Consider the following 72,089-nt stretch of genomic DNA (forward strand, 5'->3'; position numbering starts at 1 on the left):
ATCATCTTTAGCACCGACTGGCATACGCACCTATCACAGGTACAAGCAGTGCTGGATTCTCTCAGAGCCGCGGGGTTAACGGCAAACCCAAAAATATGTGCGATAGGGCTAGAGGAAGCCCGATATTTGGGGTATGTGATAGGCCGAGGAGCTATCAAGTCCCAAATCAATAAAGTTGAGGCCATAAAAAACTGGCCTAAACCATCAAGTACAGAACAGGTGAGGGCGTTCCTTGGCATCCTTGGGTATTACCGCCGGTTTATACCTAATTTTGCTGGGCGAACGGCGGCCCTGACCGATCTCTTGAAAGGAAAAAAATCGGTAATGGTTTGGTGGAACCCTCAGGCAGAAGAAGCTTTTCAGTCCATGAAGTTGGCTCTGTGTCGACAGACGGTCCTCATAAGCCCCAACTTCAAGGAAACCTTTATTGTACAGACAGATGCCTCGGAGGTAGGCCTAGGGGCGGTATTGTCACAAAAAGTGAATGGTGAAGAGCACCCGGTCACCTACTTGAGTAGAAAACTTGTCCCGGTAGAGAAAAACTATAGCGTGGCAGAGAAGGAGGGTTTGGCTATTAAGTGGGCCTTGGAATCGCTACGTTATTATTTACTCGGGCGTCAGTTCCGCTTGGTGACGGACCACTCACCCTTGATATGGATGAGGAATGCCAAGGAGAGGAATGCGCGAGTCACCAGGTGGTTCCTGTCACTGCAAAATTTCAGTTTCTCTGTAGAACATCGCCCTGGGAAGTTGCAAGCAAACACGGATGCCCTGTCCCGGGCACCCTGTATGGTGGGAAATGTTCAACCCCACAAGTTTGAACAGAGGGGGGGGGGATATGTGAGGCAGTGACCGGAATCGTATACGAGGGACGTTATATATCACCTAGAATGTGTACAGAGACCTATTAAATCCATTGGAGTGCATTGCAGTCACAGACACAGCTGCGGCTGCAATGCAGGAATGAAGGTGAGCAATGACCTGGTCAGACTACCTGGCTAAAGCAGATTAAGTAAAACCCGGCAGGGCCTTCATTTCTTGGAGGAGGTCACAGGAGGCAGTGGGGTGGCCTCCTCCCTCCAACCCGGGTTTTCCGGTGGCTCTTGCCACAGGTCCTTTAAAATCCCTGCACTAAGGATTAGTGTTGTTCTATGTTGCAACCTGCTAGGAGCACAGCAGGAAAGCTCAGCAGGATTGAGTGTGGCTGAACCCCCGCCTGGGAAGACTCTGCACCTGTTAGGCTCTGAGCGGCCCGGTATGGCTGTTGTCCCCGGCAACCATTGTGTATGGACTTTCTGTTAACCCGGCTGCGAACCGGAGGACTTTCTGTTAGCCCGTGAGTTGCTGAAATAAAAGCTGTTTATGTTGGACTTGCTTGGGTCACTGCCTCAGTTACTGCACAGTGTGAACACCGCCTCCTTACAATATATATATATTTTATTGCCTTGGCTTTTCAGGATTTCACAATCTGCCAACACACAGAGCCTACAGGGCTTTAAATTAATCAGAACGTGACTCTCATGCTTGATATGAGGGTGACCTTGTACCTCCAAGAACCCTGCCTATATTTTTGGGAACATATTTTTCGGTCGTGCTCACAAGGTCATCGGCATTCTGGGGATCTTCTTTGGCAACCCAGCTTTGCTCGGATTTCGGACCACTACCATTCTTTCCACCATCTGTGTTGAAGGTCAGGCTTTGGGTTGCAGCCATTTTTACACCCAGTGTAACAGGTTGAACATCTGGGACTGGGGAGGTTTGTCCCTTTTGGTAGCGTCAAAGGTGCACCCGCTGTGTGTAATAGTGCCCAGGGAGGTAGCCATAGGCGAATATCGTGTCCAACACCCTGGCACGTTACAGAAAATGGTGGATCCTGGCTGGATGTTAGTGTGATGAGGGCCTTGTGCCCATGGAGCCGGCGGGTATCTGATGTTATTGGCTGGCCAGGAACACTAGTTCCACAGATTAATAGAGGAGACTTCCGTTCAAATCATGTCTAGTAAAAAAAGATCCAGAAGTCCTCCCAATCTGCCAAGAGGATTTCATATGAAACCAGCGTCTATCTAGCAGCCGTCCTGGAATACCTGTGCACGGAGGTCCTAGAGCTATCGGGAAACGTAGCCAAATACAAGAAATGTAGGATCCAGCCCCGACACATCCAACTGGCTGTCAGATTGGAGGAGGAACTGGGCAAACTGTTTAATGGGGTCATTATTGCAGAAGGAGGTGTCCTGCCAGATATCCATTCAAGCCTACTGCCCAAGAAGACTGTAAAAGGCTCATCATCACAAAACCCGAAGCCGCAGTCTCAGATCTGATCCTATTTAAATGCTTTTATAGCAAGTCCAAAATGTATTTATGTGCATTTCCTATATTTGTATGTTCCCTGTAATATTTAAGTGTATCTTGATTTAAAAAAATATATTTCTCTAATAACCCCCCCCACGACAGCACACCGGCAGATGTAACCCCACCCTAATAGGGACAGGCAGGGCTGGCTCCAGGTTTTTGTGGGCCCTGGGCGAAAGAGTCTCAGTGGGCCCCTTTAACACATACCACGATTCATGATGCACAGATACCGCAGAGAAATACACTGCTCAAAAAAATAAAGGTAACACTTAAACAACAGAATATAACTCCAAGTAAATCAAACTTCTGTGAAATCAAACTGTCCACTTAGGAAGCAACACTGATTGACAATCAATTTCACATGCTGTTGTGCAAATGGAATAGACAATAGATGGAAATTATTGGCAATTATCAAGACCCACTCAATAAAGGAGTGGTTCTGCAGGTGGGGACCACAGACCACATCTCAGTACCAATGCTTTCTGGCTGATGTTTTGGTCACTTTTGAATGTTGGCTGTGCTTTCACACTCGTGGTAGCATGAGACGGACTCTACAACCCACAGAAGTTGCTCAGGTAGTGCAGCTCATCCAGGATAGCACATCAATGTGAGCTGTGGCAAGAAGGTTTGCTGTGTCTGTCAGCGTAGTGTCCAGAGGCTGGAGGTGCTACCAGGAGACAGGCCAGTACACCAGGAGACGTAGAGGGGGCCATGGGAGGGCAACAACCCAGCAGCAGGACCGCTACTTCCGCCTTTGTGCAAGGAGAAACAGGAGGAGCACTGCCAGAACCCTGCAAAATTACCTCCAGCAGGCCATAAATGTGCATGTGTCTGCACATACGGTTAGAAACCGACTCCATGAGGGTGGTATGAGGGCCCAACGTCCACCGATGGGGGTTGTGCTCACAGCCCAACACCGTGCAGGACGCTTGGCATTTGCCACAGAACACAAGGATCGGCAAAGTCACCACTGGCGCCCTGTGCTCTTCACAGATGAAAGCAGGTTCACATTGAGCACATGTGACAGACGTGACAGAGTCTGGAGACGCCGTGGAGAGCGATCTGCTGCCTGCAACATCCTTCAGCATGACCGGTTTGGCAGTGGGTCAGTAATGGTGTGGGGTGGCATTTCTTTGGAGGGCCGCACAGCCCTCCATGTGCTCGCCAGAGGTAGCCTGACTGCCATTAGGTACCGAGATGAGATCCTCAGATCCCTTGTGAGACCATATGCTGGTGCGGTTGGCCCTGGGTTCCTCCTAATGCAGGACAATGCCAGACCTAATGTGGCTGGAGTGTGTCAGCATTTCCTGCAAGATGAAGGCATTGAAGCTATGGACTGGCCCGCCCGTTCCCCAGACCTGAATCCGATTGAGCACATCTGAGACATCATGTCTTGCTCCATCCACCAACGTCACGTTGCACCACAGACTGTCCAGGAGTTGGCGGATGCTTTAGTCCAGGTCTGGGAGGAGATCCCACAGGAGACCATCCGCAACCTCATCAGGAGCATGCCCAGGCGTTGTAGGGAGGTCATACAGGCACGTGGAGGCCACACACAATACTGAGCCTCGTTTTGACTTGTTTTAAGGACATTACATCAAAGTTGGATCAGCCTGTAGTGTGTTTTTCCACTTTAATTTTGGGGGTGACTCCAAATCCAGGCCTCCATTGGTTAATAAATGTGATTTCCATTGATGATTTTTGTGTGATTTTGTTGTCAGCGCATTCAACTTTGTACAGAACAAAGTATTCAATGAGAATATTTCATTCATTCAGATCTAGGATGTGTTATTTGAGTGTTCCCTTTATTTTTTTGAGCTATATACATATATACATATATATATATATATATATATATATATATATATATATATATATATATATATATTAGTACAAGGCCAAAGATTTCACTTCTTACATTACATGAGTGATATCTATTGTAAATTCTACAATAGCTCAGAAACCGGTGAATCGCTCCATACAGGTTACTGGCCCCCATATAACGCTCCATACAGAATACTGGCCCCCATAAAATGCCTCATGCATGCTGTTTCCCCCCCCCCAAAATGCCTCATGCAGGCTGTGCCCCCCCACATAATGCCCCACGCAGGCTGTTCCCCCCACATAATGCCCCATGCAGGATGTCACCCCCCCTCCCTTATAATGCCCAATGCAGGATGTCACCCCCCCCTTATAATACCCCATGCAGGATGTCACCCCCCCTTATAATGCCCCATGCAGGATGTCACACACACCCCCCTCTATTATAATGCCCCATGCAGGATGTCACACATCCCCCCCTCCCTTATAATGCCCCATGCAGGATGTCACACATCCCCCCTCCCTTATAATGCTCCATGCAGGATGTCAAACCCCCCCTCCCTTATAATGCCCCATGCAGGATGTCAGACCCCCCCTCACTTATAATGCCCCATGCAGGATGTCACAAACCCCCCCCCTTATAATGCCCCATGCAAGATGTCACACACCCCCCCTCACTTATAATGTGTAGTGTCGGCGTCCCTGCCTCCTGGTAGGCAGGGACGCCGTTCCCCTCACCTCTCCGCTCCGTGCCCGGCGTCTTCCTCCCGCTCTGCTGGCAGCGCGCGCTGCTTCCCGGCCTCTGTGCTTAGGGCGCGCGCGCTCTCCCTCTCTTAAAGGGGCCGCGCGCGCCGTCCTAAGGAGTCCCCGGCCAATGGCCGGAGGACCTCACCATATATAAGGCACCTCCTCCAAAATGGAGGTGCCCGAGCAATGTTGTTGCAAAACCTTTCAACTCTGCTTCAGCCCTCAGGTCCCGTTACCAGTTACCTGCCAGTCACCTGCCAGATTCCTGCTTGATACCTGCCTGATACCTGCCTGATATCTGCTTACCTGCTTGCTATCCTGTGTTCCGACAGTCTGCCTACCAGCACCTGCCAGTCTGTCTATGGATCAGTCCGCCTGCGGACCAGGAAGTACCTGCCAGATACCAGCCTGATACCTGCCTGCCTGTCCAGAGACTCTTACTCGCTCACCTGGGAGAGCTCACCTGCTAGCCTACCTGGAGGCTTAGCCGTCACTTGCTGTGACCACCTGCCTGTCCAGAGACTCTTGCCCGCTCACCTGGGAGCGCTCACCTGCTACCTGCCTGCTAGCCTACCTGGAGGCTTAGCCGTCACTTGCTGTGACCACCTGCCTGTCCAGAGACTCTTGCCCGCTCACCTGGGAGCGCTCACCTGCTGCCTGCCTGCTAGCCTACCTGGACGCTCTGCCGTCACTTGCCGTGACCACCTGCCTGTCCAGAGACTCTTGTCCGCTCACCTGGGAGCGCTCACCTGCTACCTGCCTACTAGCCTATCTAGAGACTCTTTCCCTGCTGTCACTTGCCGTGACCACCTGCCCGTCTAGAAACTCTTTCCCTGCTGTCACTTGCCGTGACCACCTGCCCGTCTAGAGACTCTTACCCTGCTGTCACTTGCCGTGACCATCCGCCTGTCAAGAGACTGTTCCCGTCACTTGCCGTGACCTCCTGCCCTTCTACCCAGAGACTGTCCCTGTCACTTGCCGTGACTACCTGCCCGCCTTCCCTGGGAGCCACCCACTTCCTTACAAGGACTGCCCCTTTGTATAGTTGCTCAGAGGTTCCACTTCCCAGACCCGTTACATAATGCCCCATGCACGATGTCACCCCACCCCACCATATAATGTCCCATGCCTCCATACAATTAAAAAAAAAATCAAATACTCACCTCACTTCTCACCTGCTGCCGCTGGACTCGTCACGCGCGCTGGTGTCTTCCCGCTCTGCGCTGTGACGGTTCAGGAGAGAGCACGGTGGAAAGACGTCACCGCGCCCTCTGACCTGAGACGTCACTGTGCTGCAGCCGCGGAAGAGACAGGACCTACTGCAGAGGCATGGGGAGAGGTAAGTATTGCGCCGGGTGCCGGGTCCCTGAGCAAGTGGGGGGGGAGCTTGTGCTGGCACCGCTCTCCTCCGCTCATGGGTCCCATAGCGCTACGGGGTGTCCGACGGCAAGTGGGCCCCCCGCCTGCTCAGGGCCCCGGCACTTGCCCAGGTGCTGACGCCGGCCCTGGGGACAGGAAATATGAAGAGGTTTAAATAGCCCCTCCCACATCCTTCAGTGTTATTTCCTGTCCCTATCAGAGATGAAGAGGTCAGCCCCGGTGTGCTGGGCCAGCGACAGGCACTGGGGAGAAAACTACAAGTCGGGCAGCAGAGGATCGAGCGGTTTACCTCTCCTCCTCACATGCGCTGCTCCCATCTCCTCTGGATTTGGGACCCCCTCCTCCTGTCCGCGCCTTCGGCAAAGTCTGCAGGATGTTCTGGCCGGAGGCCTCTCTGAGCTTTCCAGCCCATCTCCTCCTCCTCCTCCTCTTCTCTCCGGGATGTGGAGCGCACACCGCTGCGCCGGAAGTGACGTCGGACGCCGGGCGGTGGATGATGATGTCACTTCCGGCGGTTATGCGTTCCACAGAGGAACAAAACAGGCTGTCTTCACCTGGACACTGGGGAAGGAGCCCTCTAATCAGAGGGAGGCGCTTGTCCAGTCACCAATAAAGGAGCTCTGGACAGGAAGACATCTGCAGGTAGGACAAAACCATGTCTGTTGAAGCGTCTTCTCGCTCAGTATCTGTAGAGCCCAGCGCCGGTCCGGTCCCAGTAAGTATGGCACTGGTAGTCCATCTCCCAGATGCAGGTAATAGTGATTATAGCTCCCTTTCCCTTCTCCCCTCTCTTGTAGGGGGACAAGTAACCTGCATCTGGAGACAAAGCTAAACCGTCATGCAGATGTCCCGTCTGTACCAAAAAGCTATCGTCCTCCCATAGAAAGCCCCTATGCAAGGACTGTACAGAGAAAATTATCAGGCAGGAACAGCCTTTCTTAATGGAAGAAATAAAGGGGATTGTACGTCAAGAAATCAAATCCTCCTTAGCCTCAGTCGCTCTCCCTACACCCTCACCTAGTCAGGATACTACGTCTACTTTCCCAGTGTTATGCACACGCCCGGACTGACTGGCGTGTGCGGGAGAAGTGGTTCCACTGGACCATGAACCGGAGAGTGCCTGGAGGGGCGTGACTAAGTATCTGGCCGATCCGACCAAGATGGCACGACGGCATACGACGCCAGTGCACCAGGGAGAAACCGGGCAGAGGGACCAGGTGCTACTCCAGGTCAAACTCCGGACACGGGGGTTGACCCACACAGGGATTACTGGAACAGGCAGGTTAGGCTGGCACAGACTGGTGGATATAAGCGAACACGGCAGGTATGCAGACGGGTGGATACAGGCGAATATGCAGGCAGGGAGGTACTGGCCGAAAGGACGGGCTGGAGCACAGAGAGGACAAGACCCAGTACAGACTGGGTCACAGAACCGCAGATGCGGTAGGCAAACACAGCAGAGAGGGAACGCCCGAAGTGGTGGGCAAGAGCAGAGCAGGACGGGACTGCCGGAGCAGCGAGCACAAGCAGAGCAGGACAGGACTGCCGGAGCAGCGAGCAGATGCAGAGCAGGACGGGGCTGCCGGAGCAGCGAGCAGAAGCAGAGCAGGACAGGACTGCCGGAGCAGCGAGCAGATGCAGAGCAGAAACCGCAGGAGCGGCAAGCAAGGCAAGAGCAGAGTGGAAACCGCAAGAGCGGTAAACAAGGCAGGAGCAGAGCGGAAACCGCAGAGCGGCTAAGAAGGCCGCAGCAGAGCGGAAACCACAGAGCGGCAAACAAGGCAGGAGCAGAGCGGAAACCGCAGAGCGGTAAACAAGGCAGGAGCAGAGCGGAAACCGCAGAGCGGCTAAGAAGGCCGCAGCAGAGCGGAAACCGCAGAGCGGCAAACAAGGCAGGAGCAGAGCGGAAACCGCAGAGCGGTAAACAAGGCAGGAGCAGAGCGGAAACCGCAGAGCAGAAAACAAGGCAGGAGCAGAGCGGAAACCGCAGAGCGGTAAACAAGGCAGGAGCAGAGCGGAAACCGCAGAGCTGTAAACAAGGCAGGAGCAGAGCGGAAACCGCAGGAGCGGCAAGCAAGGCAAGAGCAGAAACCGCAAGAGCGGCAAGCTAAGCAGGAGCAGAGCGGAAACCGCAGAGCGGCTAAGAAGGCAGGAGCAGAGCGGAAACCGCAGACCGGCAAACAAGGCAGGAGCAGAGCGGAAACCGCAGAGCGGCGAACAAATGTCACACTGTCACAGAATACTGGAGGTAGGGGGCCTAAGCTGACCCTAAGCTGGGGCCCTGACTAATCCCTCAACCTGGAGGTACTGTTAAAGGTACAGAGGTCCAGGCCGCCAGCGTAACCCCTACCTCCTGAGGATCCCTGCACCTCAGTAATCTAGTCCTGAGAAGGACCCCGATCACAACAATTGGGAACCAGAAATAATATGCCCACACACAGTATATAGACGAACGAGACAGTACAAGGGAAAAACCAAAACCACCTTGCATACAACTTCTACACAACTACAACAGAGGGAACACCAACGGGAAAGGAGATAAATGATAAAGCGAGGAAAGGGAAAAAACACTTCCAAATACACTTATCTCAGCAACTCCAAACACCACGATCCGCTCTGTAAGTCTGAATGAAAAGCTTTCACCGACACCTCCCAAACAGACCTGCAGGAATATGAAGGAGTCTCACTAAAGAAGCATTGATTGCAGCTGGGCGAGGCTGGACCTCAGCTAGCCCAGAGAGAGAGAATTAACTCCTTCACTGCCGAAAAAACACAAAGCACCAACAAGTCAGCTGCGAGAAGTCAGGCTGTGTACTCGTGACGATCTTCGTGGCAACACACCCGTGACAACAAGGCAGGAGCAGAGCGGAAACCGCAGAGCAGCAGACAAGGCAGGAGCAGAGCGGAAACCGCAGAGCGGCAGACAAGGCAGGGGGATAGGACTCTGTTCAAAAAGAACAGACGGAGAAGGAAAGGCAGAACCGGAAGCACACACAGTACTTACAAAGAAGTAGCGAGCGTACACTAAATTCACAACAGAGGTACAGAGACGACGAGAAGGAATTTAGGAGCAAGTTCAGACTCTGCAGAAAGACGCAGAAAACAGACAAAGAGGGAAAAGGGAGAAAAGGCAAAAGTAGAAACGAGGCACAGACAACTAGGAACCGAGGAACGGGAACAAATACAGCAAGGCTGGGACACAAACAGGACTCTGTTCAGACGGGAACAGATACCGCAAGGCACAGACAACTGGAAACAGAGAAACGGGAACAAATACAGCAAGGCTGGGACACAAACAGGACTCTGTTCAGACGGGAACAGATACCGCAAGGCACAGACAGGCAGATCTAGGAATACAGCCCCTAGAAGGCGAAAGAACAGGCTAGAAGCGTGTTCACAAGAACAGACCACAGTTCAGACACAGAACTGGAGAACAGGCAGGAAAACAGGATAGGACCTGGCACGTCAGAGACAAAAAGCCGACTGACAGGACACAATGCTCAGGCGCCATCTTGAGGAAGAAGGTGGTATAAATACCCAAAGATGGACAGCAATAGGCTGAAGGTGCAACAGGGGCGTGTCCGCAGCAGGTACAAGAAACAGGAAGTTCAGCGGGCGTCGCCCTATGCAGCCAAAACAGACAAACAGACAGCAAGGAGGGAAGCCAGTGCACAGTGGGAGATGGACCACCATGCAAGGACGCCGCCAGGTATGTTACACCCAGCAGCCAAAAAGAGGAAGATCAGCCCGCCAGAGGGAAGGGAGGAAGACTCTCAAGATGAGATATATATCTCGGAAGATCTTCCAGAGGAAGGTGAACTGAGTCCAACTCCTGATAACTCTCAGCGAGAAAGATATTACTTTCCATCAGATAACTTGGAAGAACTCCTTATGGTGGTAAGAAGAACTATGGAGGTGGAGGAAGAGAAGGTTCCCCAGACAGTACAGGATCAGATGTTTGGGGGGTTGCGTTCCAGGAAGAAACTGGTGTTTCCTATACACCAGAGTATTAGGGACTTAGTCCTAGAGGAATAGGAGTCTCCTGAAAAGAAGTTGAATACCCCTACGGAGTTAAAGGATAGATTTTCTGTAGACAACGAGACAGCAGAATGCTGGTCCGAAGTCCCAAGAGTGGATATCCAGATTGCATGAGTGGCAAAGAAGACCACATTGCCCTTTTGAAGATTCCTCTCAGCTAAAGGACCCCTTGGAAAGCAAGATGGAGGGACTACTCAGGAAGTCCTGGGAGACCTTGGCAGCGCTATTAAACACCAACGCAGTCTCTATGGGCATAGCTCGATCAATGGCTCGTTGGCTAGATCAACTGGAGAAACACCTAGTCTCAGGCACCCACAGAGAAGACATCTTAGCATCCCTACCGCTTCTCCAGAAAGCTACGGGGTTTTTAGCAGATGCTTCTGCAGAATCGGTGAGAATGGCCACAAGAGCATCTGGGTTATCAAACTTCATGAGACGGGCCCTATGGTTAAAATCCTGGAGCAGTGTTGTGGCATCAAAGATGAAATTGTGTTCCATCCCCTTTACAGGGAAATACATATTCGGGCCAGCCCTAGATGATCTTCTCGAGAAAGCCTCAGACAAGAAGAAAGCCCTCCCGGAACCTAGTGATGTAAGGAAAAGGCCCTTTCGTCCTTCCCAGGAGCCGACCCCCTCAATATAGGGGTAAAGAGAAAACAGGTCAGTGGAGCTACCCAAAAGGAAGAGGGGGCAAAAATCTTTTTCTCTCCCAAAACCAACGTCCGAATAAACCATGACGTCAAGACAGTCGGGGGCCGCATCTCGAACTTTCTCCCTCAGTGGAGAGAAATCTGCTCAGACCCATGTGTCCTGAGGGCAGTTGAGTTTGGAGTAAAAATAGAATTCTCCTCCTATCCTCCACAGAGAGTAAAGATAACGCGGCTCTCTTCTCAAAGTCTGCAGGCCACCCTGATATCCGGTCTAACAGACCTTTTATCCTCAGGGGTGATATCCCTGGTTCCTACAGGGGAGATAAGCAGAGGACATTATTCTAATCTCTTCCTAATAAAAAAAACAAATGGCTCGCACTGGATTATAATCAATCTAAAACCAATGAATCAGTATATTCACTACCAGAGATTCAAGATGGAATCCATCAGATCGACGGTCCCTCTGATAGAACAGGACCATGTCATGGCCACAATCGATCCCCAGAATGCATACTACCACATCCCCATACATCCACTTTACAGAAAGTTCTTAAGATTCATAGTGGCTCAGGGGGAACAGATAGTCCACTATCAGTTCAATGTTCTCCCATTCGGGATATCATCAGCCCCACGAATATTTACAAAGGTCATGGCAGAAGTCTTTGCTTATATAAGGGGTCAGAATGTTTTCAATAGTACCATACCTAAATGACCTGTTACTAATCGGCTACTCAGTACCATTACTCCAAGAGCATATACAGTTGACCACTCAGATCCTATCTTCTCTGGGCTGATTAGTGAACCACAAAAAATCGGATATGGTTCCCTCCATGACAAAAATGTTTCTAGGAGTACTATTGGATTCCCACAGCCAGATGTCGTTTCTGCTCAAACAAAAACAGGTCATGCTAAAAGCAAAGATCAATGTCCTAAGAAGCAGGAGATTGGTATCATTGAGAAATACCATGTCAGTCCTGGGATCTATGACATCCTGTATCCAGATGGTGGCCTGGGCTCAGGCACATACCTGAACATTACAGACCCACATCCTTATGAATTGGGACGGATCTCCACTGTCTCTGAACAGGAGAATTCCTATACCAGCACAGGTAAAAACCTGTCTATTCTGGTGGCTGAGCATGAAGAATCTAAACAGAGGAGTACCATGGATCCAGAATCCACTAGTAACCGTAAGAGTGGATGCCAGAGGGAAGGGATGGGGAGCCATAGTCTCCCAGGAGCTATTCCAGGGTATATGGTCCAAAGAGGTGAGCCAGCGCTCATCAAATTTCAGAGAATTAAAGGCCGTAGAGGAAGTCCTCAGAGCAACAGAGCCTCTGCTCCAGAAAACCCACATACAGATATTTTCAGACAATATCACCACAGTAGCCCACGTTCGTCATCAGGGGTGCACAAGACACGAAAGCTTAAAAGCAGTCTCTGCGAAAATATTTTCCTGGGCCGAAGAACATCTTCTATCCCTGTCGGCTCTTCATATCAATGGTTCAGTCAACGTCCAGGCCGATTTCTTAAGCAGAACAAAGATTCACCCAGGAGAGTGGAGTCTAAACCCAGACGTCTTCCTGATGTTAATCGAAAGATGGGGCTATCCAGAGGTATATATCTTCGCCGGACACCAGAACGCGAAGGTACCTCAATATTTCTCCCCCTGATCCAAACGATCCTTGCATGGACGTAGATGCATTCGCCAATCAATGGGAATTCAAACTAGCGTATCCCCCCCTCCCCCCCGCTGCCTATCCTTTCAAAAACCTTGCAAAAGATAAGGACCGAAGGGACCAGAGTAATCCTAGTGGCTCCTTTCTGGCCAAAAAGAAGTTGGTTCGGTACGTTAACCAGTCTGAGTGTGAAGGGCCCTCTAATCCTTCCTCCCATCAGAGATTTTCTTCTCCAGGGACCCATTCACCATCCGGACCGCGAGAGACTACACCTGGCTGCCTGGTTCTGAATTCTTGATATTAAAAACAAGAGGCCTCTCAGACAGTTATCAAAACTCTCCAGAAGAGCAGGAAACCTGTAACGGACACCATTTACCATAAGATCTGGAAGACCTTCTTAAAGTGGTGTGCGCCTAGTCACCCAGACCCTCATAGGGCCGATGTAGCACAAATTCTTGATTTCCTACAAGAAGGTCTGGCCAAAGGCCTCGGACCTAGTACCCTTAAGGTCCAGGTAGCAGCGCTAAACTTGTACTTTGATCAAAGCCCTTATCAACCATAAGACTTGACAGGCTGGCCTGGAAAACAGCTTTCCTGGTAGCAATAACTACAGCCAGGAGAGTGTGTGAACTACAGGCCCTTTCGGTCAACGAACCCTCCCTGAGAATCCTGGAAGATCGTCTAATTTTCCGATTTGACCCTTCATTTCTACCTAAAGTGGTCTTGAATTTCCACAGATCTCAGGAAATAATTCTTCCATCGTTTTGTGACAACCCAAAAAACGAGAAAGAAATGGAGTTCTACACTCTGGATGTTTGGAGAATAGTACTGCACTATCTTCAGGAAACAGAAGAAGGAAGGAAAGACAAGAATCTATATGTCCATGCACAAGGTCCAAACAGAGGAAAGAAAGCAGCAAAATTCACAGTAGCCAACTGGATTAAGAGGACAATTACAGAGGCTTACCAAATCCAAGATCCGCCTCCTCCGGAAAAGCTCAAGGCCCATTCTACAAGGGAGATATCTGTCTCCTGGGCTGAGAAAGCCAGCACATCCATCGAACAGATTTGCAGAGCTGCCACATGGTCCTCCATTCATACTTTCTCCAAACACTACAGACTAGATCTAATGTCCGTTGGAGATTTAGCCTTCGGAAGGAAGGTCCTTCAGGCTGTTGTCCCTCCCTAGTATATCTTTGGTTTAACTCCGGTGTGCTGTCGTGTGGGGTTATTAGAGTAAATAGAATTAGACTTACCGGTAATTCGGTTTCTAATAACCCACCACAACAGCACGGGTTATTCCCTCCCCTTTGCTCATTGTTTCTACGACAGTCGGATCAGTAGAAATAAAAATTTGAAGCATCTATACTCTTGTGGTCCTTTGTAATAACACTGGAGGGAGGGGCTATTTAATCCTCTTCATATTTCCTGTCCCTATTAGGGTGGGGTTACATCCTCCTGTGTGCTGTCGTGGTGGGTTATTAGAAACCGAATTACCGGTAAGTCTAATTCTATTTTTTGTACATCCACTCGGTGGTAAGCATTCAAATGCAGATTTATTTTATGAAAAAATGAGTTTGCCATGGTGAAGTGTCCAGCCTGTCCATCAGAGAAGCAATGTCCATTGGTGATCACTTGTGTCCCAGCAGTTGCCTGATCCCAATTCCACCCCTGTCCCCTTCAATCTTAAATCTTGAGCGTCCAGAACAGGACTCAGTGGACACTAGATACAAGGATAAGGCTGTCTCCAGGGGCAATGAAGTCTCTAAAGCAGGGTCGTACATAGCAGAAATTCTATGGGGCCCCATGATTTCTAATTTAGCACCCCTAACTTCCCCCTCCTCACCCTGCAAAAAAAAAAAAAGTGTTTGCATGTAGCAGGGTCACAGAACAGCAGTTCCCAGAACTTTGCAGAGTTTACAAAGTAACTTTGCTCCTATTGAAGCATCTTCATGGTCACCATAACGTATGATGCCAAAAATGTGCCCCCTCCCCTCCAAACATAGTAAGATATCCACACAGCAAATTCCTCCACATACATTATGACGACCCTACAATACCTTCCCTCCTCCCCAACACAGTATGATGGCCCCCACGTAGCCCTCCAAATAGTATGATGGAACCCACGATGTACTCAATAAAAACTCACCTCTCCATTCCCCTGCTGCTCTGGTCTCTGCAGTGTCACCTGATCCCCTGCACCACTCCGCCCAGGGTCACAATGTATCCACATCACATACACAGGGAGAATGATGGAGGAGTGAGCGTCAGCTGACACGTCCTCCTCCATCATTGCTTTCAACTGTATCTGCATCCAGGATGTGGATACAATTGAATGTGTGATGTTGAGGAAAATGAAAGACTCTTAGCTAGCTCTAGGGTGTTGAAAGACAGATTCTCCTTTGACCAAAATGTGATTAAGTGAGGCTACAGAAGGCAAACAATGCAAACTTTTAATGAAATCCAATTGCAAAAATGTTTCCCCCCCCCCCCCCAATTGCATGCATTTAAGTAATAAAAAAAAGTCCACTAAGTTGGACAGCCCCTTTAAGAACTGCTTGTGGCCAAAGTTGTAGCTTATGACCACGTCATATTTAATTATTGTACTTCATGACCCATACAAAAAATTAAAAGAGCAAAAAGATGCACAGGACCCTAGTCTGACTCGCTTCCGTACTTCTTGGCAGCTGGCCCAGGGTCTTGCGAACTTCTTTGGCAGGTACTTGAATGCCGATATCCTGAGCGCTTATGGCTTTTAAATCTTTGGCCGGGCCATGATGCACCTTATTTGGTTTTAATTTATTGTATCCCTTTTAAAAGGCAGAGAGACAGATCATACTGTTGCTTTTTTAGTGTTTCATCTTACCCCCAGAGCTGGATTCACAGCTACACTACTCTCTACTGCTGTATAATACTCCATACTGCTGCTGAGCATGTGCTATGTAGAGACAGGAATCCCTCATGTGTGCTGTGTATGGGAGACATCATAGCAGCTACTCTGCACCCACTAGCCCAGAGACAAATGAAAATTTAAGAATCTGCAGGAGGGAAAACTGGTAATTGCAGGATACGAGTCACATAATGGCCAGAAAGTGTTATTCCTCCTTTTGTGAAGTCTGGGTCTCCACTGTCGACGAGCACCAACCTTTTCCGTAAATTAAGACGCACAATTTACCATTTTCAAAATGTGTTTATTTAACCAACAGAAATGAACGCACAAAACGCTGGCACTGGTAAAACAGAGGTGGAAGAGTCTAGAACCGACGGCAGGCAGCAGCGGAGAATTCATAGTAAACAGCAATGAGTCTCATAGTATACAAAAGGCAAAAAACAGTCACACGGTAAAATGCGTTATCCAAGGGGAAGAAATGAAACGGTGTCTGATGTGCTTCATATACAGAGGCGAGCGGCACGTTCCTGGTGACCATGGGGCCCCTACTCCATACCCAGCTCCAGTTGGTGCTGATCTCTGAGGCCAGAACATTTATAAACTGTTTTTGTAGTGTGTACAGATCCAGATGTGAGGTGGGGCCCCCAATAATGAACCTCAGGGTCTTGTATTAAGAAGTTAATGCACCAACAGTATTTACCACCTATTCAGATGGTAACTGCATGACTGATGGCAATCTGATCTCTGGGACCCCCTCTGAGCATGAGAATGGGGGTCGTTTGTCACCTTGCCAGTGGAGCTGTAATATGTACATGTGACCACTGTCTATGGGGAAGGTGGTCGTGCAGGAACACTTTTACATAGGAGCTGCAGCGCAACCCCCCCCCCCCAATTTTGGAATCATGAAGAGGGTCAGACCCCTTCGTGATCATAGATGATGTTTTGTGGTTTAACCCTTTTAATGTCTGCTCTACCTACTCGCATTTCCTATGAAATAATCCTGGAGCTTTTCTTATTAAAGCTCTGCATTGTGCCGTTCCTCTCATTATTTCTGGAAACGTACGATCCATTGGATGTCCCTTGTAAATAAGGCACCTGTCTACCAACTCCGACCTGGTCATCAATGATTGGATAGTGTGAGGGTAGATTAACGCACCCATTAACAAGGGCAATGCCGAGGTGACAATTTAGCCATACTTTTCCAGGAGGAATAACAGAAGAATTACAACGCAGTCCGAAGAAAAAAAATCTTCAAATTAATCATTTTTTGATAGGAAATGCATGTAGGAGACAGTAGAGCCTCCTAAATCAGAAGAACATCATTGAGGTACAGATAGAAAAATTTAGCAATTTGTAGAGATTTTTGACTGCGCGGGTTGTAAACATTGTTCCAGAATGTCCGGGTGCCAAACCCTCGTCTCCTGCACAAATGCGACACGGCCTTAATAGAAAGCCATATATAAAGAGCACATTATACCGACCGGTATCGCAGGATACACTGATGTGCCACGGGACCGCATGCAAGGCTGCTCAGAAGCATATCCATCACGGACTCACAGGCATCATGCAGGAATGGAAAAAAACAAATTATATATATATATATATTTTATATATATATATATATTAAAAAAAATTAAAAAAAACTATGTAGATTGCAACGAATACGACCGTCGTGACCCAACAAGGCGGCATGATTTCATGGGCTAAGAATATATTTACCCCAGGAAACACAAATGGACTATGAGCTTACACTCCAATGTGGCCCCCCTGGAGTGTGTCGCCTCGGATTTCCTGGGTCCCTAAAAATGCAGGAATGTGTGCAAGTGCTCGTGCCATCGCTGGTCCACATGGCACCACATGAAGGGGCAGGGGCGGCATGGTAATAGTGCTGATATGTGACTGCACTTTTAGCCTCATCATGCAATCCCCCTGGTGTCACTTATGCCCAGTAATCAGAAAAGTTGCTCCCGAGAAAAAACAAAACATAAAATTAGCAAATAACTGGTATTCGGTTCATATTGGAGGGTCCGATCCGGCCCTGCTTGGACCACCTGAGAACGAAGTATCCCACAGCCACCAGCAATGTCTGTCCACAACTTTGCAAAATCCACTGCGATAGCTCTGCTGAAAACTGTGTGAGGTCAGTCTGACCGATTAACAAAAATGGAACAGGTTGCTTTTAAGCTGTCAGCATGGAGTGAAGTGGCGCCTGTTTTTGTATGGGCAGAACTTAGTGATGAGCGCAAGTGCTCGCTCCTCGAGTTTGCACAGAGTATCGCGGGTGCTCGAGTACCCACATGTTTTCCGGCTGTTAGAAAGCCACAAAACATTCAGAGATTGCCCATGTATGTCAGGCAATCCCCGCATGCTTTGTGACTAACAGCCGGAAAACATGCGGGGACTTGAGCACCCACGATACTTGGTGCACACCCGATGCAAACTTGAGTAATGAGCACTTGTGCTCCTCACTAGCAGAAATGCTAACATATGTTACCATACAATGCCCATTACCAGCTCCTATTAGGGCTCAAGGGTTGTCACCCAGCTTTACTTTAGTCCTGAATGGCACATTTGCCTAATCAAAAGAGTATTCGAGTGATAAAAATATATCTTTGATAACGGTGATCCCCCCGATGAATTAAGTAAAGACTGGACGGACGGACGGACGCACTCACTCACTCCACTCCATTCATTCATTCTCTAAGGGTCTGATGGAGAAAGACTGAACCAAGCGTGTGCGGCCACCACTCCATTCCAATGGGGAACATGGGACCCCAGGTCTGGCAATTAAGTGGGGCATTAGAGGTCAGACCTAAACCGTTCTAGAAGTTATCACAGACTTACAATTAAGAATGTAGACTCTGGATGTCGTCCCACGTACTGAGAGGTTAGAATGGAGTTCATAAATTTACCAATATACAATCTGCATCAATTCTCCAAGATCTCTGCTTGCAGTCAATCAATAGGAACCCAAAGGCTGGGGCTACAGGGCGACATTGACCACGACACAGTTTGTGCAGCCATAGATCGGTATATGCTGCTGTTACATCTCATGTGAATAGGTCACATTATGACCCTGATGGTACATGTCGCAAATAAAATCATATCACTTTGAATTAGCCAAAAACACGTATTTGCAGAAAACATAATATACGGCCAGACAGCGGCGACTGTAGGTCAAAGTAGATGTATATACCATGTGTGCCAGGTAGGTATATAAACCAAGTGGGTATAATAAAGCCTCATCAGAGGTAGATCTGGTTAGTAAATGCTGGTCGTCCAGTGTGGTCAGGATAAGATATTCCAGTACTTGTGTCTCCCACTGCACACGGCTCAGGGCCGATGGCTCCTGGCAGTGAAAGAGTTAAGCCGATTAGTGTTGCACGATATTACTAAATTTACATTAAGAAAAAAAAAAAAAAAGTAAAAACCCTGCACATCTTTGCAGCACAGACACTTGGAGAGTGGGCGGACGTGAGATATGTGAAGTATAGAGGGAATATACTCCAGGCTCAATTTACATAGAAAAAGACAGATTAGTGAAAAAATCCCAGTTTCTCGAGCAGCCATTCTTCGGTCAGGTCTTCGGTGTTTCTAATCTCGAATACCTTAAAGAAAAAAAAAAAAAAAAAGTTTTCATGTTTACATTTCTTACAATGCTAGAACATATAAAAGGGTGTGTATATATTTGTAACCATATTTCATTGCGGGTTCTTTGGAGCAAGGCTGAACATACTCTTCAATCAAAAAAATTAAATTAATTCTTACGGTTTTCTGTATACAGCTCCCGTGCAGAGCTATTTGTCTCCATGGTACTAACGTTTATTATATACAAAATGTTTAACACTGTCAAAACAAACCGGTAATGTACGAGCGTAATAAAATAATAATCACCTTTGTAAGTTCGGCTTTCTGGACGAGTTTATTTTTGCTCCCAGCGTACATCATCTGCTGTTCTGGTTTACACCCTAGAAGAGCAAGAAAACAAAATAACAGCAAGAAAAAAAAAGTGCACATACAAATCTGACCCTACCGAGAAAAAAATAAAATAGTGATGAGGATTTAAAGGGGATGTCCAAGATGACCCCATTATTGCAGAGGAGACCTCTGGACAGTGCCTTCTTAATCACTCCATACTCATCTCCTGCAGCAGCTCCATTCCTGAGCTGTCGGTGCAGACTCTCCCATCACAGTGGTCGCTTGACATTGTTCTATCAAGAGACCGCTGCAGCTGATCAGTGGTTACGCGGCATAACATCGGCTGCAGAGGTCTCATCACATAATGACTCCAACATGGCAGGAACGACCCCACTGCAGAAGAGGACTATGGAGTGATTAAGAATTGATTGTCCAGTGGTGGACAACCCCTTTAAGGCGGTGTATTCTAAAGCTGTCAGCTGACCATAATTCCTCCTGACCCCTCCATATAAATGCACACTCAACTCAGGCGAGCGTGCATGTGCTCTAAAAGGGAAGAGATGAGTACACGGCTGTCAGGAAGACGGCGCTTTACGGTAACCATTCTGCAGACTATTTCTAGATGTCACCTGTGTGTTTAACTATTCGAGTACAGTGCAGCTTTCTGACACCTATTAGTAAGTGCTGGACTTACCTACAGGGCTGGAGAAAATAAAACATAATGGATAAGACACTCTCCCGTCTTCGTGCTGGTATTTATAGCTGTACACTATGAATGTAAGGCGAAGTTAAGGAAACTTCCAGCTCAGCATAGAAAAATACTTAGATCTGAGAGTCCTCAGTGGATATATATTTTTCCTGGCTTACCATAGGGCATGCACACAATCTGGTTTCAGATTGCAATTACTTTTGTCCCCCTCCTCCCCACCACTGCTCACTTCCGATGAGAAAGGGAACGGCTTTGGAAATGATATTAAACACCAGGTGAAATTCATACTAGAGAGTGTGGAAGGGAAGTTCCCACACCTACAGTGCTGGCAGAATGCTGAAGAGGAATCGGCTACTTTAAAAGAGATGGCGATTTACAGTGCATGAGAATTGGCACAGCTCCTGGACATATTAGAGGATTTAATATTGTGTGGGGGATGAGGACAGGATGGTGTTTTTCTGCAGGTTTTGTGTGGCAGAGAGAGGTGTAGCAGGAATCTCCATCACTCAGCACGCCATACATAAAAGGATATCTGGGCTGCCTCTCTGGAAGCTCATCCTTGAGTTCATCTGGAGAAATACCCTGCACAGAAGAGAGAAGCAGCAATTACTAGGGAAGGAGCTGTGGGAGCGATAATTGCGGAGCGGGCAGAGCCGTGGGGACTCTCCTGGCAGCTCACAAGGATTTAATCACAGTGGTATTTGTATATCACCCGGGAGCAGTGAACGCTGCGGAGCCGCTCTGCCCAGACGTGTGTTATATTCTGGTGCCACAATACCCCTCTGCTCTGTCATCAGTGACCGGACCAGTGGCTCTGCAGCTAGTCTACTGTCGGCCGACAGGGCTTGCTGGGACTTGTACTTCTGCAACAACTGGAACTCGACTTAGTCATTTAATGATTGTGGCCTGTATGTGGGTCCAGTATATTCCTCTAACATAAAGAATAAAATCCATGTGGTACTGACCTTGTGTTCCTCCTCTAGGACGACCAGACGTCTGTCCTTGTCTATTTTCACTAGAAAAAATAAAAAAACAATTAGAAAATCGATCTACAGCATCCAGCGCCCACATTAGTGGCCTGTGGCCGTCAGACTAGAGAGACCTGGAGCCGCACACTGGTATCGCCCCCCCCTCATATATAATAAGCTCTGGAGGCAGATTCTCAGGGAGATCCATGTCCGGTCCATAGATCTTAACAGCTCATTTACATATTAAGATTTATCTAGAATAAGACATCGGATCACAGATATCAAGGTGTCATTTGGCGGAGCCCAGCCTCCACCCTAGTCGCCACGGCCTGACGGAGCCCAGCCACTACCTGTAGAAGCAGCAAAAAGTATTGCAGCTCTATTGAAGCAATACTACACACAACCTGGGGGCAGGAGTGATGCCATTTCTGCAAGAATGCAGCCAATTTTGTAATTCTGGACAACTTTAAAAAGTTAGAAGCTTATAAAATATTTTTATAGACATGAAGGGTTGGGGAGCACCCTTGAGACCCTCCTATAAGTACACTAGGACCCACCAGCTGTCAGTGATTTACAGAGTAATCTATCGCTTGCACTGACTCGTCACTCACTGATAATTGCAGCATTGCTTGTCTCCTTGCGGAATCGAAACTTCTTCAGCTTCTCCACAAGTTGCTCGTCCACTTCACACACAACCAGGGACTCGCTCTACAAAAAACACAGAAAAAAGAAAACCCAGTAAATCACCCAGCGTATCAGAAGTCCTCTGGAATCAGGATGGTTAAAAATCCCGCTGTTAGGCTATGTGTCCACGATGCAGAAATGAAGCAGAAAATTTCTGCATCTCCCTTGCAGAAAAAAACGCATACAGATTGTGCATGCGTTTTTCCTGCAGAATACATGCGGAATACATGCGGATCCACATGCAGATTGACAAGCGCTTTCCAGGCGATAGCATCACTTGGAAAGTGCTTGACAACTAGGTCACACTGTATAAATCCATGCAAACGGCATGGATTTATACAGTGTGAACCGTAAAAATAAAATAAAGCTATACTCACCCCCGATGCCCAGGCGTGGCTGCAGCGCTGCTTCCTGGCTGCCAGCATATCGCGAGACAGAGCGGTGAAGGGCCTGCGGTCACATGACTGTGACGTCACCGAAGGTCCTTCAGCGATGCAGGCATGCAGAAAAGCCTTCGGAAAGGTGAGTATAAACTTTATTTATTATTTTATTCTTTTTTTTACAGGTACAATGGTACCCAGGTCTGGATGAGAGTCTTCTCTCCTCCAGAACTGGGTACCATCCGCACATAGAGACGCATAGAATTCGCTTGTAGAAATGTACAGACGCGCATTCTATGCGTCTCAATGCAAGTCAATGGCGGGAGTTCCGCTGCGCTTCCGCAAAATTAAATGACATGCTGCGGATTTTTGTACGCAGCATAAACGCTGCGGAAAAATCCGCAGCATGTGCATAGAACATGCGGAATCCCCTTGGGGACCATGGGGTACGGATTACCTAGCGTTTCACAAGCGTTTACGCTGCGGAAATTCCGCAGCATAAACGCTTGAAAAACGCTACGTGGGCACCCAGCCTTAGGGGGTAAGCCGTACTTAGGGTCACAGTAGGATTATAAACCATATTGTTACAATTCAAGCCGTATTTCAATCACTTGTCTATAGTATATGCACATTACAAACATACACTGCAATATGCATATCAAGTTACCACCTGTATTATACTCCAGAGCTGCACTCACTATTCTGCTGGTGCAGTCACTGTGTACATACATTACATTACTGATCCTGAGTTACATCCTGTATTATACTCCAGAGCTGCACTCACTATTCTGCTGGTGCAGTCACTGTGTACATACATTACATCACAACACGCATCTCCAGGATGATTGGTCCATAGGACTGTTGGGTAAATTGATATGTAAGTGATAAGTGTGTGTGCCCAAGATGCGTTTTTTAAGCGTTTATGCAGCGGCAAAAATGCTGCAGAAACGCTTAAAAAACGCTTGGTAGAAGGTCTGTCATGTTCCCCAATGATAATCCGCATGCTGTGCACATGCTGCCAAAATTTTCGCTGCGGATTATCATTGCGGAAAAATACGCAGCATGTCCATTAATTTTGCGGACACGCAGCGTAATTGCCGCCATTGACTTGCATTGAAATGCATATTATCCGTGTTAGCACATTTGCACACACGGATAATATGCGTTTCAATGTGCGGATGGTACCCGGGTGTGGAGGACAGGAGACTCTCCTCCGGACCCGGGTACCATAGAACCTGTAAAAAAAAGAATAAAATAAAAAATAAATATTATACTTACCTTCTGATGGCCCCCGGTGTCCTGGTTTTCACTTGCTGGCAGATCGCGGTAGACTACACTGAAGGACCTGCGCTGAAGTCATAGTCATGTGACGGCAGGTCCTTCAGTGTACCGCGAGCTGCCAGCAAGCCAGGACGGAGCAAAGCAAGACACCGGGGGCCATCAGAAGGTAAGTATAGATTTATTTTTTATTTGTTACCATTCTTTACGGTCACACTATATAAATCCATGCTGTTTGCATGGATTTATATTGTGTGACCAAGTTGTCAAGCACTTTCCAAGTGATGCTAAAATCACTTGTCAACCCGCATGTGGAAACCCATGTGAAGAACGCTTCACATCCACATGTCCCTGGCAGGAAAAACGCATGTACAATCCACATGTACAATCCGCCAGGGAGATGCAGAAACGCTCAGGAAAAAATCCGGAGCATTTCTGCATGGTAGGCACATAGCCTTTAGGCTGTGTGCCCACGTAGCATTTTTCAAGCGTATATGCTGCGAAATTTCCGCAGCGTAAACGCTTGAAAAACGCATGTATATCCGCACCCCATGTTCCCCAATGGGATTCCGCAAGTTCTATGCACATGCTGCGGATTTTTCCGCAGCGTTTATGCCGCGTTCAAAAATCCGCAGCATGTCATTTAATTTTGCGTTTCCGCAAGCGGAATTGCCTTTGTCCAATGCATAAAAAACGTAAGGCAATTCCGCATGTGGAAAACGCGTGATAAACGCGCGATAAAAACGCGTGCGGAATTCCGCATGCGTTTTTCCGGGAGAGGACTTGCATTTAGGCTATGTGCCCACGTTGCATTTATGAAGCAGAAAATTTCTGCTGCATAAATGCAAGTCCTCTCCCGGAAAAACGCATGCGGAATTCCGCACGCGTTTTTATCGCGCGTTTATCACGCGTTTTCCACATGCGGAATTGCCTTACGTTTTTTATGCATTGGACAAAGGCAATTCCGCTTGCGGAAACGCAAAATTAAATGACATGCTGCGGATTTTTGAACGCGGCATAAACGCTGCGGAAAAATCCGCAGCATGTGCATAGAACTTGCGGAATCCCATTGGGGAACATGGGGTGCGGATATACATGCGTTTTTCAAGCGTTTACGCTGCGGAAATTCCGCAGCATATACGCTTGAAAAATGCTACGTGGGCACACATATGCTGCGGAATTTCCGCAGCGTAAACGCTTGAAAAACGCATGTATATCCGCACCCCATGGTCCCCAATGGGATTCCGCAAGTTCTATGCACATGCTGCGGATTTTTCCGCAGTGTTTATGCCGCGTTCAAAAATCCGCAGCATGTCATTTAATTGTGCGTTTCCGCAAGCGGAATTGCCTTTGTCCAATGCATAAAAAACGCAAGGCAATTCCGCATGTGGAAAACGCGTGATAAACGCGCGAAAAATGCGCGATAAACGCGTGCGGAATTCCGCATGCGTTTTTCCGGGAGAGGACTTGCATTTATGCAGCAGAAATTTTCTGCTTCATAAATGCAACGTGGGCACATAGCCTAAACTTCCATAGACAGCAATGCCAGCAGCGCCCCCTGCCGCCTGCCCCCCGTAGTACACTGCACTGCAGACATAACTTTCACTGGTTTCTGCTGACTGCGCCCGGAGCCGCCCAAACTCCAGTGTCAGGAGGGAAAAGCTGATGTCAAGTTTCCAGCCCTCAGGCTGCATTTCCTGTGCAGCGAGCGAGGAGTCTCCCAGGAATGAAGGGGAGGGAGGAGGCTGGGGCTGCCGCATCTCCTGTCAGTCACAGCGGCGTCCCCTCCGTTAAGTCCCCGCTGCCCACTCACCATCTCCGCTCCCTGGCTGACAATACTGCGGTAATAGCTCCGGCTGTGTCTGGAATACTGAACCACCACCCTGTGTAATAGGGGGGAAATAAAAAAAAAAATAAGCCTAACGTCACGTGACTTTGGAACAGCCCAATCAGAAAGCCAAGCTGGCATCAATAGGCGTGGTCTGTGAGAGAACCAACGCGAGCTGCCATCTTTGTAAAGGGCAAGCTCATATATTTTCCACAGTAATCCGATTTGGTGCGTGTGCTCGTTGTGGTCTGACTTATAAAAGTGGCGCACACAGTTTACAACCTCATCTGTTTTATCATTTAGTCCAAGCTAATAACTCTAGAGCCCAAAACAAACATGGCCGACAATTTAAGCACGGCATTAGGTCATGTGATGCATTACGTCACCAGAGTGTTCACCAATGAGCAAGTCAGGAAAGATGACAGCTAGTGCCTACGGCTGCTCAGATGAGAAAAATTGTTCGAAAAGCGTTTTTTTCTTTATTTTTTTTCTATTGCGGATGGAGCTAGACTGAACGACAGCGGCGATGCCAGCGATATTCCTTTCCACGTTATACGAATATTCTCCTCTCTTCTACATTGCAGTAGTGTCTATCTGCTTTGTAGTCACTTGTGGGATAGTATTGGGATGGTGAGTGACTTTTTCTTGACATTGTTATAGCGGTCTGCCATCTGTCTCCTTTATTTCCATTTTCTTGCAGCTCTTCACAGTGTTGAGGGAAAATTGGAGCAGTTGGCCATAGCAGCCAATCAGATTCCGGCTCTCATTTCTCTAAAGCCTTTTGGGAAATGAAAGCAGCTATCTGATTGGTTGTTAAGGGCAAGTGCTCCACTCTACCCTTAGCAACATGTAGACGCCTTGATACCATGACGAGTTTTCATTTTTGCGCTTTTGTTTTTTCCTCCTTCCAAGAGCCATAACTTCATCTCTCTGTCTCCCTAACCGTATAACAGATAGTTTTTTGCAGGATTAGAACAAAAAAATGGTGAAAAACATGCAATTCCTTTATCATTTTAATGGGTTTAGTTTTTACGTCATTCATTGTGTAGTAAAAATGACCTGGTAATATGATTCTCCCGGTCAATACGATTACGGTGATAAGAAACTTGTGTAATTTATTATTATTATTATTATTATTATTTTATTTTAATGGAAAAAAAATTCAGAAGTTTATAATAAAAATAAATCAATTGTGTCGACATTAGGTTAGCTGCGTTTTTTTTGCAGCTGGAGATGTCGTTCTTATTGGTATCGTTCTGGGGGACGTATGATGTTTTGATTTTGAGCGGTGACCGAAAAACATCAATTTTTACTATTTTGATTTTACATTTTTGCTCCAATAATTTTTTATTTTCATAGTTTGGACTTATACGAATGCGACACTACTGGATATGATTATTTAACTTTTTATTCTCTTTATTATTGGACGGGGCGGTGAATCAAACTTATGTTTTTTTTTATTATTTTAATATTTTTAAAACTTTTTTTTTTTTTTCAACTTTTTTCAGTCCCCACTAGTTTGGGAAAAGTGTCTAAGTGAAGTCATAAAATGCGGCAGATTTAATAACGACGAGCGCTGCAATATTAATGTGAAATATCTGTGTAAAGTAAACCAATCTGTGAATGGTATAACACTAGAATGATGCTCCAAAACTATCCACCAGCGTATACCGCTGCGATAAATCCCCCATGTGAGTATACCCTGATAATAAATCTACCACACTTATTTTTTTTTGCCGTTGCAGGCGAGGTCTCGATGTTCCCGTTATACTGAGAAACTCAGAAGAGAGGACGTCCAATACCTTCATTTGTAAGAAGCAGATGAAGGAAGTGAGGAATCCCTTTGGCTTGGAAATAGTTAATCCAGATACAGCCACAATAGAGAGTAAGTGATTCAATTTACTGGAGGAGATAGAGGGGGTCTTTCCAGGAAACGAAGCAGCATGGAGCGGGGTCCCCCCAAACATCTGTGACCATTTCATTATAGGACGTTCCAGATGCTTGTAGCAACCCACCACTTGGTGATCGGTTAGACTTCAAAGTCAAGGACCCCCCAGTGGTTCCTGGAATAAGTGACCCCCTATGGTAAATTTATCTTATTAAGGCTATGTTCACACTTGGCATTTTTTCAGCGTTTTTTTATGCAAATTTTCTGCTGCGTTTTACCGTACCAGCAAAGTATATGAGATTTCAGAAATCTTATGCACACACCTACGTTTTTTTGTCCTCAGTATTTTGTGCTTTGCATGTATTTTTGCACAATAGAGCATGTCACTTCTTTCAGCATTTTTCAAACATTGAAAGTAATGGGTGATGAAAAAACGCTGCAAAATACGCAGGTATCAGATTTTGCAGCTGTTTTTTGTGATGAAATGGAATCAGATTTTTTTTTTTTGCACTAAACTTTATCAGCATGCACAAGAGACAAATGTAGCATGATACAAATGCAAGAAAAACTAAGCAAACCTGATTTTTGAAACGCTGAAAAAACGCCTAGTGTGAACATTGCTTTTCATTATATTTCAGTAGGCTATGTAACCTTCTAACTTTTCAGTTATTCACTATTTTAAAGATCTCTGCTTGCTGTCATTAAATAAGGATATTCCTAAAGGGATTGTCCAGGACTATTTTATTTTTTTATACTATGGGCCTAAAAATTAACAGGCCAATAGTTGCTAACTACATGCCTGTTGTACCCGGCACTGACTCAGACCAGTCACCGACCGCTCCTGCTGGTGATTCAGCTGCTCCCTGTCATCAGCACAGCTTTTCTTCTTCCGGGGTATGACTGCTGACGTCATGCTGATTGGAAGCTTGCTCTCCATTAGGCAGCGAGGAGTCAGCTGTCAATCAGCATGACGTCAAGCTCCGTCAGCAGAGCGGATGAGAAGCCGCTGCTCTGTCGATGTGACGTCAGCAGAAGCTGCTGAATCTCCGGCAGAAGTGGCGATCTAGATAGTATTTTTTCTTTGGAGTTATCAAATACCTGCTTGTTAGTTTTTAGGCCCGTAGTAAAAAAAAATTAAATAGATTGCAATTAAAAGAAATTGCATTTAAAATCTTGCAGATGGTAATAACCCTTTAAGAATAGGAAGATGTGAGGTCTCACTTGGCATTTACATTGAGCAGAAGAGCGGGTGATCATGCTGCTTGATCCAGAGTGATGGCTGCAGGGCAGAATGCAGGTTTCTTATTAGGTAACAGGGGCTGGGCAGCAGGGTGTCTAATCCTGTTTTATTTGCTTTCTCTGCATAGATGGGGTTACACTGAGACCAAACTGTCTGGAGAAATGTATCCTGTCCTGTTTCTGGGGCTGCAGTGTACAGAAAGTGCAGGAGGCTCTGCAAAAGCATGTCTACTGCTGCCAGATACAGACCCCGGGAGTATTGGAGGACGCCCTGTATAGTGAATACTTCTACAAGGAGCAACATGTGTATCCTTTTCCAACTACCGGTAGTAAGTGCAGCTCTGGAGTATAATACAGGATGTAACTCAGGATCAGTAATGTAATGTATATACACAGTGACTGCACCAGCAGAATAGTGAGTGCAGCTCTGGAGTATAATGCAGGATGTAACTCAGGATCAGTACAGGAACAGTAATGTAATGTATGTACACAGTGACTGCACCAGCAGAATAGTGAGTGCAGCTCTGGAGGATAATACAGGATGTAACTCAGGATCAGTAATGTAATGTATGTACACAGTGACTTCACCAGCAGAATAGTGAGTGCAGCTCTGGAGGATAATACAGGATGTAAATCAGGATCAGTAATGTAATGTATGTACACAGTGACTGCACCAGCAAAATAGTGATTGCAGCTCTGGAGTATAATACAGGAGGTAACTCAGGATCAGTAATGTAATGTATGTACACAGTGACTGCACCAGCAGAATAGTGAGTGCAGCTCTGGAGTATAATACAGGATGTAACTCAGGATCAGCACAGGATAAGTAATGTAATATATATATACACAGTTACTGCACCAGCAGAATAGTGAGTGCAGCTCTGGGGTATAATACAGGAGGTAACTCAGGATCAGTACAGGATCAATAATGTAATGTATGTACACAGTGACTGCACCAGCAGAATAGGGAGTGCAGCCCTTGAGTATAATACAGAAGGTAACTCAGGATCAGTACAGGATAAGTAATGTAATGTATGTACACAGTGACTGCACCAGCAGAATAGGGAGTGCAGCTCTGTAGTATAATACAGGATGTAACTCAGGATCAGTACCAGGGTCAGTAATGTAATGTATGTACACAGTGACTGCACTAGCAGAATAGTGAGTGCAGCTCTGGAGTATAATACAGGAGGTAACTCAGGATCAGTACAGGATAAGTAATGTAATGTATGTACACAGTGACTGCACCAGCAGAATAGTGAGTGCAGCTCTGGAGTACAATTCAGGAGGTAACTCAGGATCAGTTATGTAATGTATGTACACAGTGACTGCACAAGCAGAATAGTGAGTGCAGCTCTGGAGTATAATACAGGATGTAACTCAGGATCAGTAGAGGGTCAGTAATGTATGTACACAGTGACTGCACAAGCAGAATAGTGAGTGCAGCTCTGGAGTATAATACAGGATGTAACTCAGGATCAGTACAGGGTCAGTAATGTATGTACACAGTGACTGCACCAGCAGAATAGTGTGTGCAGCTCTTACCAGCTGCTGCTCAGTGTGCTGATTACGGGTGTGGTGGCTGCAGAGCCTGCTGTGTGCTCCTGATCTCTCTGAGAACCAACACCTCTCCACCTGGGGACCTGCTCTCTCTCCTACCCAGGGAGGGAGCGGGTTTCTGGGATGAGTGATGGAGCCAAGTCCCAGGCTTCTGCTTCCTGAACCAGGCCGGCGGGGGTAGGAGAAACCAGCAACCGGCCTGCACACCGGAGGACTCGGGGGTGAGACGCTCCACCAGGAGTCGCAGCAATGTGGCTCCTACTCCCCCTGGGACTGTGGAGACTCCCAGAAGCCGCAAGGCTTCCAGCATGGAGGTAAAGCCTGACAGCGGCGTGCATGATGGCGCTCCTTCCGGAGGAAAGCTGAGTGCTCACGGAGGTGAGGCCGACCTCACTGAGGGGGGTCCACCTATGCCTCCCGGGTCATGATCCACCTCTGTGAGTATGAAGATGCAAGTAAGCTGGTTAGGAGACTTCGGGAGGAGCTGCGCTGCACAAGCGCAAAAGCTGCAGGTGCCTCCAAACAGAGGAAGGCTAAACTCCAGGCTGAGATAAAGAGGCTGACCAGTGAGATTCATCTGCTGGAGCTTAGGAAAGCCACCATCAGGGAGCAGAGTGGTCCATTCAAAGAAAAACTAATTAATGAAGACTTCTACAGAGAAATGGCTGATACCAGAGAGCAAAGGCAGATGGGCCTGCAGCCTGAGAGCCAGGTGGATGATGAGAGTGATGATGACCAGCAGGAAGCCCCACCTGGCAGCCTGCAAAGTCACCCGCAGGCCACGTGCAGCGAGCTCCCTGCAGGACAGGCGGCAATGGCATCCGGTCTCAGTTCTGCCGGCTCTGGGGAGGACAGTGACAGCAGCGGCCAGGGAGGGGCGCTAATGGCGGAAATAAAGCTCCTGGAGTCCCCAGTGTGCCTCCAAAACTGCCATCTTGGTGACGATCTACCAGAAGAGGCACCTGGGGGCCACAAAAAGGCTAAGAAGACCAAGCCAAAGCTGGACAGTGAGGGCGGCCCGGCGGCGGGCGTTCGGTCAGGCCACAATGCTGCGGTGCGCTCCTCAGTGGGAGGGGGGAGCGGCCCGGTGTCAGGGGCAGCTCCGGTAGCCTCGGCACCTCTGAATGCTGTTGCCGCTGATCACTTAGTTGAGGAGCGGCGGCAGTGTGAGAGGGCTGAGCGTTTCAGTCCTCCCACCAAAGTGCTATTCTGTGTTGGCGCCGCTGGTCAGGAAGATCCTGATGCTAAAGATCAGCGGCGCCTCACATCGGCTAAAGATCAGCGGCGCATCACTACAAATTCAAAACAGCGGAAATTACCGACTGATGATGTGGAGGGCACACACAAGACCAGGGGTGAGGTCGCCTCCAGTTCTATGGAGATGACTGAGCCCCTTGTGCCTGATGCGGAGGTCAAAAGGTCATCCACCATTGTCACTGGTCCAGCAGGAATGAATGTGGTGGTGAGTGTGAATGAGGCCAATTCATTGTCTAGTGGTGTTGTTGCTAGTTTGGTGGAGGGTGAGATGGAGGTGGGTAATAGTGATGCTGTTGGGGCTGATGTAGTCACTGGTCCGGTTGCCCCCCCGGGGTTGGCAACGCCTGTCCAGAGTTATGCCAGTGTCACCAACGGGGCAAATAGGGCATCCTCCTAGTCTCCGGGCTTTGGGGACGGCATGTTGCAGCGGCGCCTTCTGGAGGCTCTAAAGAAGGGGGAGAGATCACTAATGGTAGAGGGTCGAGAAGTTGATCTATCCTTCTGGATAGAGAGGCATGGCCTCGGGGCCTTCCGAGAGCAAAAAGGGGGGGATACAGTGTGGTCCCTCCCAACAGCCGGGCCAGGCAGTGTGCGTAGGAATGTGGTCCGTCTTCGGTGGAGGGGCAGTGATGCATGTCCGCCAAGGTCTAAAGTTGTGGATCTCCTGCTGAGGATGGGCTTCAAGGCGATTGAGATCTACGCCTTGATACATCCCTATTCCACGCCTGAGTTTGATGTCAGCTTTGTTCGGCCGGAGGGGCTTGAGCTCTTCTGGACGAATTATGAGTTGGCAAAAAATGAGCCCGGCTGGCGAGACTTTGCCGTTCTCTCGCCAAAACCAGATCAAGAAAGTGACCGTGATGACTCGTAACGAGTCGCTTTCTTGTTATGACATCATGAGTAGCTTGGTCGGTATGGAGAGGTGGTGGAGATTCCAAAGAAAAACCGCGACGAGTTTGGTATCTGGTCATGGGCCTGGACGTTTATGGTAAAACTTAAGCGCTCAGGTGGTACGGTTGCCCACATTCCATCATCTGCCTTCCTGGGTAGGGATCGTATCCTGGTCTTCTACCAGGGGCAACCGAAGCTCTGTCACAGGTGCGGAGACCCCACACACTTCAGTGCAAACTGCACTGTGCAGAAATGTGCGTTGTGTGGGGGGGTGTCGGCCATCTTGCTGCCTCTTGTGTGGAGATTAGGTGCCACCTGTGTGGTGAGTTAGGTCACCCATTCAGCCGTTGTCCTCGCTCCTTCGCTAATGCAGTCGAGACCCCGGTGGGAGAAAGCCGTGAGGCCGATTCTGCTGGGGAGGGGACTAGCAGGGGTGGGGGAGCTGAGGGGCCAGGGAAGAAAAGCAATAAAAAGACGCCTGCCCAGCTGAGGTGTCTGGACAAGCGCAGACAGGAGAGGGAGCGGGGCGAGCCACAGGATACTGGGGCGGCCCCTGTCCTGGATGCCAGTGTTGCTGCTGAGGCCCCGAGGGATAATGAGTTGGATGAGGAGGTCAGGAGGATCCACAGGGAGGAAACCGCCTCTGCCTCAGAATCCTCCCATTATGAAAGTATGGATGAGGATAATAAGCGGTGGCTAGAGAACAAGCGTAAACTCGGCACCAAAAATAAGAGAAAGAAGTGAGATAAAACATGTTCTCCCGCTCTGACCAAGTTACCTAAGGAAGGTAAAACTGACTCCCCTCTAGTTGGTCTTTCTAACCTGTTCCAAGCCCTTGATAACATCTCTTCATCTGAAGAGGAGGCTGAGGGTGAGGTTCCGGCTTCGGCGGAGCTTACAGGGGGCGTCGAGTCTCCTTCTCCTGGGGATGCAAGGTCCTTGGGGGGAGGGACTGGCCCAGAATCTGGAGACGAGGACGAAAAAAGAAGGAAAAATGTGGGAATGGACACCTCTGTCATTAAAGAGGGGGAAGGATTCCTCGTCTGAGGCAGAGGATAAGGGGAGTGGGAAGAAGAAAGCCACTCAATCACCAATGATGGCGGTACCCACTTCTTTGACGCTGGCGTCCATTAATGTCGCCAGCATTAAGTCAAATATGGCTAGATTTGCGGCCTTTGATTTTCTCAGCCGGGTTGAAGCTGACATTTTCTTTTTGCAAGAGACCAGGCTGCCAAATATGGCAAAGGTGTTTATAGCTAAGAGGGAGTGGAGACTCGGGCCCTCCTGTTGGTCTCTTGCGGCCGAGCCTTATAGAGGAGTGGCGGTCCTTTTTACCGCACCGGTAGAATGCCGACGGGTTATTGAGTTAGAAATGGGGAGGTGCCTGATATTAGATGTCTTCATGAAGGGACAGGAGCTTCGGCTCATTAACATCTATGGTCCCCAATCTAAGTGGGACCGGAAGTGTCTCTTTATGAGGATCAAGCCCTACCTTTTTACGAGTCAGCAGGTCGTCTTTGGAGGGGACTTTAACACTGTCATGAGGCCCCGGGATAGAGGAGGTTCCAGAGACAAGCTGACTTATGATAGCGTCGCCCTTAATAGTATAGCTAGTGAGGCTCGCTTGGTGGATGTCCACATCCGGCACACCCCAGGCCATGAGGGATTCACCTATCATAGAGGTAACTGTAGGTCCAGGATAGACAGGTTTTATTTAAAGGAGGAAGCCATCTCTTCAGCAGTATCTGTTGTTGAGGTGGAGTTCTCCGATCACTGTATGATTTTGTTTTCCCTGAATGTTACAGAGACCCCCCGGATGGGAAGAGGCTTTTGGAGGCTCAATTCGTCTCTCTTGGAAGAAGCGGAGATGAGACAGTCCTTTTTGAGGATTTTCTTCAGAGCCAGGTACCCTTACTGGATCTTTGTAGTAGTAAGTCAGAGTGGTGGGAGATGTTTAAGAAAAGGGTGGTGAGATTCTTCCGCCAGCTCTCGAGCCTCAGGAGCCTGGACAGGTATCGCATGTATCAGGGCCTGAGGAGGAAACTCGAGCATCTTTTTCTCAACTGGAGGTAGCCGCGAGGAGATCTCCAGAGTGAAATCTTTGCTAATGAGGTGTCAGTATGATAGACACGCTTCTTTGGTTTTTGAGAGGGATTACGGGAAGTACCGCTCGCCCGACCCTTACAGAAACTGCAAGATGTCAGTGAATAGTAAAGTTGTCACAGGACTGGTTGACACTGCGGGGTCCCTGAAAAGATCCAGATCAGGGATCCTGGAGGTCGTCAGATCCTTCTACTCGCACCTCTTGGGGAAGAGGGATCTGGATTGGGATGAGATGTTGGCTTTTCTGGCAGAAGCCGTCCCCGAACCAGGGGTAGACCCCTCTCTTGGCGTTTTGACAGAGATGATCAAGGAAGAGGAAGTTAAGTTGGTGATTGAAGGGCTTGCCCTAAAGAAATCTCCCTGTCCAGATGGCTTAACATCTGAATTCTATAAGACCTTTAAGGACGCCTTGGTTCCCCTCTTGACTGAGGTACTCAATGAGTGTCTTTCCTCGGGCACTCTGCCAAAATCAATGAGGAGGTCTGCCCTGATCATCTTGTCAAAGGGTAAGGACTCATCTTGCATTGAGAATTGGCGTCCCATAGCGCTTCTCAATGCAGACAGGAAGGTTTGGGCAAAGGTGCTGTTTAATCGGCTGGTGAAATTTGTGCCCCGACTCCTTTCGGGAGCCCAGCATTGCTCTGTTCCGGGCCGCAGTACAATTAGTGCTGTACTCTGTGTCCGAGAGGCGGTGGAGCAGGGTAGGGCTGGCCACTGGAAGGGGTACATGCTGTCATTGGACCAGGCAAAAGCGTTTGGTCGGGTTAATCATAAGTACCTCTGGTCTGTCCTTCTGAGATATGGCCTGCCGGGGGGGGTTTGTTAATTGGCTTAAGACCTTGTACGCTGGGGCTGAGAGTTTCCCGCTTGTGAACGGTTGGATTGGCAGCTCTTTTGAGGTTGGGTGTGGTGTTCGCCAGGGTTGTCCCTTGAGCCCGCTGCTGTACATGTTTGCGATTGACCCGCTTCTTAGGAGGGTGGAGCGTGGACCGTTGGTTGGGATCGGGATGGACCAGGCAGCACCGGAAGCCACTCTGAGAGTGGGGCGTATGCCGATGATGTCACCGTTTTTGTTTCCTCTGATGGGGAGGCAGATTGGCTGATGTCAGAGGTAAATCGCTACTCGGAGGCATCCGGGTCTAAGATCAACCAGGATAAGTGTGAGAGTCTGTGGTTGGGAGGAGGAGATCCTGGTTTTGATCTCCCGGACACCTTTCCAGGACCCAAAGTCTCTGCAAAAGTTCTTGGCATCTAATTTGGCCAGGGGGATTACCCCAAACAAAATTGGGACAGCAGGCTAGAGATCACCACTCAGAAGGTGAACCAATGGAAGGGTTGGTCTTTGACCCTAAGGGAAAGGATAAACCTGATCAAAACTTACCTGCTCCCTTTGCTGATCTATCTGGGCAGTGTGTGCATCTTGCCGGAGCCTCTCTGGACTCGGGTCTACAGTTTGTTCTTCCAACTGTTATGGGGGAATACACTGAACCTGGTCAAGAGGGAGGTTACTTACCATACAAGGAGACTAGGAGGGTTGGGTATGGTCAACCCTGTGGTATTCCTTGTGAATACCTTCATTAAGATCAATATTGCAAACCTCTGGAAAGAGAGGGCTCCTCCGTGGGTATTCTCCTGTAGGGGATGGTTTCAGCCTTTCTTCCAGGAATGGGAGACAGGAGGGCAAGTGAAGGTTCTACGCACACCGCATGGACATCTCCCGGCTTACGCTACCGTGGTTCTGAAGGTAATTCGCCGGTGGGGTCTGGGAATGTGGGAGGTCAGGACTCTGCCAAGGAAGCTCCGTGACAAAAGGGTTCTGTTGACCCATTTTCAGAGGCCTCTGGCGCTCAGGGATTGCCCAAGTCGGGATTTTGGGGTGGGTCTGCATCTTTTGAATTCTATCAGGATCCCCTCGAAGTTTTGGGACTTGGCTTGGCGCTGCTTCCATAGAAAACTGTGTGTGAGGGACAATCTGAAGTGTAGGAGCTCTGAGGACAGGAACTGTCCTCGGGAGCATTGTGGTACCATGCTTGAAAGCATGGACCACTTCCTGCTTCGTTGTCCCTTTAACACAGAGGTGTACAACAGGGTGGGCGCCTCCACTGGCTCGCCCCGGCTGGCCGGTCTCTCTTATGCGGAATGGGCCTATGGAGCATTCGGGGACCTGGGTGGTCGGGACCGCTGCACCTTATTTCTAGTTAGTGCAGTGGTTAGGTATCACACGTGGAACGCACGGTGCTTAGTATCGACGCAACGGAAAATCCTCCCAGTGGATGATGTGTTTAGGACCATACTCGGTGACCTGGTGAAGGTGCATTCTCTGGAGTATGAGAGACTGGGTACACGGAGGGCCGCTCTCCTCTGGAGGGGCTTTTCTTTTAGTGTGCCCTAGTCTGGTCATCTCCTCTCCTGGTGGTGGGCTGCTGCTGACACCATAGATTTTTGTTTTGTTTTGATCAGTAGACAGTGATGTAGGGCTGCAGGCACCGAACTTGGGCTTTGCTAGTTGTGGTTATTGTATTGTTTGTTATTGTATTGTTTGTTTCTGTATATATTTTATATATGGGTTTGGGTGTAGGTGTTAGGTTGGGTGGTGGGAAAAGGGGGGAGGTGGGTTCATCTTGTGGGACACTGGTTATTTGGGTGAAAAACTGGCACTGCCTGATCTGGCCTATGGACGTTGGACATGGACTGAGGCATGAGGCGCAGGACCAGCTCTCAGGTCAGTGCCGGGGTTGGGAATGGTGGGCTTGAGTGTGGGGTGTTTTGTTTAGTATTGTATATATTTGTATAGTTCGTATTTATTTTATATTAATTTAAAAAAAAAAATTTTGTATATATTTGTCAGCTATTGTTTATTTTATGTTTATTTTATTTATTATTTGTGGTTATTATTTTCTTTGGTAACCGGACCAGAAGTCTGTAGTGTAAGTTCTTATTATTGTGTATATATGTATAATATGTGTGTGAGGAGAGAGGGAGCGGCTGGACCAGTTCATTACACTGTTTATTTTCTGGTTATTAATTTTGTTATGTTTCTGTTATTATTATTGTTATGTTTTTCATTTTTATAATAAAAGATCTACAGGATGTAACTCAGAATCAGTAATGTAATGTATGTACACGGTGACTGCACCAGCAGAATAGTGAGTGCAGCTCTAGAGTATAATACCGGAGGTAACTCAGGTTCAGTACAGGATCAGTAGTGTAATGTGTATGCACAATGACTGCACCAGCAGAATAGCGAGTGCAGCTCTGGAGTATAATGCAGGATGTAACTCAGGATCAGTACAGGATCAGTAATGTAATGTATGTACACAGTGACTGCACCAGCAGAATAGTGAGTGCAGCTCTGGAGTATAATACAGGAGGTAACTCAGGATCAGTACAGGATCAGTAGTGTAATGTGTATGCACAATGACTGCACCAGCAGAATAGCGAGTGCAGCTCTGGAGTATAATGCAGGATGTAACTCAGGATCAGTACAGGATCAGTAATGTAATGTATGTACACAGTGACTGCAGCTGCAGAATAGTGAGTGCAGCTCTGGAGTATAATACAGGATGTAACTCAGGATCAGTAATGTAATGTATGTACACAGTGACTGCACCAGCAGAATAGTGAGTGCAGCTCTGGGGTATAATACAGGAGGTAACTCAGGATCAGTACAAGATCAGTAATGTAATGTATGTACACAGTGACTGCAGCAGCAGAATAGTGAGTGCAGCTCTGGAGTATAATACAGGAGGTAACTCAGGTTCAGTACAGGATCAGTAGTGTAATGTGTATGCACAATGACTGCACCAGCAGAATAGCGAGTGCAGCTCTGGAGTATAATGCAGGATGTAACTCAGGATCAGTACAGGATCAGTAATGTAATGTATGTACACAGTGACTGCAGCTGCAGAATAGTGAGTGCAGCTCTGGAGTATAATACAGGATGTAACTCAGGATCAGTAATGTAATGTATGTACACAGTGACTGCACCAGCAGAATAGTGAGTGCAGCTCTGGGGTATAATACAGGAGGTAACTCAGGATCAGTACAAGATCAGTAATGTAATGTATGTACACAGTGACTGCAGCAGCAGAATAGTGAGTGCAGCTCTGGAGTATAATACAGGAGGTAACTCAGGTTCAGTACAGGATCAGTAGTGTAATGTGTATGCACAATGACTGCACCAGCAGAATAGCGAGTGCAGCTCTGGAGTATAATGCAGGATGTAACTCAGGATCAGTACAGGATCAGTAATGTAATGTATGTACACAGTGACTGCAGCTGCAGAATAGTGAGTGCAGCTCTGGAGTATAATACAGGATGTAACTCAGGATCAGTAATGTAATGTATGTACACAGTGACTGCACCAGCAGAATAGTGAGTGCAGCTCTGAGGTATAATACAGGATGTAACTCAGGATCAGTAATGTAATGTATGTACACAGTGACTGCAGCAGCAGAATAGCGAGTGCAGCTCTGGAGTATAATACAGGATGTAACTCAGGATCAGTGCAGGATCAGTAATGTAATGTATGTACACAGTGACTGCAGCAGCAGAATAGCGAGTGCAGCTCTGGAGTATAATACAGGATATAACTCAGGATCAGTAATGTATGTACACCGTGACTGCACCAGCAGAATAGCGAGTGCAGCTCTGGAGTATAATACAGGATACATATACCCAATGGAAGAACAAAAGCTGAACTGTTGGTTATAGAAGGAAGTCAAACTCAATGTGTCAATAAAAAACCTTTATTTCAGCAACATATGATTACGTGGTTGCACTGTACAAGAGGTGTGCACACACACAATTAAACATTAAAATGTGGAAAGAATATTATGTACATAAAACTACTAAACACAATAAATTAATGTCTATCCGGACCAGGGGTTGTTAGGAGTCACAATAATAGCTATAAGTAATCTGCGCAGAAGTAGATTTCAAGGAAGAATAATTGATGGTAGTGTTAGGTAAAGATCGCAGTATAGGACCATAGTGTCCTTTCATGTCGAGAACTATGCTGGGTAATTATTCACAGAACAATATCTCATCACGAGAGAGAAAGAGAAGGATACGTCAGCCTAAGGACCTACATTATATTTGTAATTCACAAGAAAAAATAAGAGGAAACCCCTCCAGATGGCATAAGAGTACAACAAGTCAATGTAAAGTGCATGTAGGGAGAGCCATCACTGATTCAAGGTTGGTGCTGTGCACAAAATACTGAATAACAGATAAAGAGGTTTGCAATAGCCATGTAATCTACTGAGCAACAAACAACGCCATGTGACACCATTATATATGCTGAATGTACTATTTAGGCCAGATGCATACAGTGAAGGAAATAAGTATTTGATCCCTTGCTGTTTTTGTAAGTTTGCCCACTGACAAAGACATGAACAGTCTATAATTTTAAGGGTAGGTTAATTTTAACATTGAGAGATAGAATATCCCAAAAAATCATGAAAATCACATTGTATAAATTAACTAAATTTATTTTCATTTTGCTGTGAGAAATAAGTATTTGATCCCTTTGGCAAACAACACTTAATACTTGGTGGCAAAACCCTTGTTGGCAAGCACAGCAGTCAGAGGTTTTTTGTAGTTGATGATGAGGGTTGCGCACATGTCAGGAGGAGTTTTGGTCCACTCCTCTTTGCGGATCATCTCTAAATCATTCAGATTTTGAGGCTGTCGCTTGGCAACTCGGAGCTTCAACTCCCTGCATAAGTTTTCTATGGGATTAAGGTCTGGAGACTGGCTAGGCCACTCCATGACCTTACTGTGCTTCTTTTTGAGCCGCTCCTTTGTTGCCTTGGCTGTATGTTTTGGGTCATTGTCTTCCTGGAAGACCCAGCCACGACCCATTAATGTCCTGGTGGAGGGAAGGAGGTTATCACTCAGGATTTTACGTTACATGGCTCCATCCATTCTCCCATTGATGCGGTGAAGTAGTCCTGTGCCCTTAGCAGAGAAACACCCCCAAAACATAATGTTTCCACCTCCATGCTTGACAGTGGGGACGGTGTTTTTTGGATAATAGGCAGCATTTCTCTTCCTCCAAACACGGCGAGTTGAGTTAATGCCAAAGAGCTCAATTTTTGTCTCATCTGACCAGAGCACCTTCTGCCAATAACTCACAGAATCATCCAGGTGTTCACTGGCAAACTTCAGATGGGCCTGCACATGTGCCTTCTTGAGCAGGGGGACCTTGCGGGCACTGCAGGATTTTAAACCTTTAAGGCGTAATGTGTTACCAACGGTTTTCTTGGTGACTGTGGTCCCAGCTGCCTTGAGATCATTAACAAGTTCCCCCAGTGTAGTTTTAGGCTGATCTCTCACCTTCCTCATGATCAAGGATACCCCACGAGGTGAGATTTTGCATGGTGCCCCAGATCGATGTTGATTGACAGTTATTTTGTATTTCTTCCATTTTCTTACTATTGCACCAACAGTTGTCTCCTTCTCACCCAGCGTCTTACTTATGGTTTTGTGGCCCATTCCAGTTTTGTGCAGTTCTATGATCTTGTCCCTGACATCCTTAGAAAGCTCTTTGGTCTTGCCCATGTTGTAGAGGTCAGAGTCTGACTGATTAACTGAGTCTGTGGACAGGAGTCTTTTATACAGGTGACTATGTAAGACAGCTGTCTTTAATGCAGGTAACGAGTAGATTAGGAGCATCTAACTGGTCTGTAGAAGTCAGAACTCATAATGGTTTGTAGGGGGTCAAATACTTATTTCTCACTGCAAAATGCAAATAAATTTATCTCATTTATACAATGTCATTTTCTTGATTTTTTTGGGGGGATATTCTATCTCTCAATGTTAAAATTAACCTACCCTTAAAATTATAGACTGTTCATGTCTTTGTCAGTGGGCAAACTTACAAAAACATCAAGGAATCAAATACTTATTTCCTTCACTGTATATGCAAAGTATATATGTCAAACAGAATATATGTATCTCTTAGGAGTATATAAAGACACAATACCTGGTGGTCCGGAAGGACTCTGTTACTTATCCATACATTACAGGATAAGTAATGTAATGTATGGATGCATTCACATTGTGCAATATTTATGCTGTTGTGACAGAATATAGAAATCATGATATTTTGATAGTAAGATTTCTGCTATTCTATTGTTTGGCCACTAAGTGGCGCTGTTTCGCAGCCAATTGAATGCATAGTGCTGTCTATGAATCGGTCCTAGAGGAGATTGTTCTGTAGATGACTTGGACTTTATAACACACGTCTATGTGGTTTTTGTCAATAAAACGTAGTCATTGTATATTAAAAAAAAAAATCAGAATATTTTTCATTTTGCTTTCTAAACCTCTCTGCTTGCTGTCAGTAAATAGAAAGATTATGTTTTAACAATGTTGCTTTGATTCCTCACAAGTAAATGTTTGTCTTCTGTATTGTCTTCCCGGCTTGGGTCCTTTTGCCATTTGCAGCCTCGTTATTTGGGTGATGACTGCGGAGAGTATGATCATGACTCAGGAGTGACTGTATCATGGGTGGAACGGCCACGTATTTATGGGGAATCTGGACAAAGGAAGAGTCCCTGACATACACTCTTTACTGGAAAAATGCCTGCAATATCCAGGCAGCGCTGAGTATTTTGGACAATATGGGCATTTTTGAGGATATTTTGTGCTATGAGAGTTGTTTCATTGCACAAAACGCATCAGTGCTGTGTTCTATGGAAAGACCTCTGCTTGCTGTCAGTGAAAATGAACATCCTCGTTTATATCCAGAGACTGTACATACCCAGGAACAGCTGAGGGTTTATTATAAAAGGATCCGGTATAGACAAACCTCCATGAGATAAAAGCATTTGCAGCCCAACGTCACGTCATCTGCTGTAGAGACTGTTTGCTGCAATGTGTCAGCACAGGTAAAATGTAGCAGGCTGTGTGCGATTTGTCTTTACAGGATACAATTGTAGCTGTTGATCGGTGCAGGTTTCCAGCCAGAATGTTTTCATTCACTGAAAACAACCAGAAGTGATAAAAATGGCGATGCACAAAGTATGTCAAAAAGTTGCAAAACTTTTCAGTCTACAATAATTAAGTTTTAAACTTGGGTACAAATGTCATAGATGGTGACAGGTTCACATTGCGGAAACTTTACTCTCAGTTGATCATCTGGAAAATTAGCGGCGTCAAACAGTTGAAGAACACATCCATTATTTTGGTATTAGTGAGTAACATTATGCGTTGATATATGTGATGATAAATGTAGTTACAGTTCGCTTTTAAGAGTGAAAATCCTATATCTGTTCTCAGGTGACTACTTTGGTGTGCGTACATGAGGAATATCCTTATTTCTGGCCATTATATGACTCTTGTTTTGCATTTTTCACCACTTTTCCCTTATGTCTCTAATATTCACTTGTCTCTGAGCTAGTAGGTGGAGGCTATCTGTTATGATGTCCCCCATACACAGCCCATAGAGGCATGAGGGATTCCTGGAGGACGTTATACAGCAGTACTGAGCAGTATAGCTGTGAATCCAGGTATGGATGATATAAAACACTTACTAGAAAGCTGCAGTCTTTGATGTGCCAATCCGTCTTGGATACAGAAACACACAGACATGAGGGACTCCTTTCTCTATGTAGTACATGTGCAATAACAACAAGATCAGGGAGGACATTATACAGCAGTATTGAGCAGTGTAGCTGTGAATCCAGGTATGGATGATATAAAACACTTACTAAAAAGCTGCAGTCTTTGATGTGCCAGTCCGTCTTGGACACAGATACACACAGACATGAGGGACTCCTTTCTCTATGTAGTACACATGCTATAACAACAAGATCAGGGAGGACATTATACAGCAGTGTAGCTGTGAATGCAGGTATGGATGATATAAAACACCAAGCTAATCCCCCTATGATGTGCCAGTCCATCTTGGACACAGATACACACAGACATGAGGTACTCCTGTCTACATGTAGAACTTGTGCAATAACAAAAGCATCAGGGAGGACATTATCCAGCAGTACTGAGCAGTGTTACTGGTAATCCAGCTCTGAGGGTGGAATAAACACTTACTAGAAAGCATGAGCACAATCTCTTCCTGTTCTCGGTCAGCTGTAATCTGGTTCCTGAGTGAGCTGGCCGTCCTTCTTGGTCAGATTTTTGTTTTTCAGAGCAAATGATGAGTTCAGGAGGGAGGAGAAGAAGTAATTCACAAGTGGAGAAAGAAGCAGAACTCTCTGATACAATATATTGCAAACTCTTCTATTTGCATGTACTATTTAGCTTACAACAGTGACCATTTAACCTACTTTACAAAAAAAAAACTTGGGTGCACAGTAGGCCACCAGGAATTCAGGGAACACATCAGTCGCTGAGCCACGTATCTTACTAACCACTGTTTGATTGTATCAGCATTGTGGTGCAGTGAGTAAGACCCCCCTCTCTTAATCATCGTCTGCCACTTACATGGTGAATGCAGCATTTTCCTGAACACTGATTCAGCGTGCAGAAACAAAGCAAGGAGGAAATATTAATTCAGCTGGCAGAGGACAATAAGATAGAAGATTTTGGCCCTGTGCCCCGTACTCTTTATCCTCTCGTAGCCCTGCTGACAATGTCTGATGTGGATGACCGGGACTTATACCCCATTGTAAGTCTGCAATAATGCATGAATAGCTACTCACACACGCACATGATTGATGATTGCATATGGCCGCCCTCCGCTCTGAGATTTCCTCCTTGTTTTTACTGGATGAAGATCAGTAAGTTGTGGTTTGTTGTTCTCGGGTCACATTTCATCATGGTGATATAAAGGGAAGCCCCGGAGTTAATTATTTGCATATTTTCATGTCGATTATAGAAAGTCCCTGTCTTTCCTTCGCTGACTGACATGCATGTTTTGATGCCTCACCTGTTGTGGGAATCACAATGTTAATACTTCTCACAGCTGAGGGTTTGCTACAGTTGTTTCCAGTCCATTATGACCTTATCATTCTGCACCGACACATTGTAGCAAGTCATAAATGTGGTGCTGATGTGGAGGATTGTCTAGACTGGATGCAATTGTCACACACTTTCAGCTGTGACAAGTATTAGTTCTGTACAGAATTCTGGGCACAAATCATTTTTCTCACAGCAAACTGAGATCTTGAAACCAAATTTCCAGACAGGTTTCCATCATCAGGTTCAACTTCTCACAGCTGAGCATTTGCTACAGTTGTATCCAGGGTATAACATCCTCTATGGCCTCATCATGCTTCAGGATAAAAGAGAGGATTGTGCAGACTGGATGCAATTGTTACAAACTTTCAGCTGTGAGAAGTAGTAAATCAATACAGGTTTTTCTGCTTCTATTCAATGACAGCAAACTGAGATCTTGAAGCTGGATCGTCAAGCAGATTTAAAGGGGTTATCCAGGACTAAATCATTATTCTTATTATGAGCCAAAATACTAACTAGTTAGCAACTCCCTGCCTGTTCTACTTGGCGCTGGCGGTTCAGCTGCTCCGCGTCACGTCGTCAGCAGCTCTTCTTCTTCCGCTCTGTTGACGGGTGTGACTGGTGACATCATGCTGATTGACAGTTGGCTCCCTGCAGTTAGGCAGCGGGGAGCTGACTGTGAATAAGCATGATGTCAACAGTGCAGAGCGCAAGAGTAGCGTCTGCTCTGCGGAAGCTGCAGAATCACCATAAGGAGCGGTCAGTGACCACTCTGTGCTGTCAGACATCGGTGCTGGGTAGAAAAAGCAGGTAGCAACTCCCTGTTTGTTAGTTCTTAGGCCCATAGTAAAAAAATAATATAGTTTTGGATAACCCCTTTAAGTTCACCTTGGACCTAACACTTCTCAAAGCTGGGCAGTTGTTACAGCTGCATCCAGGCGATACAATCCTCTGTGATCTCATCACCCTCCAGGAAAAAAGAGAGGCTTGTGCCTATGTGAGGATTGTCTAGACTGGATGCAATTGTTACACATGCTCAGCTGCGAAAAGTATTAGGTGCCTATGGGTGAAAATATGTATGTTTCCACTCACTGACAGCATATTGGATCTCCAGGTTTATTGTCAGCTCTTTCATCAGACACCTCTACTGATACTAATACCTGTGTCCATCCTGAGCTTCCTGATTCATGAGTAGATTGCACAGATTTAGTGCTACGTAACCTTGAGATAAAGTGGGGTGACAACCCCTATGATCACTGAAACGACTGCTATTGAGGGTTGTCGCCCCAGCCGGAGGAAGTTTGCAAAAGTTGCGGCAAACTTTGTCGCCGTCGGTCACGTGACCCTCGGCTGTGTGCGATTTTCAGCATAATGATCCATCTCACCCATTCGTTTTCGGATTTGTTCTCCTGAAATCTGAGCCGTAGGAGACAACAGTGAAATTTGGCATTTTGCTGACACAGACGTTTCCCAATCAGCAGCAGGAGCTTGGGTGGAGCGGCGTCTATTAAACACCACGTGGAGGTGATTTCCAGCTTCCCTTTATTGCTGACTGCTTTATTCCATGTTTTCCAGTAGATTTGATTGGAGTCTAAACTTAACCCTGAAGCTGAATCCTCGAATCCTCGGGTTCTGAAAAGTTCTGCAACTTTCTAATAAACTTCACTTTTACACTTTTTTAACAAGATCCCTGCTTGTTGTCAATGAATGGAAACATTCTGTGTTACAGGAAAGCTGTAATCCAAGCTTATTACTCATTACTGTACATTTAAAAGGTAAAAACAAAACCTGTCCTGGCCGAGTTCTGCTCACACAGCTGCAGTTTGTTTCAGTGTATCAGCCTAGATAATGTTTCATGAGCTATAAAAAAGGGCAGTTTTCTTTGTCTTCCATAATGTTATATTGGCGAATACATGACATATTACCCAATGTACACCTATAAGTGTCTACACTGGTCATCTCCTTACAGGTGGCCATGCTCACCATCATTCACATCCCGGACAGAAGTTACAGGATGCCCTGCAGGATCATGTACCAGTATCTGCTGACTGCACAAGGTCAATTCTATGACCTAAAGGTAAAGATTTCTCAGACTTGGTGGTAATTACTTGGCTTTGCAGGGTCTAGTGAACCCCTGGTCTTTACCCTTAGACTTCACATGCTGGGCCCCTGGGTTACGTCTGCGGCATAGCTGCTGACTGGGGGAGAGAGTTGATCACTGCAGTGGTGTAGTATCACTTTATCTGATGATTGGAGCTCAGGGATTAAACTTGACAAGCAGGGTCTGAACCAGAGAGGCAGAGTCAAGGACAAAGTCCTATCCCGATGTGTAGTTAGCCTAGGGCTGTTGAACCTCGCCTCGGCTGTTGTTACTGGCCGGTTACCCAGACCTCCAGAATGGTCCCTAGAGCTGTGCACCATACGGATGGTCTGTGGGAACTAAGTGGCAGTACCTGATAGGATCAGTGCAGGAATAGATGTAGATATGTGTTATGCAACAGAGCTGATTTTGTCACAGAGTCCAATGCGGAGCCAGCAGCTGTACAGCAGGCTTGACTTGACTATATAGCAGAGCTGAGTTTGTCACAGAGTCCAATCCAGAGCTGGCATCGGCATAGCAGGACAACCCAACAAAGTAGTACAAGTAGCAAATCTTGGTTTGTCACAGAATCCAGGGCAGAACTGGCCATTGGAATAGTGGAGCTACCCAGCAATGTAGCAGAGCTGGGTTTGTCACAAGGCAAAATTGGACAGTGGTATAGCAGAAATGCCACGATAGCGGCATGAACACCACCTACCTGAATACTCAGGCAGCAAGCCAGCTCATATGGCCTGCGAGCATGATCTCACAGTAGGGCTCCATCCTGACATGGCAGCCTGAAGAGCAGAGGAACCCAACAGCAGCAGGGGGAAGATGCATCACCTGGCCCTGGATCCAGGAGTGGCGAGTAACAGTATATATATATATATATTTGGACATTACCTTTAAGAGCTGAATATATGACCTGTATATTTCTTACTTCTAGCAACTTTACATGTCTGTGAGCGATCACGCAGCGGAGTCCGCAGAGGCCGGGACGGAGGACGTCTCCAGAGATAAGGAACTGCTGGAGAAATTGGGGATATCCGAGGAGGAGCTGCAAGAGAACAGCGCCAAGGACTGTGTTGTGTGCCAGAACGACTCTGTCAATTGGGTACTGTTACCGTGTCGGCACGTGTGCCTGTGTGATGGCTGCTTACTGCGCTTCCAGCATTGCCCAATATGCCGGCAGTTTGTTCAAGAAACGTTCCCTTTACGTAGCGGCACAGCGGCGGCAGAGTCATGAACTGCAAGCAGCAAGACCGCATTCAGTGCACGTTTCCTCACTACAAATATTCCTCAAAGTGAGTGGCCACCCGTTAACGCCATTTAAAGAAAAAAAAGTTCAAAAATTCGGTGCAGATTTCTTTATCGTGGTCAAAATCCTTCTGTCTGATAAGAGCTGCAAATCCACTTCACAGTTAAACAGGTAAATGGTAAAATTCGATCTACCTGCAACTGCCACTAGGGGGAGCTCTCTGCATACCATTTATATGGGGTTTTAAGGGATTTTATGACATTTACCAGCATTGTGATAGCATAATAAATTAAACATAATTCACTTTCTTAAATCCTCCACTATTCCAGTGCTGCCTCTACTCTAGTCCCCACAGGTCCATGTTCTTAGTTGTTGTGATTGCTGCAGCCAGTCACTGGCCTCAGTGGTGATGTTTGCAAGGGCTTCATGTGACTGTGGAGACCAGTGATTGGCTGCAGCGGTGAAGTGAATGATGTATGGCACGTAACCAGCTTCAGAATCCACGGGGACTATAAGAGCAGGAGATGATAAGTTGGTGATTGTTGGGGTCCCACCAGTGGGACCTGCACCAATCCTGGGAATGGGGCTGTGGACCCCTCCATTGGAATATTGCAAGTATGTGCACCACCGCTCCATTCATTGACTATGGGACTGATAGCAGAGAACAGAGCTTCTCTATCTCCATAAACCACATATACATGGAGCTGTGCTGTGCATGCTCACATTACTCCAACGGAGGACTTCAGCGCCCCATTCTCAGGATCGGTGCAGGTCCCGGTGGTCGGACACCCAGCAATCAGCAAATTATCACAATACGGATGGATTGGAAGAGACCCTTTTAACTCAATAATAAAACCATATGTAGTGCGCTCCCTCTAGTGGTGGCTGCAGGCAACGTGAATTTTATTTCTTAACTCTACGGAGGGGAATGGGAGCATTAGATCAGAAAAAGAGAATTCTGGGCACTAAGAAGATATATTAAGAAATGAATCAGCGCGGAATGACTGATCATCTCTGATGAGGACGAGTCCAGGACTCAGGAGGAAGTTTGTAATATGCACAAGATTTATCCCTTAGAATGGAAGAACTGGTCTGTGCAGTAGCATCTTATGGACAAGTCAGCGTCACTATGGCATAGTCACTAACTATATTTATTTTATAAGATTTTATTCCTAACATGTTGCAGTTCTGCAAAAGAGGATAGGCCGGATGGTGGAGACCGCAACGTGTATTGAAGCCTATGCTGCATGTTAGATTGTAAGCTCCTGTGTGTAAGGGTAGGTACAAGGTGACACATTCCCTGTGCTTCACACCATGATGCCGTCCTATGAAGATTAATGTGTTTGCGCTCTTATATTGTAAAAAAAAAAAGGAAAAAAACAACTTATATCTACATGGAAACCATCTACAGTGGGGAAAATAAGTATTTGATACACTGCCGATTTTGCAAGTTTTCCCACCTACAAAGAATGGAGAGGTCTGTAATTTTTATTGTAGGTACACTTCAACTGTGAGAGACAGAATATAAAAAGAAAAAAACAGAAAATGACTTCGTATGATTTTTACATAATTAATTCACATTTTATTGCATGAAATAAGTATTTGATACAATAGAAAAACAGAACTTAATATTTGGTACAGAAACTTTTCTTTGCAATTACAGAGGTCAGACGTTTCCTGTAGATCTTGACCAGGTTTGCACACAATGCAGCAGGGATTTTGGCCCCCTCCTCCATACAGATCTTCTCCAGATCTTTCAGGTTTCGGGGCTGTCACTGGGCAACATTGAGTTTCAGCTCCATCCAAAGATTTTCTATTGGGTTCAGGTCTGGAGACTGGCTAGGCCACTCCAGCACCTTGAAATGCTTCTTACAAAGCCATTCCTTAGTTGCCCTGGCTGTGTGTTTCAGGTCATTGTCATGCTGGAAGACCCAGCCATGACCCATCTTCAATGCTCTTACCGAGGAGAGAAGGTTGATGGCCAAAATCTCGCGATACATGACCCCATCCATCCTCCCTCCTGTACAGTGCAGTCGTCCTGTCCCCTTTGCAAAAAAGCACACCCAAAGTATGATGTTTTCCCCACCATTCTTCACGGTTGGGACGATGTTCTTGGAGTTGTACTCATTCTTCCTCTAAATACAGCAAGTGGAGTGGATACCAAAAAGTTCTATTTTGATTTTTGATCTCATTTGACCACATGACCTTCTCCCATGCCTCCTCTGGATCATCCAGATGGTCATTGCCGAACTTCAAACGGGCCTGGCTCTGTGCTGGTGTGAGCAGGGGGACCTTGCATGCCGGGCAGGATTTAAATTCATGACTGCGTAGTGTGTTACTAAGGCCACGGCCCTACTATCAGTATTCGGTCAGTACTTTTTCTCAGGAGTGGGAGCCAAAACCAGGTGAGGAACAATCGTGGAAAAGGCATAATGGAAACACGTGCACCAAATCTGCATTTGTCACCCACTCCTGGTTTTGGCTTTCACTCCTGAGAAAAAATACTGACCGAATACTGATATTGGGGCCGTGGCCTAACAGTAATGTTTGAGACTGTGGTACCAGCTCTCTTCAGGTCATTGACCAGGTCCTCCCGTGTAGTTCTGGGCTGATTCATGACCTTTCTCAGAATCATCCTTACCCCACAAGGCGAGATTCTGCATGGAGCCCCAGACCGAGGGAGTTTGACAGTCATCTTGTGTTTCTTCCATTTTCTAATAATTGTGTCAACAATTGTTGCCTTCTCACCAAGCTACTTGCCTATTGTCCTGTAGCCCTTCCAGCATTATGCAGGTCTACAATTTTGTCCCTGGTGTCCTTTGACAGCTCTTTGGTCTTGGCCATGGTGGACAGGTTGGGGTGTGATTGATTCAGTATGTGGACAGGAGTCTTTTATACAGGTAATGAGTTCAAACAGGTGCAATTTATACAGGTAATGAGTGCAGAATAGGAGGGCTTCTTAAAGAGAAACTAACAGGTCTGTGAGAGCCAGAATTCTTGCTGCTTGGTAGGTGATCAAATAATTAAATTGCATTTTATTACATGAAATAAATACCGTATTTTTCGGACTATAAGACGCACCTAGGTTTTAAAGGAGGAAAATAGGAAAAAAAAATGTGGTCATGATGCCCTGTTATGGGGGAGGGGGGTCTGCTGCTGACACTGGTATTGGGGTAATGTCCCCCAATTCTGTTAATATCCTCCATCCTGGTAGGTATGGCCCCTCCTTCCTGGTATAAGTGGCTCCCATCCCATCCTGGTATGCATGGCACCCCTTTATCCCCATTCCTGGTATGCATGGCACCCCTTTATCCCCCATCCTGGTATGCATTGCACCCCTTGAGCCCCCATCCTGGTATGCATGGCACTCCTTGAGCCCCCATTTTGGTATGCATTTCACCCCTTGAGCCCCCATCCTGGTATGCATTTCACCCCTTGAGCCCCCATCCTGGTATGCATGGCACCCTCTGAGCCCCCATCCTTGTATGCATGGCACCCTTGAGCCCCCATCCTGGTATGCATGGCACCCCTTGAGCCCCCATCCTGGTATGCATGGCACCCCTTGATACCCCATCCTGGTATGTATGGCACCTTCTGAGCCCCCATCCTGGTATGCATGGCACCCTCTGAGCCCCCATCCTGGTATGCATGACACCCATTGAGCCCCCATCCTGGTATGCATGGCACCCCTTGAGCCCCCATCCTGGTATGCATGGCACCCCTTGAGCCCCCATCCTGGTATGCATGGCACCCCTTGATACCCCATCCTGGTAAGTATGGCACCTTCTGAGCCCCCATCCTGGTATGCATGGCACCCTCTGAGCCCCCATCCTGGTATGTATGGCACCTTCGGAGGCCCCATCCTGGTATGCATGGCACCCTCTGAGCCCCCATCCTGGTATGTATGGCACCTTCTGAGCCCCCATCCTGGTATGCATGGCACCTTCTGAGCCCCCATCCTGGTATGTATGGCACCCTCTGAGCCCCCATCATGGTATGCATGGCACCTTCTGAGGCCCCATCCTGGTATGCATGGCACCCTCTGAGCCCCCATCCTGGTATGTATGGCAACTGCTTAGCCCCCATCCTGGTATGTGTGGCACCTTCTGAGCCCCCCTCTTGGTATGTATGGCACCTTCTGAGCCCCCATCCTGGTATGTATGGCACCCTCGTACCCCCATCCTGGTATGTGTGGCACCTTCTGAGCCCCCCTCTTGGTATGTATGGCACCTTCTGAGCCCCCATCCTGGTATGTATGGCACCTTCTGAGCCCCCATCCTGGTATGTATGGCACCCTCTGAGCCCCCATTCTGGTATGCATGGCACCTTCTGAGCCCCCATCCTGGTATGCATGGCACCCCTCTGAGCCCCCATCCTGGTATGCATGGCACCCTCTGAGCCCCCATCCTGGTATGTATGGCGTCCTCTGAGCCCCCATCCTGGTATATATGGCATCTTCTGAGCCCCCATCCTGGTATGTATGGCACCCTCTGAGCCCCCATCCTGGTATGTATGGCACCTTCTGAGCCCCCATCCTGGTATGTATGGCACCCTCTGAGCCCCCATCCTGGTATGTGTGGCACCTTCTGAGCCCCCCTCTTGGTATGTATGGCACCTTCTGAGCCCCCATCCTGGTATATATGGCACCTTCTGAGCCCCCATCCTGGTATGTATGGCACCCTCTGAGCCCCCATCCTGGTATACATGGCACCTTCTGAGCCCCCATTCTGGTATGTATGGCACCTTCTGAGCCCCCATCCTGGTATGCATGGCACCCCTCTGAGACTCCATCCTGGTATGCATGGCACCCTCTGAGACCCCATCCTGGTATGTATGGCGCCCTCTGAGCCCCCATCCTGGTATATATGGCATCTTCTGAGCCCCCATCCTGGTATGTATGGCACCATCTGAGCCCCCATCCTGGTATGCATGGCACCCCTCTGAGCCCCCATCTTGGTATGCATGGCACCCCTCTGAGCCCCCATCCTGGTATGCGTGGCACCTTCTGAGCCCCATCCTGGTATGTGTGGCACCTTCTGAGCCCCCATCCTGGTATGGGTGGCGTCTTCTGAGCCCCCATCCTGGTATGCATGGCACCCCTCTGAGCCCCCATCCTGGTATGTGTGGCACCTTCTGTGCCCCCATCCTGGTATGTATGGCACCTTCAGAGCCCCCATCCTGGTATGCATGGCACGCCTCTGAGCCCCCATCCTGGTATGCATGGCACCTTCTGAGCCCCCATCCTGGTATGCGTGGCACCTTCTGAGCCCCCATCCTGGTATGCATGGCACCCCTATGAGCCCCCATCCTGGTATGCATGGCACCTTCTGAGCCCCCATCCTGGTATGTATGGCACCTTCTGAGCCCCCATCCTGGTATGCATGGCACCCTTCTGAGCCCCCATCCTGGTATGTGTGGCACCTTCTGAGCCCCCATCCTGGTATGTGTGGCACCTTCTGAGCCCCCATCCTGGTATGCATGGCACCTTCTGAGCCCCCATCCTGGTATGTGTGGCACCTTCTGAGCCCCCATCCTGGTATGTATGGCACCCTCTGAGCCCCCATCCTGGTATGCATGGCACCTTCTGAGCCCCCATCCTGGTATGCATGGCACCTTCTGAGGCCCCATCCTGGTATGTATGGCACCTTCTGAGCCCCCATCCTGGTATGCATGGCACCCCTCTGAGCCCCCATCCTGGTATGTATGGCACCTTCTGAGCCCCCATCTTGGTATGCATGGCACCCCTTGAGCCCCCATCCTGGTATGTATGGCACCTTCTGAGCCCCCATCCTGGTATGCATGGCACATTCTGAGGCCCCATCCTAGTATGGGTGGCACCTTCTGAGCCCCCATCCTGGTATGCATGGCACCCCTCCGAGCCCCCATCCTGGTATGCATGGCACCTTCTGAGCCCCCATCCTGGTATGTGTGGCACCTTCTGAGCCCCCATCCTGGTATGCATGGCACCTTCTGAGCCCCCATCCTGGTATGTGTGGCACCTTCTGAGCCCCCATCCTGGTATGTATGGCACCCTCTGAGCCCCCATCCTGGTATGCATGGCACCTTCTGAGCCCCCATCCTGGTATGCATGGCACCTTCTGAGGCCCCATCCTGGTATGGGTGGCACCTTCTGAGCCCCCATCCTGGTATGCATGGCACCCCTCTGAGCCCCCATCACACTGCCTACAAAAAAAAATGAACAATCATACTCGCCTCCTCTCTCCTCCAGCGCTATCCCGCTCTGCTGCCGACACTCTCACTGTGTGAGCCGCGCATGACAGGGCGCGCATGGCGTCCCTGCCATGCACCCTCGCACAGTGTGATACGCTGTGCTGGAATAGTCACTGATCCCCACGCCGGGACTTTGTACATGGGGAGCAGTGACCATTCAGTCTGTTCAATAGCCGGCACACTGTACCGCAGCGCGGGTCCTGCTGCCGCTCTGCGGTCAGTGTGCCTGCTATTTTAAAGACCATGGGTATTCACTACAACCCATGGTGGGTTGTAGCGAATATTCATGAGCTTTAATAGCGGGCACACAAACCGGAGCGCGGCAGCAGGAGCCGCGCTGCAGTACAGTGTGCCAGCTATAAAGAGAAATGAATATTCATTGCTCTCCACGCATGGGCATGGGGAGCAGGGAATATTCCTTTTCTTTAGTAGCGGGCACAGCTAGGCTGCAACAGGCGGCTGCTGCCTCCTGTGCCCCACTGATCCCCCGCTGCCGCTCCCCCACACCCACCACCATGCGGCCATACAATAATATAGTATTCGGACTATAAGACGCACCCCCGAGTTTCCTCCAAAATTTTGGAGGAAAAAAGTCCGTCTTAAAGTCCAAAAATACGGTATGTAATAAACATACAATGTGATTTTCTGTTTATTATCTTTAGATTCTGTCTCTCACAGTTGAAGTTTACCTGCGATAAAGATTACAGACCTCTCCATTCTTTGTAGGTGAAAAAACTTGCAAAATCGGCAGTGTATCAAATACTTATTTTCCCCACTGTATTTAATTAACTCCATATTTAGGGAAAAATCATTAACCCCCTTTCTACTATTTGTTTTGTCAATATAAAAAAAAAATCTGCAACTTTCCAATATAATTTGGACAACCCCTTTAACAAAACAAAGCCCCCTCTTTTTTCAGGAAGCCATTGGTAGAGGTGGTTTGGTCCCGGGTCACTGTAGATAATAGCTCCTGCGCGCCCGTCGCTCGTCTCTGTTGTGTCAGCCCCTCCGAGCCTTTATGTTTCAGATGATTGACCATAACTTATTGAAGGTAATTAAATCCACTTTTAAGCAGATGATCGAACATTGAGCTTTTGTTTCAGCCAACTGGGATTTTCCACTCAGCTGTCCAGGAAGATATTGAGTTGCTTTATGTGATCAGCGACACGATGTAAAAGCGAAATTATCCCAAATTAATCCAGTAATTTGTTTTTCTCGTAAAACACAGCATTGCATTGTGCCCGATTTGTATCCGTCACCAGTGTAAAGGGCACTCTGCAGGCATCGGGGTCTTTAGTTTAATTTAATGTCGCTTTTACTTCCATATCATGGACTACAACCCTCATCCTCTGCTGATTTATAAACAATGGTGGAAGCTGCACTGTTGAGGTGCAAGCTTGTGCTCCATTACTAAGAGACCGGCCACCTAGGAATGCAGAGGTAACCTAGGAGACCAGCCACCGCTGATAGACTGCAGAGGTGGCTGGTAACCTAGGCAGTGAGTAGTGTAAAATTAAAAATCTCTCTATTTTTGAGAACAGGGATAATTTTTGGTAACAAGTAAATTGTAAAGTTGCTCTTTTTTTTTACAAGCATTTTGCAATTTTACCCTTTTAACAAGATGATCCCGTTAAATACATTAGTTGCTGGATGGGGTGATAGATGCAGAAGATGTATCAGTTTGTCCATATTCTTTTGCTCAGGAAAGTGTCCGCCTGGCGTGACCTCCGTGTAGCGCTATTAGCGCTGCTCATGGTCACTGTATGTATTGCGGTATACTAGGAGGACAAGGCGGAGGGTAAAATATTAGCTGACCTGAGTTACTTCTGGATATAATTTGACTTCCTAATGCCTCTGTGAACCGCACTGATGAATAGGGGTCTTTATTCTGCGGAGGGCTTCATACCATGTCAGCATTTGGTTCACACTTGTTCCAGCTCCATAGAGGGGAAATATAACAGCTGCACATTTGCACTCGGCTCCATGCTGATGAGACTTGCACTGATGTATACTTTATATATAAGCGGCATCCTCTCCAGATATATAATATACACTGAACATCTGCCTTGCTTCATTTACAATTATCATGTTTCTACAGTTTTAAAAAAAAAAATCTTGTATATCATATTAGATAAGTGTTTATAGCATATCTGTTATTTAAGGCCATTTTTCAGATTAATCTGTCATGTGTCTACATGAGGAATAACAATTTCTGTCCATTATATCATTCGTAGCTTGCATTTTTCACTACTGCCCCCCTCTGAAGGCTCTATCTCCCATTTTTAGTTGTCTCTGAGCTAATGAGTGGAGACTTGCTGCTATGATGTTTCCCATTCACAGAACTCAAAGAAATTAGAGATTTCTGTTCTCCTGTCTTCATGTAGCACATGTCTAGAATCAGCCACAGCTTGGAGGACAACTTCTTCATTCTATTAACTCCTCTATGTTACACAACGACATTATAATGCTTATTGTACAGCAATTGATGGCATCTAGAATTTTCCCTTAGAAACTGGGTCTGACTGCTGAAAAGTGCTGGCACCAGGACAGAGATTGGCAGCGGTTGACTTAGATTTAGTAAGTGATTTACAGGTCCAATGCGCAGGTGATTTCCTATAGGACTGACTTTAGGTTTTTATATGACTGGTTGGTAGTGTTGAGCGAGCACTAAAATGCTCGGGTGCTCGAAGCTCGGGCCGAGCTCGCCGTGATACTCGGGTGCTCGACCCGAGCAACGAGCCCAATGTTAGTCTCTGGGAGACCCGAGCATTTTTGCGGAGGCACCCCCGGCAGTCTGTAGAAAGCCTAAAAAGTGCCCAAAACGATAGTGACAGTGCTCAAATGACATGGGGACAGCATGGGGATCGCCCCAGGAAGCATTTCTGACCCCCAGGTCACTGCTGTCAACAACGTGGTCAGAGGTATTAAGCCACTTTTACGGGCTCACAAGAAAACATTCAAAAACGAAACTGAAACTGCTTTGCTGTGAAATATGTTAAGGAACATCCTTTCCAGGGTAAAGACTTGTGTATAAGGTAAAATAAATAACCAAAAAAAAAAATACTCCTCCACACCTGGGGCTATGTTCACAAGTAGCATTTTTTTATGCGTTTTTGCACTTTTGTATTGCTTTCAACCGTGACAAATGCATTCACTGAGAAATGTCATTTTAACATTTTACAATCTTATCTGGCCATGTGCTATGTGACACATGCATACAGTGCTGAAAAGACATGGGAACAGCATGGGGAAGACCCCTGGAAGCATCTCTGACACCCAGGTCACTGCCTAAAAGTGTGCCCATCAGAAGTGATCCTTGCCGCATCAGAAGATGCAGACTTGCAACTATCCCCGTGCAAGTCCTTGTCCCAGGGCAGTGTTCAATTGTACCTCCCCCATTCCTTGCAATGCAAGCGCAAATATGCAGCCAACCAACCACCCACCCACCCGCAGGCTGCAATACCATACTGCTAGCTTTCACTTGAAATGGGGCCTTTTAGTTTGGAGGAGGCCGAAGCTGGCCACTACCTCATGGCTGCTTCGGCAGCGAGGTATCCATACTCAGTCCCCAGCCGCCCGGCGGCCGGGTGTCCACGCTCGGTCCCCAGCCGCCAGGGGGCGGCCGGGTGTCCATACTCAGTCCCCAGCCGCCCCGCGGCCGGGTGTCCACACACGGTCCCCAGCCGCCTGGGGGCGGCCGGGTGTCCATAAACGGTCCCCAGCCGCCCCTATTTCTCCTGTCACCTTCCCCCACACTTTTCTTAGCCTGGCCTGCTTTAGGGCAGCATTGGACGAGCCCACCAGAGAACCAGACTCCTCCGGTGGGCCCTGGCTTCTCCATCAGGGGAGTTGAGAGTGCCAAGGTGAGGAGCATGATGATGATGATAGAAGTTAGCATCTGCTTTGTTTTCTTGGTATGCAAGCGCATGTATGTAGTAGCGGCTAGGCCTGAGGTGGTCAGCCTTTGGCGCATATCCTACCTCCTCCGAGGATTGCTGGATGTTTTCCTGCTACTATCCCAGTTCTATGACTCCCGTTAAAACAAAGCTTCAGGTGATAAATGATAGATGAGGTGGTGGCAAAGGAGAAAGAGCAGGATGAACAGGGACTATTCACATCAATATCAGGCCAGTCAACCACACATGTCTTGTAGGATATGTTTCTGTACCAAAAGGAGCGGTTCGGCTACACAGTTATAGGGCATACAGTGAGTGCAATGCCTACCAAAAATTTAGAGGCACTCCAATGCCCCTTGGAAGTGCCATGGAGGTCAGAGGGCCTTAATTAAACCATTTTTTCCATTTATAGCAACTGGGTCTCCTGTGCACTGTTGGCCTAAGAAGTGAATGGAAGGCTTTCCAAAAATTATGAGGAACTGCAATGCCCCTTGAAACAGACGTGGAGTACAGCATACTAAAAACCTTCTACCCATTATTGGGGAGTGGGTCTCCCTTAGTGTTCGCCTATGCATTGAATAGCAAAAGCTGACTTTTAATTAGGAGGAAATGCAATGCCCGTTGGAAGAGTCGTGGAGGTCGCAGTAGCTTAGCAAGACGGTTTTAATGCCCCTTGGAAGCGACGTGGAGGTCGCAGTAGCTTAACAAGACTGTTTTAATGCCCCTTGGAAAAGTGGTGGAGGTCACAGTAGCTTAACAAGACGGTTTTAATGCCCATTGGAAAAGTGGTGGAGGTCGCAGTAGCTTAACAAGACGGTTTCAATGCCCCTTACATGAGCCATACAGTACAGCATCTTAAAAACATTATTCCCATTATTGGGGAGTGGGTCTCCCATAGTCTTTGCCTATGCCTTGCAAGCAAAAGCTGCCAAAAATTAGGACGGAGGAACTTGCAATGCCCCTTACAAGAGCCATGCAGTACAGCATATTACAAACATTATTCCCATTATTGGGGAGTGGGTCCCCCATAGTCTTTGCCTATGCCTTCCAAGCAAAAGCTGCCAAAAATTAGGACGGAGGAACTTGCAATGCGCCTTACAAGAGCCATGCAGTACAGCATATTACAAACATTATTCCCATTATTGGGGAGTGGGTCTCCCATAGTCTTTGCCTATGCCTTCCAAGCAAAAGCTGCCAAAAATTAGGAGGAAATGCAATGCCCGTTCGAAGAGTCGTGGAGGTTAGAGTTAATTAAAAACAACATTTCAATGCCCCTTGGAAGAGCTGTGGAGTTCAGAGTGGTTTAACAAGACGGTTTTAATGCCCCTCGGAAGAGACGTGGAGGTCCCAGTAGCTTAACAAGACGGTTTTAATGCCCCTTGGAAAAGTGGCGGAGGTCACAGTAGCTTAACAAGACGGTTTTAATGCCCCTTGGAAAAGTGGTGGCGGTCACAGTAGCTTAGCAAGACGGTTTTAATGCCCCTCGGAAGAGACGTGGAGGTCCCAGTAGCTTAACAAGACGGTTTTAATGCCCCTCGGAAGAGACGTGGAGGTCCCAGTAGCTTAACAAGACAGTTTTAATGCCCCTTACAAGAGCCATACAGTACAGCATCTTAAAAATATTATTCCCATTATTGGTGAGTGGGTCTCCCACAGTCTTTGCTTATGCCTTCCAAGCAAAAGCTGACAAAAATAAGGACGGAGGAACTTTCAATAATGGCAACACGGACCACGGTCACCCTGGTGGTATAGTGGTGGTGGAGGCAGAGGATAAGGAGAAGAACATAAAACAGTCGAAATGAGGAAGCGTATACCCATGTGTGGGTGTGAAGCGGTGCATGTGAATACACCTCCCGAAATAACACAGTGGATTTGACTTTATGTTACTCTGCTGTCATTTGGTGGTGATGAGAAGTCTGGCCCAATCCAGCCCTTGTTCATTTTGATAAGGGTCAGCTTGTCAGTTGACAGGCGATTGCGCTTATCAGTTATAATTCCCCCAGCGGCACTAAAAACACGCTCTGATAACACGCTAGCGGCAGGGCAGGCCAGGACCTCCAAGGCGTACAGAGCGTGTTCATTCCAAGTGTCCAGCTTGGATACCCAATAATTAAAAGGCACAGAGGAATCACGGAGGACGCTGGTACGGTCGGCAAGGTACTCCCTCACCATCTTTTGAAACTTTCCACTCCTTGTGAGAGTACCCCGCGCCTCAGGGTCTGTCCGAAGGGAGGGTCTGAGAAAACTGTCCCAGAACGTTGACAGTGTTCCCCTGCCTCTGCTGGATTGGAGTTGCGTCTCTCTGGCATGTACGCCTTGGTTGGGCAACGAACTGTGACCTCTGCCGCTAGCGTGTTCAGATGGGAATTTTTTAAACAGTTCTGCAGCAAGGGCCTTCTGGTACTGCCCCATTTTTGTAGACCTCTCCACCTCAGGAATAAGAGAGTGAAAGTTCTCCTTGTAGCGGGGGTCTAAAAGTGTCACCAACCAGTAATGACTGTCACCCAACATTTTGACAATGCGAGGGTCACGGTTAAGGCAGCGTAACATAAAGTCAGCCATGCGTGCCAGACTGGTAGCGGGCATGACTTCCGTGTCCTCACCAAGATGACGACTGACCATGCTCTCCTCCTCCTCCTCCCCCCCCCCCCCTGTCCTCAGGCCACCCACGCTGAACCGACGGTGTGACAGTTGTACAGGTACTACCGTCTACAGCGCATGATACAAGCTCCTGTTCTTCCTCCTCTTCTCCCTCATTGTCCCCCAGTGCACGTTGGGATGAGACGAGGCTCGGCTGTGTGTAATCGATCGCTACGGCTTCTTGATTCATCTCATCATACTCTGGCTGCAATGCCTCCTCTTTAATTCTCTGCAGAGAGCGTTGCAAAAGACAGACAAGTGGAATGCTGATGCTAATAATGGCGTCATCGCCACTCACCATCTTGGTGGACTCCTCAAAGTTTGTCAAGATGGTACATATGTCAGACATCCAGGTCCACTCCTGAGGTCTTATGTGTGGAGTCTGACCTGAATATCGACGGACTTGTTGCAGCTGGTACTTCACAACTGCTCTCTTCTGCTCACAAATCCTTTGCAACATGTGGAGGGTAGAGTTCCAACGTGTGGGGATATCACACACCAGTCGGTGTGACGGAAGCTGCAAACGCTGCTGCAACACAGCAAGGGCGGCGGAAGCTGTAGCCGACTTGCGAAAATGAGCTGACAGGTGGCGTACTTTGACGAGCAGATCTGGCAACTCGGGGTACGATTTAAGAAACCGCTGAACCACGAGGTTAAGCACATGAGCCAGGCATGGTACGTGTGTGATCTCGCCTCGCCTCAGAGCCGCCACCAGGTTACGGCCATTGTCACACACGACCATGCCTGGATGTAGGTTCAGCGGTCTCACCCACAGATCTGCCTGCTCTTTCACAGCTGTCCATAACTCACAAGCAGTGTGAGGTTTATCACCTAAGCTTATGAGTTTCAGCACAGCCTGTTGCCGCTTGGCTGAGGCAGTACTGCAGTGCTTACAGCTTGTAACTGATGCGGTGATATCTGAGATGGAGGCTGAACATGAGGAGGAGGAGGAGGATGATGCGCAGGAGCTGTACACTGTGGGGGCAACTCTGACTGACATAGGGCCCACAATCCTCGGTGTGGGAGGATGTGTTCCGTCCCAAAGTCCGACTGGGTCCCAGCTTCCACTATGTTTACCCAGTGTGCCGTCAGGGAGATGTACCGTCCCTGGCCACAAGCACTTGTCCACGTGTCCGTTGTCAGGTGGACTCTCCCAGTAACTGCGTTGTTGAGGGCACGGCAGAGGTTTTGGGACACGTGCTTGTGTAGTGCGGGGATGGCACACTGGGCAAAATAGTGTCGGCTGGGGACCGAGTACCGAGGGACGGCCACCGCCATAAGGTTGCGGAAGGATTCCGTCTCCACCAGCCTAAAAGGCAGAATTTCCAACACAAGCAGTCGTGAAATGTGCGAATTTAGGACTGTGGCCTGTGGGGCATTAGCTGCGAATTTCCGCTTTCATTCAAAGGTCTGGGATATGGACAATTGAACGCAGCGGTGGGACGTGGACGTGGACGTTGATGCTGTTTCTTGAGAAACTGCCATAACAAGTGAAGACTGAGAGGAGGGGGAATCTTTGCATGCAGTATGGACAGGGGATTGCCTTGCACACACAACAGGGGGTTCTATTGCACGCACAACAGCGGAATAAGCAGTGGTGACACCCGCTGACACTGGTCGTGGACCCTGGGGTTCGCCCCACAAAGTCGGGTGCTTTGCTGCCATGTGCCTGATCATGCTGGTGGTGGTCAGGCTGGTAGTTTTGTCACCCCTGCTGATGCTGGCATGGCAAGTGGTACAAATGGCCTTTTTGGGGTTATCAGCAGAGTCTTTAAAAAAATTCCAGGCTCTGGAAGATCTACAGGTTGTACTGGCAACTTCCCTCGTGTTGGTGTTACGGGGAACTGTTGCCCGCCTTCTGTCTGCGGCCACCACACTGCTTCTTCCTGCCTGTTGGGGTACTCTGCCTCCCTCCCCCTGTGTGCTGCTGGCCTCGCTCTGCATGTCCTCCTGCCATGTTGGGTCAGTTACTAGATCACCCACCACCTCCTCCTCTTCCACTTGCGCACCACGATCCTCCTCCTCACTTCCTGGCAATTGTGTCTCGTCATCGTCCACCTCTTGTGACAAATTGCCAGCGTCGACTTCCTGTGGCCGTTCAAATATTTGGGCATCGCTACATGGGATCTCCTCTTCCACCACTTCAAGCGGAGCAGGCGAGGGGCACAAATCTGGAAATGGACCAGTGAACAGCTCTTCAGAGTGTCCAAGTGTGGGATCAGTTGCTGTTTGACGACACTCGGCATGGTGGGAGGAAGGAGCATCAGGGTGAGGAGGAGTATGAGGTCGAGACTCACGGCTACTAAGATTTCACCGTGTGGAAGACAGACCGGAGGTGGTGGTGCCCAGGTAACTGGAAGTATTATCTGCTACCCAACACTGATCAGTTCGCAATACTGGTGTTGTTCTGTGCTTCCCTAGTAATTCGGTCAAGAAGTGGGAGCGAGAAGATGTGGCTGTTGGTTGTGGCACATTTTCACCTTGGCCACAGCCCCGTCCTCTGCACGCACCATCACCAGAACGTCCAGTTCCACGTCCCTTGCCCATTGTAAAGGAAGTAAAATAGCTTACACTCGCACTATCAATGGAAAAAGGGTAATAAAGTAGATTAGAACCGTGGAAGAGGAAAACCACAGTTCTATTTCTCTGGCCTACACCCGACTCTTTTAAACAATCTGAACAATCAGGGAGAAACTATTACTGTTTTTCTTTACGGAAAAAATACCAAAAACTGAATAATAGAGATTTTTTACCGTGGAATGGCAAAACCACAGTTATTGTTTACTGGTGTATACCAGACAATTTTAAATAGATATATTTGCAGCTGAACAGTGAGCGACACACTCAAACTGTTTTTTTTTAGGTACAAATGGCCCAAAAGTCGATAATACAGAGGTTTGAACCGTGGAACTGCAAAACCACACTTCTGTATCTCTGGCCTACACCAGACTATTTTAAACAGACACATTTGTGTCTGAACAATCAGGGAGACACTATTACAGTTTTTTTTTTTACGGCAAAAAATGCCAAAAGCAGGATAATAGAGATTTTTTACCGTGGAATGGCAAAACCACAGTTATTGTTTACTGGTGTATAACAGGCTTTTTTAAATATATATATTTGCGGCTGAACAATGAGCGACACACTCAAACTGTTTTTTTTTAGGTACAAATGGCCCAAAAGTCGATAATACAGAGGTTTGAACCGTGGAACTGCAAAACCACACTTCTGTTTCTCTAGCCTACACCAGACTATTTTAAACAGATATATTTGTGTCTGAACTGTCACAGACACACTTTTTTTTTTGGGGGGGGGGGGGACACCAAAAGGTTAATAAGACGGGTATTTGTACAGTGTGAAGGAGGAAAAAAAAAAAAGGATTTAGATGAAAAAAAAAAGGATTTTTCCTGGCCCCCGAGACCTGGAGCTAAGTCCAGCAATTTCAGCAACAGGAACACACAGGACTGTAATGCAGCGTTTGCTGGTTTAACCACTGCGTCTCCTATACAGCCTGCCTGCCTGCCTGATATCTGGGATGGATATTAGTCCTGAGAAGGACTGTTTGTTTGATCTGGCTGCCTGTACAGACCCTACACTAACTATTTTGCAGTATATATCTCTCCCTAAATCAGCAGCGCTGTCCCTACACTGTCTGATCCCAGCCGTTTGTGTCCAAGATGGCGGCGCCCGGTTTTAAATACTCGAGGTGACGCTGTGCGGCCAGCCAATCACTGTAATGCCCACAATCAACATGGCTGCGGCATTACAGTGACTGGCTGGCAATCCCTGCATGTTCATTGGCTCTGTAAAGAGCGCGAAACATGCAGGGCGGAGACCCAAGCTCCCGCCCGAGTAACCTGGAAATGCTCGGTGCTCGCCGAACATCCCGAGTAGCGTGATGCTCGGGCAAGTACCGAGCAGTGTCGAGCATGCTCGCTCAACACTACTGGTTGGTAATTTTAGAGTGTAATCTTTATTGGCAAAGTGTCGTACAACACTGCAGTACTCTAATTGGCCACTAGAGGGAATATGAAGAATGCGATTGTACTTCCCAGCGTGTTCAGCATCATCCAGAGACATCTCAACTGTAATCAATGTATTCATTCATTACTATGCAGATTAGAAGGGTAATACCATGGCAGAGTAATGTGTAACTGTCACCTCTACCCCTGCCAGTGGCATCAAAACAAAGGTGGGTATTCTTCCTCATGTGCAAAGGAAGAATCTGGAATATTATCATACAAATCTTACAGTATATGGCGCGGCCGACATCTGCCGCTCTACTACGTACTGCAGATAAAGCGTAAGGGCTTTGTGTGTGGAAATATACTCCATGAATTAGTTCCTAATGAAAAGTCTCACATTTGAACTTCACTAATGAAATAATGAGCCATGCAGTTTTCTTCTCCATTCACACCCAAAGTAAAAGATAAATTAGATATCATAGTTTGCAATTGCTACCTTTGCTCCCTCCTATAGCTGTCAATCTGTTGCAGAACTACAACTTGCAGCATGCCCTAAAAGCCCTATTCTGGGAGTTGTAGTTGCAATTGTTATATAGGTTGGTTAGATATGCTATAGTCAATAGCACTATATAAAAGCAAAACATTTACATGGGATGAAAAAGAAACCAGTCCATCAAGATTAACCAGCAAAAAAACAAAACCAGCGCGCAGTTTTTATATTTAATATTCTATCAGCCAATAAGGAGAATATCATAAATTTAGGAGCTGCGACTATATAGTAATAAGTCCAATCAGCCACCCACATAGGCAGTCAAATGTGGCCGTTGTGGAGCATTGTGTGTGGGCATTTCACCTAATTACTAAATGCCCAGGTATGCAAGTGCTTTCTGTAGACCAAACAAGTGACTAACTTCCAGCCTTCATATTCTCGATTCAGCTAGTTACACCTACACCCACGAGCCGATGTTTAAATCCAAGCAAAGATATGGTTTCCGGTCATTTGAGGGCAAATACAATAATTTCATGTCCCATAAAGTACCAATTTTCACCGTAGGTGACATCACCGCACTACATATAGTGACATCACTATTCCCAGACAAGGCGGATTTAGTGTATTCGTGCTCTACATTTATCATAACATTGATCCATGATGCTGCTTTTGAGGAGGAGCTGTGACAAATCTCCATTCAACTACCATTGATTTTATTAATGCATGGTCAAAACTGTTATACCTCTAAGCAGGAAAAAAAAATTTTTTTTTAGAAAAATCTCATTAATAAAGTGATAGGAAATCAAGAAAATCACAGATTCACTACTACTTATTTATTGCCTTATCCATTTTAAGTTTTCAACTGAACTTAAAAAAAAAAAAACCTGAGTAATCTAAGACAGACTGGTTAGGATAAAGTATCAGTTTTATTCAGATTCTTCTACAAGACCCCTATATAGTAAATGGTGTTGGGTAGTCTTGGAACTTGTTGCAAGTTAGTGCATGTGTGTCCCTGGAAAACACTTTGCCAACATCCATTTATTGCCAGTTTAGCCTGAGTTATTAATCAGATTTTTCTGAAATGAGTAAATATTGCCAAGTCAGGTCAGGCTTGGTGCAAGGTAGTTTTTCTTTTGACTTCCCATCCTGCATTATTAATCAGATTTTTTTTTATTAATGAGCAAAATGGTCCTTAGTGAGACAAATTGGTTGCAAAGCTTTGTAACTTTAGCAATTTTTCAACAGCTAGATGTTCCCCCATCTCAGCATGCTTTATTAATCAGGTTTTTGTGAATAACAATATAGAAAATGGTGCTGAGTAATGTAAAGCCAGTGTTACACAAGTGTAGGAAAGATTAAGTGCAACACGAAGGGAAGGGGAAAAAGGGGGCCCAGACTCTAGGGAAAGGGGGTAGTGGAGACCTCCTACGCTGACCTTATATCACCCTGTCTCCCCTAACGTCCCTATATTGGTTCCGCACCAATCGCCGCACAGGAACCTCGCCCTGTCTTTCCCTGGCATTTGGCCATGGCTAGGGAAGGGAGGGGATGAGCACTAGTCGATCCCTACTGACAACTAAAGACAACAAGGGGGAACAAACAAGGCAGATAGCTTAGCTTTAGTCGACTTCAGAGAGATGAACACATGTCCTCTTAGCTCCAGAGAGGAAGAAGTACTGCTCTTGCTCAAGCCTTCACAAGGGGTCATGTGAATATCGCCGACACCTCCCTCTAGCAAACAGCAGGTATTTATACACCTAGGCCAGGGTGTTAGTTAGCAAGCGGAAGGTAGCCACTGGGTCCTAGAGAGACAACTTCTAAGAAGGTGTCTGTAATGCCAAACAAAGAGATCTCCTGCAGCCAACTGTAGGGCGAATGTCTGTCACTTCCGACATACCCGTGACAGCCGGCCATAGATATTAAATGGCTGTCAGCTAACGATGCTTTGGCCGATCATTTGGCCAACAGCTGTCTCGGCCGGCTACACAGGAGTGCTTGTTTAGCAGAGCGCTCCTGTGTTCACTATGGGAAAGCCGTCACCAGACATGTCTGATGATGGCATACCTCTTGAAGAACAAAGAGATCGGCAGTCCGAAATTGGACATGCCCGATCAACATCTTCCCCGACTATCAGTTATCCGGGGTCCCCATACATGTTAGATTGTGGGCTGATCCCATCGATATGGGTTTAGACAGTATTAGTCTAATGTGTATGGGGCCTTTACCAAAACGAATGGATTTATTAAGTATCTTGCAAGCAGTCTCTCAGCAGCCACTCACTTGCCCATCTCATCCTGCTTTATTAATCAGATTTTTTTGAATTGGGCACCTCCATAACTACATATAAAAAGGAGGAAAACGATCTGAGAACAACTGGTTGCCAGTTTAATGTTTCTTAACCCCTTAGTGACGGTGCCAATTATGTCCTTAATAACCAAACCAAATTTTACAATTCTGACCTCTGTCACTTTATGAGGTAACAACTCTGGAACGTTTCAACGGATCCCACTGATTCTGAGACTGTTTTCGTGACATATTGTACTTCATGATAGTGGTAAAATCTCTTTGATATGACTTGCGTTTATTTGTGAAAAAAAAAAAAAAGGTTTGGCAAAAATTTTGAAAAAGTTGCAATTTTCAAACATTGAATTCTTATGCCCTTAAATCGGAGAGTCATGTCACACAAAATAGTTAATAAATAACATTTCCCACGTGTCTGCTTTACATTAGCACAATTTTTGCAACAATTTTTTTTTATGAAGTTATAAGGGTTAAAAGTCGACCAGAAGTTTCTCATTTTTCCAACAAAATTTACAAAACCATTTTTATAGGGACCACATCACATTTGAAGTGACTTTGAGAGGTCTGTATGACAGAAAACCACATTCAAGAAGTTTATTAACCCTGAACGTGCTTTACAGGAACTGAAGCAACGTGAAGGGAAAAAATTAACATTTAACTTTTTTCACACAAATTTTACTTCAGACCCCACTTTTTTTTATTTTTGCAAGGGTAACAAGAGAAAATGGACCACAAAATTTGTTGTGCAATTTCTCCTGAGCGTGCCGATACCCCATATGTGGGGGAAGACCACTGTTTGGGTGCATGGCAGAGCTCGGAAGGAAAGGAGCACCGTTTGACTTTTTGAACACAAAATTGTCTAGAATCTAGAGCGGACGCCATGTCGCGTTTGGAGAGCCCCTGGGGTGCCTAAACAGTGGAAACCCCCCATAAGTGACACTATTTCGGAAACTAGACCCCTCAAGGAACTTATCTAGATGTGTGGTGAGCAACTTGAACCCCCAGGTGCTTCACAGAAGTTTATAATGTAGAGCCGTGAAAATAAAAAATCTAACTTTTTCCACAAAAATGATCTTTTAGCCCCAATTTTTTTATTTCCTCAAGGGTAAGAAGAGAAAATGGACCATGAGAATTGTTGTGCAATTTCTCCTGAGTACGCTGATACCCCATATATGGGGAAAAAACACTGTTTGGTCGCACGGCAGGGCTCGGAAGGAAAGGAGCACTGTTTGAATTTTTTAATGTAAAATTTGCTGGCCTAATTAGCGGACACCATGTCGTGTTTGGAGAGCCCCTGATGTGCCTAAACAGTGGAAACCCTCCACAAGTGACCCCATTTTGGAAACTACACCCCTCAAGGATTTTATCAAGGGGTATAGTAAGCATTTTAAACCCACAGGTATGACACAGAATTTGATAACATTAGGTCGTCATATTGAATATGTTGTCATTAGTGTTGAGCGCAAGTGCTCTCTACTTGAGTTTGCATCAGGTACTCGGGTATGCACAGAGTGCTCGGGTGACATACTTGAGTCCCCACCCCGCATATTTCGCGGCTGTTAGACACCCAAAAAAAAAAACATGCAGGGATTGCTCGTGTATGGCAGGCAATCCCTGTGTTTTGTTTTTTTTTGCTGTAGAACAGCCACGAAACATGTGGGGCGGGAACTCTAGCATGTCACTCGAGCTCCCGTGATACTTTTTGCATACCAGAGCACCCTATGCAAACTCAAGTAGTGAGCACTTGCGCTCTACACTAGTCGTCATATCATCATCATTTTTTTTTCTTTACTTTTGAAAAAATCCCAACCCGAACACAACCCAAACCCTAACACAACCCTAATCCTAACCCCTACACAACCCCAACCCTAACACAACCCTAACCCCAATACAATCCTAACCCTATCCATAATCCTAACCTTAATCATGCCCCTAACCCCAACCCGAACTGTAAAGAATGGAACAAAAATATTTTTTTTATTTTATAATTCTTATCTAACTAAGGGGGTGACAAAGGGGGAGTTGATTTATTATTTTTTTCTTTTCATCACTGCAATATGGTTTATCGCAGTGATCAAAATGAACCAATAGGGAAATTTTTCTATTGTCTGGTACCGGCCGGCAGATGTCGGCAGGCACACTGCGCATGCGCCCGCCATTTTTTTTTTCAGGAAGATGATGGAGGGACAGGGGAAGGATCAGGAGATCCGGGGGATGGTAGAGGTACTTGGAGGGCTTGGGCGATTTCATTTCTCTCTCCTCTGACATGAAATCATTGTAACTGCGGGCACACTTTTTTTTCGTGATCGCCGTAATTCTCTGAATAACGGCAATCACGTGATCGGGGATCGGAAAAACCAGCCCTGATCATGTTCTCCAGGGTCTCAGCTATCCCCGGTAGCTGAGACCCCGGAGATTTTCCGACGCTGGGGGCGCTACATTGTTATATCTTAGCGCCATTAAACAGCGGCGCTGAGGAATAAGTGCCCCTAACTGCCTCCGTAAAAATGTGTTATACAGTTGTTAAGGGGTTAAGCAGCCAGTTGTTATGATAATGTGGTAACTACTCTGGAAAAAAAGGTAACACACTGAAAACTGCTGGGGGAAAGCCGCACCCGAAAGGTGATAGGCATGAGATCCATTTGTCTGCCCTAACAGACAGGACATTCAGTGTCTGCCACTCATACACCACCTCCTCATCTCGCCCCCTATCTGTCGGTGTCCCCCAAGGTTCAGTTCTAGGACCCCTGCTCTTCTCCATCTACACCTTCGGCCTGGGACAACTCATAGAGTCTCACGGCTTTCAGTATCACCTCTATACTGATGACACACAGATCTACCTCTCTGGACCCGATATCTCCTCCCTACTAACCAAAGTCCCACAATGTCTGTCCGCTATTTCATCTTTCTTCTCTGCTAGATTTCTAAAACTTAACATGGATAAAACAGAATTCATCATCTTTCCACCATCTCATTCAACCCCCCTATCTGACCTATCTATCAACGTCAATGGCTATCCACTCCCCTCAGTCCCGCAAGCTCACTGCTTCGGGGTAACCCTGGACTCTGATCTCTCCTTCAAACCACATAGCCAAGCCCTTTCCACTTCCTGCCGACTCCAACTCAAAAATATCTCCCGGATCCGCACATTCCTCAACCATGACTCTGCAAAAACCCTAGTGCACGCCCTCATCATCTCCCGCCTCGACTACTGCAACCTCCTGCTCTGTGGCCTCCCTTCCAACACTCTCGCACCCCTCCAATCTATCCTAAACTCTACTGCCCAACTACTCTACCTGTCCCCCCTGTTATTCCCCCGCCTCTCCTCTCTGTCAATCCCTTCACTGGCTTCCCATTGCTCAGAGACACCAGTTCAAAACCCTAATCATGGCATACAAAGCCATCCACAACCTGTCTCGTCCATACATCTGTGACCTAATCTCCCGTTACTTACCTGCACGCCACCCCCGATCCTCACAAGATCTCCTTCTCTACTCCCCTCTTATCTCCTTTTCCCACAATCGCATATAAGATTTCTCCCGTGCATCCCCCTACTCTGGAACTCTCTACCCCAACACATCAGACTCTCGCCTACCGGGGAAACCTTCAAAAGAAACCTGAAGACCCACCTCTTCCGAGAAGCCTACAACCTGCAGTAACCACTGCTCCACCATACCGCTGCACGACCAGCTGTACCCTCACCTACTGTATCCTCACCCATCCCTTGTAGACTGTGAGTTCTCGCGGACAGGGTCCTCGCTCCTCCTGTACCAGTCGCCATCACGTTTTTTTCAAGATTATTGTAATTGTTTTTGCTATGTATACCCATTTCACATGTAAAGCGCCATGGAATAAATGGCGCTATAATAATCAATAATAATAAATGAAAACACCTGTTACCCAAAAAAGGCTGCAGCAAGGATAACAGAAACTAAACACCTGGATAAAAGGTGTCTCTGCTGTGGCTTGGCGGAAAGAGAAGCTGACCACAAAGCTAAGGCTCAAGGGTTCAAACCCAGGCGCATGACACCAGTCTCTCAGCAGCTACAACACTCCCCATCTCAGCTGATTTATTATTCAGATTTCATTTATAACAATATATAAAATGATGCATTTGCTTATGTTATTATATAAAGGTTTGGGCTTCATTTGTGTGACTTCGATGACATTTCTGAACTTGCAGCTTATTTTCTTAAACTGCAATAAAAAAAAACAAGGGACAGCAGAATTAAAATGAAAGCTTTGCCGAGTATGGAATCCGCCTGGAAAACCTGACTGTAGGACATTATGCTAAATCATTAGTGTTCTGCATGAATAACGAAAATAATTGTTATTTAAATGTCATGTAAATAAACCCGATCGGTCCAAATCTCAACCAGACTACCAACACATAAAATCACATAGGAGATGCACAAATATTTTCCTATGTAGTTGGTTAAAGGAGTAAATACTTAGTACATAAAGGCTTTCATTCATTACTAGGCGTACATGCATAGAGAAAGGGGAAGAAACAAAGGAAGTGTTCCCAGTTGAAAGCTTGGGTTCATATTACAGACACCACATTCCTACAGTCTCTGCTCAGTAACTATTTGGCTGCTGAAGGGGCCACTGCCCGCAGAACACCTCTGGGTGTAGATACTCTGTGCTAGTACTGTAGCCACATTGCAGTATATATTCACCATACGGATCATTGACTGCCCTAATCATATCACATCCTAAACAAGGGGTGTAATAGAATCCATGGGGCCCCATTGCAAAGTAAGATGGGCCACAACCACCTAATGACAACGTAAACTGCGGCAGGTATGTCCGAGAAGTCACATAGTAATGCTAGATACCAGAAAGCCTCCAACGTAAGGAATAATGTTCTTGTATCTGAATAGGCCCCTTCGTCCTCTGACCTGCTATGGCTGCTACAATTACGTCCCTGGACTAAACATCATTGAAAAATAAGTTTTCCTGGAGCTGAAATTGATACCCTGACAGTAGCATAAGAAATCTGTTTTATCGTGGAGGGTCCGGCACTGGGACTCCCCACCGATCTGCAG

General features: G+C 47.1%; 2 protein-coding genes across 2 annotated transcripts; one reads left to right on the forward strand and one right to left on the reverse strand.

The window, feature by feature from the left end:
- Positions 1-15,833: 15,833 nt before the first annotated feature.
- GMFB (glia maturation factor beta) lies at positions 15,834-25,448 on the reverse strand. The gene is made up of 7 exons (XM_073638460.1): positions 25,304-25,448; positions 21,760-21,856; positions 21,146-21,195; positions 20,711-20,762; positions 20,166-20,246; positions 19,448-19,521; positions 15,834-19,161 (listed from the first exon to the last, which is right to left on the reverse strand). The coding sequence occupies exons 1-7, from the start codon at positions 25,304-25,306 to the stop codon at positions 19,090-19,092; spliced, it is 429 nt and encodes a 142-aa protein (XP_073494561.1). The 5' UTR covers positions 25,307-25,448; the 3' UTR covers positions 15,834-19,089.
- A 283-nt stretch (positions 25,449-25,731) lies between these two features.
- Positions 25,732-48,907, forward strand: CGRRF1 (cell growth regulator with ring finger domain 1). The gene is made up of 6 exons (XM_073638461.1): positions 25,732-25,948; positions 27,064-27,203; positions 28,574-28,751; positions 43,743-43,890; positions 46,150-46,257; positions 47,207-48,907. Exons 1-6 carry the CDS (start codon positions 25,845-25,847, stop codon positions 47,504-47,506), a joined length of 978 nt encoding a protein of 325 aa, XP_073494562.1. The 5' UTR covers positions 25,732-25,844; the 3' UTR covers positions 47,507-48,907.
- The last annotated feature ends 23,182 nt before the right edge of the window (positions 48,908-72,089 follow it).

Source organism: Phyllobates terribilis, unplaced genomic scaffold, assembly GCF_046119375.1.
Source record: "Phyllobates terribilis strain yellow unplaced genomic scaffold, ASM4611937v1 Scaffold_7__3_contigs__length_470593459, whole genome shotgun sequence".
NCBI lineage: Eukaryota > Metazoa > Chordata > Amphibia > Anura > Dendrobatidae > Phyllobates > Phyllobates terribilis.

What these genes read in the sequence shown, in the direction of transcription:
- CGRRF1 (XM_073638461.1), top strand. Translation starts at nt 25,845, where the DNA reads ATGCCAGCGATATTCCTTTCCACGTTATACGAATATTCTCCTCTCTTC. An exon ending in AGATACAGCCACAATAGAGA is followed by an intron (nt 27,204 to 28,573) that starts GTAAGTGATTCA and finishes TTCTCTGCATAG; the next exon opens with ATGGGGTTACACTGAGACCA. An exon ending in ACCGGGACTTATACCCCATT is followed by an intron (nt 43,891 to 46,149) that starts GTAAGTCTGCAA and finishes ATCTCCTTACAG; the next exon opens with GTGGCCATGCTCACCATCAT.
- GMFB (XM_073638460.1), bottom strand. An exon ending in TCCAGAGAGGCAGCCCAGAT is followed by an intron (nt 20,247 to 20,710) that starts ATCCTTTTATGT and finishes TTCGCCTTACAT; the next exon opens with TCATAGTGTACAGCTATAAA. An exon ending in AGAAAGCCGAACTTACAAAG is followed by an intron (nt 19,162 to 19,447) that starts GTGATTATTATT and finishes TTTTTCTTTAAG; the next exon opens with GTATTCGAGATTAGAAACAC.